Source organism: Piliocolobus tephrosceles, chromosome 3 (assembly GCF_002776525.5).
Source record: "Piliocolobus tephrosceles isolate RC106 chromosome 3, ASM277652v3, whole genome shotgun sequence".
NCBI classification, from domain to species: Eukaryota; Metazoa; Chordata; class Mammalia; order Primates; family Cercopithecidae; genus Piliocolobus; species Piliocolobus tephrosceles.
The window spans coordinates 76,839,486-76,911,574 of record NC_045436.1 but is presented as its reverse complement, the minus strand read 5'-3'; positions in this window follow the sequence as shown (position 1 = coordinate 76,911,574).

The window sequence follows — 72,089 nt, the reverse complement described above, 5'->3', positions numbered from 1 at the left end:
CCAGGGTTTTTCTCTGGTGGGTAGGTTTTTAATTGCTGATTCAATTTCAGAACTTGTTTTAACTTTTTCAGGGTTTCAGTTTCTTCCTGTTTCAATCATGGGAGCTTGTATATTTCCAGAATTGTATCTATTTTTTCTAGGTTTTCTAGTTTGTGTGTATAGAGGTGTTTTTAATAGTCTTGAGGGTATTTTTGTATTTCTGTGGCATTGATTTTCCTTTTGTCATTTCTGATTGTGTTTATTTGGATCTTCTGGGTTTTTTTTTAAATTAATCTAACTGGTGGTCTATCAGTCTTATCTATTCTTTCATAAAACAAGCCTAATTTTCTTGATCTTTTGAATGTTTTTTATGTCACAATTTCATTAAGTTTAGCTCTGTTAGTCATTTCTCTTCTCCTGCTAGCTTTGGGGTTGGTTTGCTCTTGCTTTTCTGTTAGCTTATTAATTTGAGATCTTTCTAACATTTGATGTAGACATACAGTGTTATATACTTTCCTGTAAACACTGCTTTAGCTGGGTGTCAAATATTCTGGTTTGCATCTTTGCTTCTATTAGTTTCAAAGAAATTCTTGATTTCCGCCTTAACTTCATTGCTTATTCAAAAGTAACTCAGGAGCAGATTGTGTAACTTTCATATAATTGTATAGTTTTGAGTGATCTTACAAGTCTAGATTTCCATTTTTATTCAGCTGTGGTCTAAGAGTGTGGTTGGTATCGTTTCCATTTTTTTGAATTTGCTGATAATTGTTTGATGGCCAATTTTTAGGTTGATTTTCAAGTATGTGTCATATGCAAATGAGAATAATTCATATTCTTCTGTTTTTTCATGGAGTGTTCTGTACATGTCTGTTTGGTCCATTTGCTCAAGTTTTGAGTGCATGTCTTGAATATCTCTGGTAGTTTTCAGCCTTGAAGATTTTTCTCATATTGTCAGTAAGGTGTTTGCTCTTTCATTGCTATATAGAAATAATGGAGACTGGATAATTTATAAAAAGAGGTTTAATTGGCTAAACGTTCTGAAGGCTGTACAGAAGCATGGCACTAACATGTGCTAGGCTTCTGGGGAAGCCTGAAAGAAGTTACTCATGGCAGAAGGTGAAGTGGGAGCAAGCATCTCACATTGCAGAGTGGGAACAAGGTGGAAGGAGGTGCTACACACTTTTAAATGACCAGATGTTATTGGAACTCACTCCCTGTTGCAAGGACAGCACCAAGCCATGAGGGATTCCCACCACCCCATAACCAATACAGCTCCCACCAGGCCCCACCTCCAACAATGCTATTACATCTCTACATGAGACCTAGGGGAGACATTCACACTATATCAGTCTCCTAGTGTTATTTTGTGGTTATCTAAGTCCCTTCACAGGTCTCTAGGAGTCTGTTTTATGAATCTGGTCACCCCTGTGCTGACTGCATATATATATTTAGGATAGTTAAGTCTTGTTGAATGGAATCTTTGCTATTACATAAAGTCCTTTTTCTTTTTTGATTATTGCTTATTTAAAATCTGTTTTGTCTGAAATTAGAATAGCAACTCCTGCTTTTTTCATTTTCTGTTTGCTTGGTAGATTTTTCTCCATTTCTTTACTTCGAGCCTATGCGTATCATTGCATGTAAGATGAGTCTCTTGAAGACAGCATACAATTGGTCTTGTTTCTTTATTCAACTTGCCATTCCATGCCTTTTAATTGGGTACATTTAACATGTTTACATTTAAGGCTAATATTGATATGTGTGGATTTGATCCTGTCATTATAGTGTTTGCTGGTTATTATACAAACTTGATTGTGTAATTGCTTTATGGTGTCAATGGTCTACATACTTAAGTGTGTTTTTGTGTGGCCAGTAACGGTCTTTCATTTCTCTATTGAACATTCCCTTTAGAACCAATTGTTAAGGCACATCTGTTAGTAACAAATTCCGTTTGCATTTTCTTGTCTGAAAAGGATATTATTTCCCCTTTGCTTATGAAGCTTAGTTTGGCTGGATATGAAATTATTGGTTGGAATTTGTTTTCCTTAAGAATACTGAATATAGGCCATCAATCTCTTCTGGCTTATAGTGTTTCTGCTGAAAGAAAGGTCTACTGTTAGCCTGATAAGGTTCCCTTTGTAGATCATCTGTCCCTTCTCTCTAGCTACCTTTAAGATTTTTTCTTTCATCCTGACTTTGAAGAATCTGAGGATTATGTGTTGCAGGGAAGGTTGTCTTGTACAGTGTCTCATAGGGGTTCTCTGTATTTTCTGAATTTGAATGTTGGTTTCTCCAGTGAGATTGGAAAACTTTTTGTGGATGGCATATTCAAATATATTTTACAAGTTGCTTGCTTTCTCTTCCTCTCTTTCAAGGATACCAATGAGTAGTCAATTTAGTCTCTTTACATCATCCCATATTTCTCAGAGGTTTTGTTCATTCTTTTTCTTTATTTTTGTCTGATAGGTTAATTGGTAGAACCAAGCTTCAAGCTCTGAGATTCATTCCTCAGTTTGGTCTGTTTGATTTTAATCCTTGCAATTTGTTATGAAATTCTTGTAGTGAATTTTTCAGCTCCATAAAATCAGCTTGGTGCTTCCTTAAAAATGACTATTTTGTCTTTCAGGTCCTGTATCATTTTATTGTATTCCTTAGATTCCTTGGGTTGAGTCTTGACTTTCTCCTGAATCTTAATGATCTTCATTCCTATCCACATTGTGAATTCTATGTCTATATTTTCAGTCATTTTAGCCTGGTTAAAAGCCATTGCTGGGAATCTAGTTGGTCATATGAAGGTAAGAAGACACTCTGGCTTTTTGAGTTTCCAGAGTTCTTGCAATTGTTATTTCTCATCTGTGTAGGCTGATGTTCCTTTAGTCTTTAAAGTTGCTGTCCTTTCAATGGGATGTTGCTTTTATCTTCTTTGTTGCCCTTGAGGGTTTGATTGTGGTATAAGGTGGGTTCAGTCAACTGTCTTCATTTATGGAACATTTCAGGATGCCAAGGCTCAGTTCAGCACTCCTTGGCTTCATGTTCTAACTCTTGGGGGCTGGTTCTGGGCCCCTGGCTTTTTTCTCTCACCCTTCAAGATTAGGAACCTACTGCACTGGAGAAACCAAGGTGCTCCTGGTACACTAGCTACAATAATGCAAGTGCATGCACAACAGTGCAGCATGGTGCCTACATGTCATCAGGGATGGGGCCCCAGTGGTGGAGGGACAGCAGGCTGCATGCCCATGCATGCACTATAGGAGGAGTTGGGGAAGGCAAGGTCTGCCCGTGCGCATGTGCCAACAAAGTAATGATGTGGGGCTATGTGTGTTTATGCGCTGGTAAAGCTGCCAAGGATGCTGTAAGGGGAGACTGCAAGTGTGTGGTTGTGCACTGGCATGCGCCAGCCTGCTAGAGTTCTCTGATGGTTAGGTATAGTCTGCCAGTGAAGGAGCTGTGATGTCGGCACCTGAGAATCACTCTGGTTTGGCATCCGAGGCTACAATGCAAGCAGCTGTGGCCACGCTAGGGCCCCAGGAGAGGCTGGCAGACAGAAGGACAATGCTATGTGAAAAAATACACATAGTTTTAAAAAAGACTTGAAAATTCAAACAAAACAAATGACCATTTCAATGTAATTAGTCCAAATTTTGAAGTAAATGCTTTTAAATGCATTAGAGAAAATTGTCTGATAAACAAAAGTTCCTGGATATTACAGCTAAACACTAGCTGCTGTTTTCTTGGCTCTGGCCTAATTGACCATACAGAACTGAAAATAATGAGAAGGCCCTCATTAATTATGCTTTTAAATCCCAGCTACTCAGGAGCCTGGGGCAGGAGATTCACTTGAGCCCAGGAATTTGCTACAAACATGGGCAACATAACATGACTCCTGTCTCAAAATGTTGATAATAATAATAATGTTCTGAATCTTAACCCTGTATTTATATATAATTTTCATTATTCTTCCTATACTTTTCTTTCATTAAGACAAATTCCATTTTCAGAATGTGGAAATGTATTTTAGTAGAAGAAATGAAACTAAGTTTGTAGATCTAGGCTTACATTTACAGAGCATATGAACAACTGTTTATACATTTTTATGCCAGATATAACTTTAAACTATTGTAATTTCTTGGTTGTAGACTTATAGGTGGTTATCATTTTACTTTTTTCATTTGGCTTCATATTTTATAATGAATAAAATACATAATTCTTATATAATACAGTAATTTTTTAAACCAAATGAATATAAATATATTAATGTTATATCTTCCTATGCATTTCAGGTTATATGACATATTTTAATTGTATATTAAATCCATATTTTACAAATGAAGCAAATATTAATTAAAATCTATTTTTGATATATAGTAACGTCTTTAATTCTTATTAGTATATGATGCATTTTTAATAAGTATCATTTTAAATGGACATTGACAAACAATTGTATTTAAATAAAAGTACAACTTTTACTTTTAAATATTAAGAAGGAAAATATTTTCCTGTCTTTCTGAAGGTTTCCTTTTTCATAAAAATGGTACAAATATGTGAAATAGAATCAAATTATGATTTTAATTGTGATTTGTTAAATTTGCCCACTATAGACACAGTCTTCATAATGATTACCACATACTAGTCATCTAGTCCATATAAATATAAATCCAAAATTCACTCAATGCTCATCTACATTGTGCATTACTCTACACTATTTAGGTGAACTGTTTGGAAACATTTAAATATTTGAAAAATACAGCTTACTAGGAAGGAGCTTCAAACCTTGAGAAATTGGGCATGAAAAGTAGCTCTTATATTCATTATTATTATTGCATATTGTATCTTAAATTTGGGGAGAACTTCTGTCTGACTTGTCACCTTTTAGTACTTTTGCCCTGGATCTGGAGAGTGGCAGGACCCTGGAGGAAGAAGATTTGGATACAGAGGATCCCAAGGCTTAGAGGTCTTAGAGTCTCCTAAATCACAAAGGAGTCAATTAAGTCAGTAATGATAGGACAATATCTTCTTAACAGTGTCTTTAGGGATTCACTCATCAGACTGTGGTGCAATCAGCTGCCCCAAATAAGAAAACTGTAATTTGCTGCAAACCTTTTTTGGAGAAGAACCACTATAAACTAACCTTGGTTTAGTTTCAGAATCTATATTTTGTTTCTACCTCAGTTACTACTGTAGGGGAGAAGAAATAATTTTCTCTACTCTTTATAGTTCTTAGCTGGGACAGACCCTTGTAATTAAAGACAGATTAACAAAAGAAAAACAAAAGTTTATTAGCATGCATATTTCATATATACATGGGAAATGTGCAGTGAATTCTCGAAGAGGGGCTTAGAAATATGGCTAATAGAACATCCTCAATAAGACTTGTACATTTTTAGAGAAGTGAAAACACAAAGAAAAAGGACTTTGAGTCTCTAGGGATGGCAAATTGTGATGAGGCAAATAAATGCGAGTTTGTCATGTAGGTGTCTCCAGTGCCATCTCTAGACTGACAAGAGCCTTAAGTAGTTCTCAGAGATTAACCTTTATCCTCCCCAGTAGAGAAGGGAGGACGAACACCTTTATAAATTTACATCTTTCTTTTAGGCAAATAGGGGAGGGCAAAGAGCTTTTCCTGTATCTTCTTCTTCCTAATTGCCTTTAGCTCAAAGCAATCCTTATGCCAAAGAGGTATATTTTAGGGTGGCATAGTCTATTCTCTTACTACTCTACCTTTTTCTTAATGTATCTTACCCCTAAATTCTCTCTTGATTATTTGTGTAACCATAGCTTAGCTCTTCAAGTTGGAGAATTGATTCATCCATGTGAACAATGCCCTGAGACCAGGATCTTGCCTGTTTACTTGTCTCTGAGTGTGTAACCATATCCTTTGATAAGCCTCCTCTTCCCGGTAAAGTCTAGGCATGAGACTTAAATCCCAGCTCCTAATATACCTATAATTACAACTATTTAATAAAAACAAATATGTATACCACTAATAACACGTTTTATTTGTGTGTGTGTGTATATATATATGCACACACATATTAACATATATACACACATGCATATATGCACACATATACATATATACACAACATATATACATCAACACATGTGTGTGCATGGGTGTGTGTGTATTTTTTAAGGGCTATGGTTTGAATATTGTTCCCCTCCAAACATCATGTTGAAATTTAATACCCAGTGTGAAAGTACTGAGAGACGAGACCTTTAAGAGGTGACTTTGTCAGAGGGCTCTGCTGTCTTGAATAGATGAATCCATTCATGGGTTAATGAATTAACGGGTTAAAGGAGGAATGAGTTATCATGGGAGTAAGGCTGGTGGCTATATAAGAAGAGACCTGAGCTAGACACTCAACCACCTCACTGTGTGATGCCCTGTGCTGCCTCAGGACTATGCAGAGTTTACACCAGTAAGAAGAAATGTGTCTCTGTAACGTTGGACTTCCCAGTCTCCAGGACTGTAAGAAATAAATTTCATTTATTATAAATTACTCAGTTTTGGGTATTCTGTTATAAGCAACAGAAAATGGACAAAGGCAAAAGCAAACAAAAGAAACTCTGGTTTTAATAAGTGTTTCATTAGAACAGTTGCGAGTTATTTGGTTATCCTATTCTCCTCCACTGTCGTATTAAGCTATTACATTATTTTCTCAAATGTTTGTGAACTACATTGTAAACATGGGTTTAATGAACCTTCATAAAATAAACAAAATACTTCCTTCAGGCCAGTGGTAGAACCCTGTCTAGTGTACATGCAATTAGTCATGTGTAGTGTCTGAATCCCATTACATTCTTAAAACTTTCATTTCTCCCTTCTTCTCTCTTACTTGCTCCCTCTCTCTTAAAATAACAAACAGTAGTATTCCAGGAAAGTGAAAATCTTAAAGATTCTCAACTCACTCTTAGCTATTTTTATACAAGCCAACATGTAGCTTACTTTCCAACTAAATAAAAGATAAAATGATTTCCTTTATTTCTATTCTCACATAATTTAACTTAAGTGAAAGACTTGTCTTCAGCACATCTGGTTGCAAGAGAGAACAATAAGATGTTTGTAGCAAAATAATGTTTCATAATGAAGTGATTCAGGTATGTGAAAAGCAATTCTCCAAAGAGATTAGAGCCGTAATTTGAATTTGGTTCTGAAGATGAACACCTGTAATAATAACTTTTCTCCATGGTAGCTATCTTTATAAAATTAACAGTGATTCAGATTTATATTTGAAGCTTAATCCATATTAAATTTCAGTGTTAAGGCAATTTAAAGGAAGTAAAAATACTTTCTCTAGGTCAAAAACAAGTATTGTAGGGCTTTAAGACCAACTTTATAAATGTAAAGGCAAGTGTGAGAAAACCGACTGTTTCTTTGTCTAATAAGTTTCTCTTTAAATATGCAAACAGATGTGAAGAAGTAGACAAGTGCTGAATGGTTGTCATTAACATCTTGTTGTATCTTAGTTCAATCAGATGCTTTCTTCTGAAAATGTAAAAGGATGACGTGGAAGAATACTTGTGAAATATTCTTGTAATTAAAAAAATTTATCTTGAAGTTGACAATCAATGTATAAATATACACTTATTCCCTTTTTCTATTGGAACATACTTGACCTTTGGTGACTACAGCCTTATACTATAGTTTGAAGTCAGGTAATATGCCTTCAAATTTGTGCTTTTGCTTAGTCTTGCTTTGGCTACATAGGCTCCACTTTGGTTTGACAGGAATTTTAAGATTGTTTTTTCTAGTTCTGTGAAGAATGATAATAATATTTTGATGGGAATTGCATTGAATTTGTAGATTGCCTTTGGCAGTGTGGTCATTTTCACAATATTCATTCTATCCATCCATGGGCACGGGATATGTTTCCACTTGTTTGTGTCGTCTCTGATTTTTTTGCAGTGTTTTGTAGTAGAGATATTTCATGTTCTTGGTTAGGTATATCCCTAAGTATTTTATTTTATTTTTTTGCAGCCATCATAAAAGGGGTTGAGTTTTTTTATTTGATTCTCCTTGGTTGCCATTGGTGTATAGCAGAGCTACTGATTTAGGTACACTAATTTTGTAACCTGAAACTTTGCTGAATTTATTTACCTGTTCTAGCAGCTTTTTGGAGGAGTCTTCAGGGTTTTCTACGCATATAATATCTTCAGGAAACAGTGACAGTTTGACTTCCTCTTTACTGATTTGAATACATTTTATTTCTTTCTCTTCTCTAATTGCTCTGGCTAGGACTTCCAGTACTATGTTGAGTAGAAGTGGGGAAAGTGGGCATCCTTGTCTTGGTCCAGTTCTCAGGGGGAGTGCTTTCAGTTTTTCCCCATTCAGCATTATGTTGACTGTGGGTTTGTCATAGATGGCTTTTATTACATTAAGGTATGTTCCTTTTGTGCTGATTTTGCTGAAGGCTTTAATCATAAAAGGATGCTGGGTTTTGTCAAATGCTTTTTCTGAGTCTATTGAGATGATCATGTGATTTTGTTTTTAATTATTCTTAGGTGCTGTATCACATTTATTGGCTTGTCTAGGTTAAACCAATGCTGCATCCCTGGTATGAAACCCACTTGATCATGCTAGATTATCTTTATGATACACTGTTGGATTTGGTTAGCTAGTACTCTGTTAAGGATTTTTTCATCTATGTTCATCAGGGATATTGGTTTGTAATTTTCTTTTTTGTTATGTCCTTTCCTAGTTTTGGTATTATGGTGACACTGGCTTCATAGAATGATTTAGTAAGGATTCCCTCTTTCTCTATCTTGTGGAATAGTGTCAATAGGATTGTTTTCAATTCTTTGAATGTTTGATAGAATTCAGCTCTGAATCCATCTGGTCCTGGACTTATTTTTGTGGGCAATTTTTAAAATTACTATTTCAATATTGCGGCTTGTTATTGGCTTGTTTAGAGTTTCTATTTCCTTTTGGTTAAATCTAGGAGGGTTGTATATTTCCCGGAATTTATTTATCTTTTCTAGGTTTTCGAACTTGCATGCATAAAGGTGTTCATAGTAGCCTTGAATGATTTTTTGCTTTTCTGTAGTTAGTGTTGGTTGGGATATCTCCTGTTTCATTTCTAGTTGAGCTTATTTGGATCTTCTCTTCATTTCTTGGTTAATCTCACTAATGGTCTATCAATTTTATTTATGTTTTCAATGAACCAGCTTTTTGTTTCACTTATCTTTTGTATTTTTTTCTGTTTCAATTTCATTTAGTTCTACTGTGATCTTTGTTGTTTCTTTTCTGCTGGGTTTGGGTTTAGTTTGTTCTTGTTTCTCTACTTCCTTGAGGTATGACCTCGGTTGTCTATCTGTGCATTTTCAGACTTTCTGATGTTGGCATTTAAGGCTATGAACTTTCCTCTTAGCACCACCTTTGCTGTATCCCAGCATGGTACTGGCATAACAATAGGCACATAGACCAATGGAACAGAATAGAGGACACAGAAATAAAGCCAAATACTTATGGGCAACTGATCTTCTTCAAAGCAAACAAAAACATGAAGTGTGGAAAGGGCACCCTGTTGAACAAATGATGCTGGGATAATTGGCAAGCCACATATCGAAGAATGAAACTGTATCCTCATCTCTCACCTTATACAAACATTAACTCAAGATGGATCAAGGACTTAAATATAATAACTAAAACCATAAAAATTCTAGAAGATAACATCAGAAAAACCCTTCTAGACATTGGCTTAGGCAAAGACCTCATGACCAAGAACCCCAAAGCAAATGTAACAAAAACAAAGATAAATAGATGGAACTTAATTAAACTAAAAAGCTTCTGCACAATAAAAGAAAACAATTTGCAGAGTAAACAGACAACCCACAGAGTGAAAGAAAATCTTCAGAATCTATACATCTGACAAAGGACTAATATCCATAATCTACAAGGAACTCAAACAAATCACCAAATAAAAAACAAATAATCCCATCAAAAAGCGGGCTAAGGACATGAATAGACAATTCTCAAAAAAAAAAAAAAAAAATACATATGGCCAACAAACATATGAACAAATGCTCAACATCACTAATGATCAGGGAAACATAAATCAAAACCACAATGCGATATCACCTTCTTCCTGCAATGGCCATAATCAAAAAAACAACAACAAAAAAATTGATCCTGGTGGGGATGTGGTGAAAAGGGAACACTTTTCCACTGCTGGTGAGAATGTAAACTAGTTCAACCATTCTGAAAAACATGTGGAGATTCCTTTAAGAACTAAAAATAGAACTACCATTCTATCCAGAAATTTCACTACTGGATATCTACCCAGAAGAAAAGAAGTCATTATGCAAAAAAGATACTTGCACACATATATTTGTAGCAGCAAAATTAGACAATTGCAAAAATATGGAATCAGCTCAAATGCCCCTCAATCAATGAGTGGATAAAGAAATAGTGGTATATCTATACCATGGAGTACTACTCAGTCATGAAAAGGAACAAAATAATATCATTTGCAGCAACCTGGATGGAATTAGAAACCATTATTCTGAGTGAAGTAACTCAGGAATGAAAACCCAAACATTGTATGATCACTCCTAAGTGGGAACTAAGATATGAGGATGCAAAGGCATGAGAATGATATCATGAAGTTTGGGGACTCGGGGGGGGGAAAGGGTGGGAAGGGGGTGAGGAATAAAAGACTACAAATCGGGCACCGTGTACACTGCTTGGGTGATGGGTGCACAAAAATCTCAGAAATCACCACTAAAGAACTTACTCATGTAACCAAAACCACCTGTTCCCTAAAACCTATGGAAATAAAAAGTAAAAATAAAAACAAGGAAAAGAAACATATTTGATCTTTGATTACTGTAAGAGATAAATATTTAGACTATTCCTAAATAATTATTAGGTAAATAAAAATCAGTGTGGTACCTGTTGGATTTGATAAACTAAATAATTTGAAAATCCCAAATCATTATGGAACCTACATTTGCCTGTACAACCTTGTATGTTACCACTACCAAGCAATATAGTGCAAATGTTGGAAGCACTAAGGCTGTGGCCTTTCTGGCTGTATTTAAATCTAGCATCTTCTCATTACTAGCTCTATGACTCAATGCACTAGCTCATCAGCATCACTGAATCTTAGTTTCTCCATTTCTAAAAGAGGTGTAATGATAGTTTCCAGTTAGTAGGGCTGCAGTTTGAAATTTGCATCTATGCAGGATATCCCTTAATGCAACCAGGTCTTCCCTTTCTAGGCTTTTCCTGGATCTAGGAGAGATTAAATGACAGCCTGAGATTCTGACACCTTTAAGGTCTGAAAAGAGATATTACCATCTATTCACTCTGAAGGCTTCATCTACATAACAAGAACCTTGGCCTCTACAACTCCCCTTATCTTAACTCAAGCATTTATTGCTACTGTTTAAGTCTTTACACAGGCTTAGCTCTTTCAACCAATTGCCAATTAGAAAATCTTTGAATCTACCTAAAACCTGTAAGCCCCACTGTCACCAGTTCAAGATATCCTGCCTCATTAGACTGAACCAATGTACACCTTCCATGTGTTGATTTATGATTTACCTACAATTTTTGTCTCCCAAAAATGTATAAAGCCAAACGGTAACCTGACTGTCTTAGGCACACTTTCTTAAGAACTCTTGAGACTGTTTCTCAGTCCATCATCACTAATTTTGACTCAGAAAAAGCCTCTTCAAATATTTTATAAAGTTTGTTTTTCCTGTTAAGAGTACACACACAGAAAGTCTTCAGAAAAATGTCCAGACATGACAGCAATTGCTTTGTAGAGCATATTGTACATTCCTCATCCAAACTGCTGGGGTCCAAAATTCTTTCAGATTTTGATTTTTGTAAGATTTTGGAATATTTGCATTGTACTAACAGGTTGAGCATCCCTAATGCAAAAATTTGAAATCTGAAATGTTCCATTTAGCATTTCCTTTGAGTGTCATTTTGGCACTCAAAAAGGTTTGTATTTTGGAGCATTTTAGATTTCGGATTTTCAGATTAAGGAGACTCTGCCCATAGTCATCATGATTATTGTCAGTGTTCAAGAACACAATCCCTCCAAGTATGGCACCTTGGCCTACTGAGCATTTTATACTGAAAGACATTGAGAAAAACTGCAGAAGCAGGAGTGATGTTCACCTGCTGCCTTCTCCCTGAAGAAGGCCATAAAATCTAGGAAGGCCATTTGCTGAACTTTCTCCTTTCTGCCCAGAAGACCCTCATGTCAGGTGTCCTGTGCTATACCCAAAAGGAAGAAATGTCACACAAGAACACAAAAAAGAATCTAAACAAACAGGCCTCAGTAAGTTTCCTCAGTTTATTACCAATAGATCCTCTCTTTTGTCTCTTAATTATACTTCTGCATGTCTGTTTGTAAAAGCAAACAGCTTTCTCTAGATCTTTTCATCTTTATTTCTGAAGGCTTATTTTACATACATTTGAATGTTTTTCTATTGTTAATCTTCTTTTGATATAAGGCTGTCTGCATGAACCTTGTAGTGGGTGAGGAAAAAATTTCAGTTACTTCAATAACAGAGTATAGGAAAACTATAGTGATAAGTCATATTTTTATTATAACTAAATTACTTGTAAGGATAAATAGGATTTAACCTTTAAGTTGTCACAAAATATTTGTTTCCTGTATAAACTATGACCTAAAATTAAACAGAAATATCTGCTTTGCAGTTTATAAAACATTTCTATAAACATTATCTCTTAGTTTTGTGTTTCACTGAAGTATTTTTATAGTGATCAATCTTTTACAAAAGGGAATAGGCTTATAAACAAGTAATTGAACAATAATGAATAAAGTAACTATAATACTAGGTAAGTAAATAAAGTGATCATATCATCTTGGAATTTATAATATCCATACAAATAAATTTATACTCAGATATATAATTTTGATGTTAAGATAACTGATCACAAAAACTTCAAGAGAGTATAGACATGGTCACAAAGCTGAATACTCTCAAAAGACATGGTCTAGGAAGAATGTGAGGTGATATAAAAGCAAGTTCTTACAACACAATTTTAAAATAATTGCAAAGCAAAAGAAATAGGGCAATATTTCTCAAATTATGATCCACGTAATTGATGCATCAAAATCACATGTAATATTTCAAAAAATGTGGATTCTTGAGCCACACTCAAGTCTTCCTGAGACAAGAGAGCTTACTAGGTGATGTTTATGCATGCTAAACTTCGAACTAGGGAAAATATGCAGTACTCTGACTAAGAGATATAGTGGGAACTAGTGAGAGGCAAAGAGAATCACTTAATTTCTAATATTTTAAACAAATAATCTTCAAGGTAGAAGGATAAACAAAATCTAATTTTAAAAAAATCCTGAACTTCATAAGTGAGCTATTAGATATCAACCGATAATTATAATTATTATATTTTATACTAGTCATTATAGTTATTATAATATTCTATAATTACACAAGTTCACATTTCTTGCCCAGATAAGTTACATTCAATGCACAAGAAATAAGTTGAAGCATTTATTACAGAACCATTATTGGAGATAACTGAAGACTTACAGATAATTTGAAGGACTAGGAGAAAGTTGTCTGTACTTCTTTTTTTCTTTCTTATAAAAGTTTGCTCTCTACAAACTTATACAATTGAGCTCAGCAACAATCTCAATGAAATTAAACAAAATTATGTTAGGACTTAAGAAAGTATGGATAAAGCCTGACTGTTTATTGAGAATAAAAATAATGTTTATTTCTCTTGACTTTTGTCCTGTTTTGACAGAATTATTTAACTTGGATAGTGAGGGCCACAGACATCTGGATTTCAACAAAGCTGCTGAAAATATTCCTCATTACATTTTTCAGAGAACTGACTTAACTGAATTTCAGATAACAATAACCTAGTGATTTTAATCTAAGTTCATACTAAGACAGCAGTAAGCTATGGTACAAAGACAGAGAAAGCATTTTAGGCTACATCAGTAGAAGTGCAACATCTCAAGTAAGGGAGATGAAAATTCTCTGTGTAAGGAAATTGGGACAAATATTGATTCTTATGTTTGTTACAGGGCACACTTTAATAAGACACTGAAAAAATTGTCTTCGGTTCTGAGATTTGCACAAAACTAGATGATGATATGTTGAAAGTGACACAGAGGTAACTTCTTCATTGGGCAGTAAATTGGGCTAAATGACCTCTTTCATGTTCTAAGTTTCCATGATGCTATGTCTTTTTTATCTCAAAGATAGGTAAGACTTAAATCCCAAGTGATATTATCCTAGTCTGTTAATACTATGACTCTGAAACTCATAATTTCAGGCACCATGATAAAATAGCAAAATGACAATGCAGTAAATCTTAGAATGAATGTTAGTGTGTAAAGCTGACTTTCCTTCTTGATATTAAGGTTATAAAATACTGGGAAGGAAATAAATGTCTCCCATTAGTACTAGATGAAAATATATTTTTCTCTCATGGGATTAGTAAAGGTTGGAAATGTTTTGTGTTTTGTTTGCTCTTTCTTCTAAATTTAAAAGTCTAATCTGTTTTATTAAATGAGTGAGCCTATGGTTTTGGTATTGCATGTAATTTTTAGGTGTGTTGTGGAAATTGTACCAAGATGAAAATATTTAAAATTTGTTTTAGGATATACCAGCTGTTTTAGGTATAAAATTCTTTGGAAGCATGATCAGTGTCAAAATGATAATGAATTATAAATTAAGAAAACAATTTTTAAAGCTGATAACAATGCAATCAACTGAGTAATTTTTTAATGACTTTGGATTTCACTAGAGAAGTTACTACTTCAAGATTTTCATTTATGAAGTCAACGTTTATACTATATCTGTTCTATGTATTGAATTGAAGTACAGTCAAATATAAAGTCACTTTTCTTTATTTAATGAGGAATCATATGAGGATAAAATACCTTAACAGATCGTATAAGGATAAAATACCTTAAAATACCTTAACAATTTACTCATCACTGAGAAAAGAAACCTAATTATTTTTTTCTTGATTCTTCTTATTTTCAGATATTTAACATTATGCTATCAATCTCTTTAGAATCTGAATCACTATTATTTCCTCAAAAAGGCTTTAGCTTTGTGCTTATATCACTTGGCAAAAAGGAGTCTTCAGATATTATGGCATTCCTTTTTAAATTATTTTTATGTAATTTTTAGTAAATTAACAAAGTTGCCTCAGTTTTTTTAAATACACATTCAGTAATACTTTTCCACTCATCATTGGTCCTATTTGACATTTTATGAACTGTACTACCCATGAGAATGCATAATTTGAAAGCAATATAATTCAAGGATGCATATAATCAAAACATGAAGCCATTAAAAATAATTAAATAAAATACCTGGTAAATTTTGGGTCACTGTGCCAAAAAGTGCTAGTTACTACTTAATATCCTTTCTCTCCTTTCTTAGGAAGAAATCTAGTCCCATGATACAGCTAAAATACTACATGTACATCCCTTCTTTACTAGTTGTGACCCTGTGAGCCAGTTCTAGCTGATGAGATATAGACGCATGGAGTTGATGAGACTCCTGAAATGGCTTCAAATGGAGCTAAGCTGGCTGGGAGGAGCCTTTTTGCCCATTGCCCTTTCATTCTCCATGCCCTTCTTTGTGCTGCAATACACAAATGGTATTTGGAGTTCTAATGTCATCTTCTCTCTTTGAATAGATGTAGAAGGATGTGGAACAGAAAAATGGAAGGAGCCAGAGTGCTTGATGACATTATGAAGTCACCTTGCCAACTCTGTAATGCCTACTGCTGGACTTGTTCTTTTGTGTGATGATGAACACTAATTTATTTCAGCTGCTAGAGTCTGATATGCGTTATGAATAACAAAACACAACTCCTAACTGATACTGGCACTCAGTAAGATAACACGTGGTAAGATACAACTTTCATGTCTGAAGCAGTGGTGAAATGGTTTATATTGCACATGATACCATAATGCAGAAAATCTTTGGCAGAGGAGTAAGTGTACATATAGTCATTGTTATTGTTGTGTGGTACAATAGGTCACTCATCATATACCTGTGAGATATATATATATATAAAATATATGTCAGGGATAGGTTTCTGGAGTACTCATCCATGAACAGGTTCTTAAATATTTCTGCCAAGAAAAATATGGCAAGGAGGCACTACCTACATAGCAGAGATGATCGTGGATTACTACATAGAAACATACACTTAACTCCGAAAAAACACACATTATGCTTCTCAAGACAGGGTCCCACAGACACTACTGTCCCTAATTTTTTCTCTGTTTTTTTGGCATGAGAATGGATTAGAGTTGGATAGTAATAAAAAACTCTAACAAAAAATGACGTCATTGGAGAGCAACTGTGTCTAATCCAATTCAATATTTGGCCAGCAAAATACCTTATGAATGGTCAATTAAAGATAAAATGTTAATTATTCAGCAATTTTCACTACTGTATTCAGTGTCCCATACCCCCACTTTTCCTCCAGACAAGAGAAATAAAACTTATCATAAATAAGACCTACTTTTAAAAACACACCAACTTGTGTTTGCCCCCAAAAGTGGTAATTCTCAAACTTGTAATTTGGATGCTTTCATATACATTTGGAATTTTTCTGTTTATTCTTTCTCCAGGCTCCAGGTGTTTTCCTCATAAAAGAAAGAAAGCTGGGAAAGGTTGTATCTGATGCCAGTTTCATTTGATGACAGAGAGACCAGAAGACTGCCAGTGGTAATCCACCAGGTTCTTCTGATCTGGACGTTTCATCTTCACTGGGGGCCACACTAGGCCTCAGTGTGTTGCCTGCAAAGGCTCTATGGCTCTATGGACAGGCTTACTGTCCAGTGTGGGCCACAGGACTCTGCAGAAGCTGGAGAATGAAAAGGTAAAAGAGGCAGGACATTCTAACTCCTCAGAGAGTATCGGGTGGATCATGAGGTCAGGAGATCAAGACAACCTGGCTAACACGGTGAAATCCCGTCTGTACTGAAAATACAAAAATGTTAGCCGGGCACGATGGTGGGCACCTGTAGTCCCAGCTACTCGGAAGGTTGAGGCAGGAGAATGGCATGCGCCCAGGAGGTGGAGCTTGCAGTGAGCTGAGATCGCACCCCTGCACTCCAGCCTGGGTGACAGAGTGAAACTCCATCTCGTAAAAAAAAAAAATCATTGAGTTCTATAGTTCTATAGTTAAGAAAAACTGGCAGCAAAACTTTTCAAAGAAAAGCATATCACAGAATTCCAATGTCTGAAACTGACAACAGCCAATATAAACAGAGGCCCTTTGTTGAAGTTTGAAGGGAGTAACAAAGCTTCACCTTACTGAATTTCCCCACTTGGCCACTTCTCCCTAAGCAACTAATTAAGTTCTCTCAGAAAGGTCCAAGTACCACAGGCACCTCAGAATGGACTGAACACAGTTTGGAAGCTTCTTGTCTATTTTGCCTTCTTCTATATTCTTCTACCATTTTATAATCTGGGCACTTCATGAAGAAATTGAAACCAGAGCGTTTCAGTAATTTCCCCATGGTTACATTATTAGAGAAAGAAGTGAAATTAGACTATGGGACTCTAGTATATTTTTCCATTATACAATACTCTCTGGATACAAAGGGAATGACTCTTGACATCATTGGAAACTAAGTTTCAAATCCTTTCCCATCTGAGTACCTTAAGTAGAGGAAAGAGTGGAATGTGTCACATACTTCTGAATCATGTCCGAAACTGAAGGCAATCATGGCTAATCATTGAGGCAGTAATTCAGGGAAACTGTCTTAGACTACATCAAAATTCATGGCAAGCATGGACAGTTCAATCAATTAGTATACTATTTATTTTTTATCAACTGTGTGTTCAGTGTTCTGGAGGATATAAAAGAAGCATAAAACATGGCACCTGACCTTAAGGAATTCACTATTTTGTTAGGCCAACAATGTATGTTTCTCTCTCTCTCTCTCTCCGTGTGTGTGTGTGTGTTTAGAAGATAGATATCAGTTGAATTGTATAGAATTTCAAAAAAGTTTATTGTAATTAATGAAAAGAAGACAATCAGATTATCTTACTTATCAATTAAAAATGGGAGAGAGAGAAGAGGAGGATAAAAAGAAAGAGGAAGAGGAAGAGGTTCTTCAGGAATTTGGTTTTAGTCTTTGGAGGTATCAGTGGATTGATGGGTCTGTGACTACTCAAAGTCTCTTGTCTGGTCAAATTTCTAGAAAGATGAGGCTAAGAACTTCTGGAGAGAGAGATAGCATGTGGTAAAACAGTTTTAACATAAAAGAAAACAGAAACGAAGAATGGAGAAATGGAACAAGGAGCTTAGAATTTTCTAACTACTAAATTTTCTGAAATTAGTCTCTGTAACTTTAGACTCATGAGTCATTTTCTAAGCTTGTGTAAAATGTTTAAATTGTTTTCAATCAAACTTAACTCAAATAAGTTAGAATAAATGAATCCAAATTGCCTGGTAAAGTATATATATAGAAAGCAAAACATGATATATATCATTATTATGTTGAAATATTATGTTCTGGTACTCAGGATTCACATAGTTAAAGTTACAAAAAGGGAATGCAAAAGTGTTGGACTTTTTAGTATGTTTTGTAAAAGAAAAAGCACTGAGTGAAAAATGGGAGCCAAGAGCTTTGGTCCTATTTCTACTACCAAGTGTCCAGTTTCCCTTGGATAAGAGCAAGGTAAGGAAGCCTCGATTTTCTTCTCTGATGACTAGGGAGAAGATGGGTGATTTTAAAGAAATTTTCTGTTTTTCAATTTATGTAAATCTGAGATTGACTCAAAGTCCTGGTGTAATCTGCAAGTATCTTTAAGATTTGTTCTGTGAAATCCACCATGCATAAACTTATATGACTTTGAAATCTAAAAAAAAAAATTTTTTTTGTGTATGTGAACTTTTTTATATCAGCTTTCCAGCCTTGTACTGTCTACATAAACTCATTTCCGAGACTTCTAAATAATTGTCACTGATTAGGATACAAGGAAAATTTGGTTTCTAAATCATAACATGTGGGAAGTGTGTGCTTGTTTTCTCTGACATTAACAGGATCTTAATTCCTTCTGAGAAGTTGAGTTAACACAGGTTTAATCTTGTATACGTGTTATTATTGATAATGAATCAGATTTTCCATTTGATAGAAAATATGATTGTGTTCTGATGAGAGTGACATTTAAAATTGGTTTCCTAGACCCTGGCATGCCCAGAGAAACCTCACAGATGGAAGACGAGAAAAATGTCAGAGAAGCTGGTACACTTCGATTTGTTTCTGCTGCTTGTATTTTTCTCCTGATACCTGCTTCTTGGAATTGCCTGTAGTGCACCTCAAAAGAAAAATATGTTGCAAAATGCTCTATTAAAGCAGTGCACAATATTTTAATACATTTTAAAAAGGAAACAACTTTCTCTGCTCTCCTATGGCTGACCTCTCTACCCCACATGCATCGTCTTCCCTTCCCTTGATTCCTCGGGACACTGTAGTGTTTTTCTGAAGGACAGAAACAAAAGGAAACTTGGTGCTTTTAATACAGATTAGATACTGCAAGAAATTCCCATTTCTCACCATGGCCCTTTCAACAGCAGTTCAAGAAGTCACTGTTGCAAAGACGGATATATGTATTTTGAGAAAAAACAAACCAAAAATAAACCAAAACAAAAAAAGAACAAGGAAAAACAAAGAGCTGAAGTCTCTTCTATATGTCACAGTGTTTTAAAAACTGTCCATCATGGTAACCATGTCTTCCTCTCGAAGGCAAAGCTTTAGAGGTTCATCTAAAAACCTATGACAAGTGACCTCTGGTTTTAGTGGTTGGAATTTTTACAATCTGTAAGTCACATGTCACATAACATATGAAAAAACATCTGATCTAGAAATAAAAGGTTATTCTATTTATTTAAAAACTTCTGGAAGAAATAAATTCAAAATGAAACAAATTGATTAAATCTGACAAAATTATGGTTCATTGCAAATTCATGCACTGCTCAGTAATGACTTTATGCTTCCTATCTTATTCCCCATTATTCTCCTCTTTTTAAGGTCTTGGATACAAAATTCATACATATTTTTCCATTCTCAATGACATTGTCCTAAAAATCTTTTATGTTAGATTGCTTTTGGATATTAATCTCATCAAAACTTCATCAAAATGCAACAGTCAACATTAAAATTCCTATCTTTCTCTACAATAGAAAAAACATTATTAATGTTCTAAGTTTAGTTTACTAAAAATGCAAATGTACTCTTCCCAGTCAGAACTGCCCAGCATCCTTACAATTGTGACTTAGTCAGGCAGGTGGAAATGATGTTAGTTTTATTAGCAGCTTCTGGGCTAAATGCCTTAGGTAACACAAATCAGAGGAATGATATTGCAGTGACATTGTCCTTTAACAAAGGAGTGATACTTAACATGAGAAATCTGCAGTCTGGTCACTGAAAACTAAGGAAAATAACCACTGTTCATTATTGTGAAACAGGAGAAAACAAGGCATCATCAGTTAAACATGGTTTTTCCTTCCAGAACTGAAAAGCACGTTAATCCAAATGACAAATTGGATGGAGTTTCTTACAAAATTGTGGGCTTTTCATTTCTGGATGTGCTCAGACAACAGATGGACACTAATCTATGGGAATCCTGCAATAGGTGGAAGTTGTACCAGGTGAGCTCTAAGCTTTGTTTAATACAGAGATTTTGTGCTCTAAGAACCATATGGTGAGGGCATTAAAAACAAGACTGAGAGAAAAGAGACACTGTTAATCTCAGTTTTCTTACAATTTCTTCTTGCCGGCTCTTTGAAAAGCTGACCTTTTTTACTCCACACTTTTCTGGCATTTTTAACTTTATCTATACTCTGCTAGCCTACTCCCTAAGTTTGTTTCTATGCTCATAAACACCATTTAGAAACCATTAACAATTGTATTTATTAAATACATTATCAAGTGTTCTGAGGCATAGTCTCAAAGATGCCTTTGAGATGGATACATCTTAAGATGAAGATTATGAATGGCACTGTGTTTGTGGCAGAAGGGAAGAGCATAGGAGATTATTCCCCAGCTCTCTTGATTTTTACCTGATGATTTACAAGGTATGTAAATTAGGAGACAACCACAGAAGGTACATTTAATGACATCTTAATGCATCATGGAATTTACGACAAGGCATGAATAGCTTGTGCACTCAACCATTGGTAGCAGATGCTGCAATAATTCTACTTAATACTTAGAAGCAAAGTAAAGCATATTGTTTTTTGTAAAAATGTTTACAAAACATTAATAAGAATAATACACATCATTCAATGCTGAACATATAATCTGAAATCCTATTTTATAAATATTTATAAAGGAGACATTTTTGTTCTCAACACACATTGATTTCAAGCCCGGATTCTAGGATGCTGCATGGTTTTCTTTCTCTTTGTATATATTTAACTAGAGTAAGACTAACTGACTCATAGGGCCAGCATCACTTTGTACTGTACCTACTTAGTGAGAGCCTAAAGGAGTTGCTTTGAATCAATTCATAAAGTATCCTCTCCACTACATGAGCTCAGTTAGAGGCTTGGAAATGGAACTTTTACTATTGTGTTGGACAGTAACTATTGTGTTTGGAAGAATTAAAGAGCTTCGTTAATTTTCAGAAAGTACCCAGTTTCTAAACTACGTGGTGTTACTTGATGTTTATAGAATAAGAAACCATAAAAATGAATGCCATCAATTTTCCATCAATGCCTCAAATGTTGGCTTGATTATTTATAATGATCAGTTATAGGCAGGATTAGTTACGCATATGAAAGGAGGCAGAATATTTTTGAGAAAATAACTCTACATTCCAATATTGCAGTAAATGTGATTTACTGTTCAAAGTGCTATAGTTCTTCACTGCTAACTACAGTTGCAGGCATCTTAGTCACACCATTTTCTTTCTGGCAGCAGTACGTTTTTCTATTTGCAGTTGTATTATGTTTCTTTTAATGACTTTTACCAGCCAATGTCAGGATTTTTTCTCCTCCTTTTAATGGGGAAATCGTTTTAAAGAAATAGGATACTGTGTGATTTTCTTTCAGTTAAAATATTCCTAATTGCTAATTGCTCTTCAACACTGTAATACTGTCTATCCTTAGCTTCCTGTGTTTGGTCAAAAATGTCAAGATCGTGAAATAAATCATTTTTATAACTTTATTTGTGTAAGTATTTAAATGTGGATTAAGTTTAACATGGCAAATTTAGCCTTCTTAAGCAATGTAGTGAAAAGCAGCAGATGAAATGTGAACCTTGGGAAAGTGAAAAGAGCTTTATGGTCTAAAGTATATGCTATAGCAGCTAAGTAAGAATGGATAGATTTAAAGTGGTTAGGTGCTATGCGTAGGAGTGATTTTAAAAGTACTGCTGAATTTGTTTCATTAATACCATTTAAACCTGTCTAACCCATTTGAACACAATGTAATTGGTTATTTAAATCAACCTCGAGACATTTGACTTTAGCATCATCATGTCTAAACTCTTTACATCATCAGCTCATGTCTTACCATTTAAAGATGCTGAGATTTGTAACATCTCTAAACTTGGTGTTTGTTTTAGATGTCTGAATATTGCAACATAAATGACATATCCACACCTATCCACAGAGATCTCTGTCAGGAATTAGAAAACTATGCCATGTGTTTTTTGTAGTATTATTATTATTTTTTACAGAGTCTCACTCTGTCACCCAGGCTGGAGTGCAGTAGCACTGTCTCAGCTCACTACAGCCTTCACCTGGATTCAAGCGATTCTCCTACCTCAGCTTCCTGAGCAGCTGGGATTACAGGCGTGTGCCATCACACTCAGCTAATTTATATCTTAAGTATTTAAAAAGCTATTTTGACCCACTCTTGTCCTAACTGCCAGAAATTGAAATATTGTAAGAAAGAACTGGTAAAATAAATACTTCTTCTTTTCTATTCCTGTATATTACTGTATATTATAGATTTGTTCAACATATTGAAATATTTTAACAAAATTTTATCTCAATTGTGTCTAGGATACCCTGTGAAATAAATTCTAGCACCAACATAAATATTTATAAGAATATAGTACTAAAAATAATCTAGTCATTGGCACTTAGGAAGATTTATCTAATTGAAATAAATTAGGATAAATTAAATTTCTATTTAAAATACCAATGTTTATTTTTAAGTACTAATTGTTATTGTAAAATAAAAGGCTTCATAAATGTTTAGAGTTTTCTTGGTATCACAAACTTTGTTTTGCAGTGGGAAGAAAAAGAATGGCAAATAATGAATGTGTTCCATAGCCTGTTTGCCCAATTAAAGTAGATAGAGTCAGAGACTATGGTTTAAATAGGTTTAGAGTAAATCTAATATAACAATATTCCAGAGTCCAATTGCGGTCTAGGTATACCTAAGTGTCTTTCTTTTAAGGCCATACTCTTAATTCCCTCATTGGACTCCACATTCATGACCTTTCCAGGAGGCTGGCTCATTGCCTAAGCTCGAACTCCATGCCAGCCACTGCTATTCACGTGTGCTGGATCATGTGCCTCCAACAGCCACTAAATTGCTATCTTCTTCTTTACTATTTTTGCCATGACTTGCAGTTTGAGGTGAGAGAGCCTCCTGTTTGTCCTCCAGCTCTTTTCCCTAGTCTTTTCTGAGAATGTCCTCTGTTCTCTGCTGCTTTCACCTAGAGTATGACAGAGACCAGGGTAGCAACAGTAGCACAAAGAAAATGAAATTTTATACATTCGATTGTACTTAATATTCAGCACAACCCCATTTGGAGAGATGAGAGGAAAGGCTTAGGGAACTTCAGTACTTTGCTCAAAGTCACACAAGTATGATGAGACCAGTTTCTGATTCCTAATCTGTCTTTCCATACTGAATCATAGTGGTGGCAGCATGAATGCCCAGTAAATATATACTTCTACATATGAGCCCAAGACTGTGTTATTAAGCCAGTGCCATATCTACTATTATTTCTGGTTCTATCTAATATGGCATAAATATTATTAAGGCATTACACCATTTAGTTTGCAAATAGATTACAAACTAAGTCTGACATCTTCAATTACTTTGAAAAATGAACTATTTAATGAAAAATGTAAGTTTTGTTCAAAAATAATTTTGACTGGATGTTTTGAAATATTAAACTTAGCAATAAGGGTTGTGTGGGCAAAAGTTTTTAATCAACTCCTTCTCTAAGAGTTCAGTTTTTCAAAAAACATATCCTTATTCTTAACACTTGGCATGTGAATAGGAGTCTGAAAAAAATAATGAGCTATGGGTAATAAGTAAGTGATTCTAGGAAAATGCTTGAGGAAATGTCAAACTAAGATTATAGATTGTTGAGACTGCTATTCTTGTAACTTATTTTCCTGGATACACTCTTGGACATATTTTCATCAGTATTTTATTTGTTGTTGGTAACAGGCCCCCAAACCTGGCCATAAATTGGCCCCAAAACTGGCCATAAACAAAATCTCTGAAGCACTATGACATGTTTCTGATGGTCTTGACGCCCATGCTGGAAGGTTGTTGGTTTACTGGAATGAGGGCAAGGAACACCTGGCCCACTCAGGACAGAAAACCACTTAAGGCATTCTTAAACTACCAACAATAGCATGAGCAATCTGTGCCTTAAGGACGTGTTCATGCTGCAGATAACTAGCCAGAGACCATCTCTTTATTTTGGCCCATCCCTTTATTTCCCATAAGGAATACTTTTAGTAAATCTTATGACTGACTTGCTATCAATAAATATGTGGGTAAATCTCTGTTCAAGGCTCTCAGTTCTGAATGTTGTGAGACCCCTGATTTCCCACTCCACACTCTATATTTCTGTTTGTGTGTCTTTAATTCCTTTAGTGCTGCTGGGTTAGGATCTCCCCGACCAAGCTGGTCTTGGCAAGCAGCGCCCATATGTGGGGCTGAAATCCAGGTTGAAGGGTCGCCAGAGCAATGGTTGGAGAATGTGGAACTAAGCTGGAAGACACCCTAGTACTCTTAAAGCAATCCCCATGGTGAGTAAGAAGGGGAGCTCAGAAGCATCAGGGTAACAATGGGACAAGTGTGGGCTCTGGTTCATTCCACTTTGGAACCTCTTATCACTAATAATAAGGGGGAAGGAGAGTATAACAAAGTAACAGAAGAAGTAAAAGAGCAGGTTTGCTTGCCAGCTAAAGCTAAAGCAGCAAACGAGGAAGAGGTTCATCCCTACCCTTCTGCATTCCCTCATTATTTTGAAGAAAAAGAGTGGTATGACCCTCTAGATCTTTCTTTTCCAGAGGACATTGGGCAAAAAGTAGTTGCCCTAGTGACTGTTCGAGCAGCGCCTCGAGTGTCTGCTCTCAGTTCTATTCAGGCAGGAATTCAGTAAGCTAGATGAAAGGGTGATTTAGAAGCTTGGCAGTTCTCTGTCAGAATAAAACCCCTAGATCAACAGGGAAATATTATAACTATATTTGAGCCTTTTCCTTTTAAATTCAGGAAACACCATGAGGGGCCCATTCTGGGCCCCATTCCAAACTGTAGCATTTCTGGCTCAGGCCATTCCCTCACCCCTGTAGAATGTCTGTCCCCCTTCACAGCTGGTAGTGCTGCAGTAGATATATGCTGCACAAAAGCGGTGAAACTTCTGCCTGGGTAACCCCTGCAAAAGGTCCCAACAGGGGTCTGTGGACCCTTGCCAGCGGGGACGATAGGATTACTTCTAGGAAGGTCTAGTTTAAATTTAAAAGGGATATAAGTACAAACAGGAGTCATTGATTCAGATTGCAATGGGGAAATTCAAATTGTTATATCTACTTCTCCTTCCTGGAAACCAGAGCCAGGAGAGTATATAGCACAGCTCCTGATTGTGCTGTATGTGGAAATGGGGAAAAGTGAAATTAAATGAACAGGAGGATTTGGAAGCACAAATAAACAAGGCAAAGCAACTTATTGGGTAATCAAATTACTGATAAATCACTGATAAATCAAATTACTGATATTGACAAAATACTGATAAATTTATCTTTTCCTATTCAGGGAAAGAAATTTAAAGGTTTGGTAGATACAGGAGTGGACATTTCAATCATTTCTATACAGCGCTAGCCATCCACGTGGTGAATTCAACCCACTAATTTAACATAGTTAGAGTTGGTAAAGCCCCTGAAGTATATAAAAGTAGTTATATTTTGCATTGTGAAGGGCCCGTTGGCCAACCTGGGACTATTCAACCAGTTATAACTTCTGTACCTATAAATTTTAAGAGATTTATTACAACAATGGGGAGCACAAGTTCTAATTCCAGAACAATTATATAGCCCTCAAGTCAACATACGATGCATGAAATGGGTATGTCCTTGGTATGAGACTAGGAAAACATTTGCAAGGTTTGAAGGAACTGCTTCAAGTGGAAAGACACAGTTCCCACCATCATTTTTGATGGCAGCCATTGTTAAGCCTCCAGAACCTATACCTTTAAAATGGTTAACAGATAAACCAATTTGGATAGAACAATGGCCGCTAAGTAAAGAGAAACTGGAGGTTTTAGAGGACATCATTAATGAACAATTAGAAAACGGACACATAGCTCCAACATTTTCCCCTTGGAATTCTCCAGTTTTAGTAATTAAGAAAAAATCAGGTAAATGGAGAATGTTAACTGATTTAAGAGCTATTAATTCAGTTATGTAACCTATAGGGACATTAGTAAATGACATTACCATTGTGCCACAGAAAGTAACCATACATAGGGATCAATTGAAAACATTAAGTGACTTTCAAAAATTAAGAGGGGACATTAATTGGATATGACCTACCCTAGACATTCCTACCTATGCCATGAGTAATCTATTTTCTATCCTAAGAGGAGATCCTAGTCTCACTAGCCCTCAGCAATTCACAAAAGAAGCTGAGGCAGAGCTGCAGCTAATGGAAAAACAAGTCCATAAAGCTCAAATAAATAGAATAGATCCAGAGAAAACTCAAGATCTGCTAATTTTTCCAACTCAGCATTCACCTACTGGTGTTATTGTCCAAGGGCAGGACTTAGTAGAATGGCTTTTTCTTCCACATACTAATTCACGGACTCTAACACCTTATTTGGATCAAATCACTACTATGATAGGAAATGGGAGAACTCAGATTGTTAAATTACATGGATATGATCCTGGAAAAGTTATTGTTCTCTCACGAAGGCACAAATACAGCAAGCTTTTATAAATAGTCTTACTTGCCAAACCCATTTAGCTGACTTTGTGGGTATTGTAGATAATCATTTTCCTAAAATGAAACTGTTTCAATTTTTGAAATTAACTAATTGGATTCTCCCTAAAATAACTAAATTTAAACCATTTGAAGGTGCTGAAAATGTTTTTACAGGTGGGTCTAGTAATAGCAAAGCTTCTTACTCTGGATCAAAAGGTAACATTTTTCAGACACCCTATACTTCAGCTCAAAAAACGGAGCTTGTAATGTAATTGAGGTATTGACTGCTTTTGATATGCCTATTAATGTGATTTCTGATTCTTCATACATCATTCATTCCACACAATTAATTGAAAATGCTCAGTTACGATTTCATACAGATGAACAACTGATGACTTTATTTACCCAATTGCAAACAGCAGTCAGGAGTAGAATGCACCCTTTTTACATCACTCACAGTAGGGCTCATACACCTCTTCCAGGACCTTTGACTGAAGGGAATCCAATGGCTGATCGCCTAGTTGCTACTGCAATATCTAATGCTAGACACTTTCACAATTTAACCCATGTTAATGCCTCTGGTCTCAAACTCAGATACAGCATTACCTGGAAAGAAGCTAAAGCTATTATCCAGCGATGCCCAACTTGCCAAATGGTGCATTCCTCATCTTTTACAAGAGGAGTTAATCCTCAAGGATTGGAACCTAATTCTCTTTGGCAAATGGATGTCACACACGTTCCCTCATTTGGGAGACTAGCTTACGTATATGTATGTGTGGACACCTTTTCTCACTTTGTCTGGGATACATGCCAACCAGGAGAGTCTTTTGCCTGTGGTAAACGTCACCTTTTGCAGTGTTTTGCAGTGATGGCATTCCAGCTTCTATTAAAACAGATAGTGCCCCAGGCTGGACTAGCCAAGCTCTCGCTACATTTTTCTCTATATGGAATATTAAACACATTACTGGTGTCCCATATAATTATCAAGGACAAGTCATAGTGGAAAGAATGACTCTCTCCCTGGAACAGCAGTTGCAAAAGCAGAGTGGGGAAAACAGGGACTGTGGAACACTGCAGATGCAACTGAATCTAGCATTATTAACCTAAAATTTTTTGAGTCTGCCTAAAGGCCAGATACTAACAGAAGCTGAACAGCATCTACAAAGACTAGCTGCAAAGACAGAAGCAGAACAACTGGTTTGGTGGAGAGATCTGATAACAAAAAGTTGGGAAACAGGTAAAATAATAACTGAGGGTAGAGATTATGCTTGTGTTTCTCCAGGACCGAATCAACAAAAAATTTGGATACTGTCAAGACACCTGAAACCTTATCATGAGCCAGATGCTGAGGAAGAGATTCCAGGAGAATCCTGAGGACACCTCAGTTGCAGCCATGTCGAGACTGACACTGAGGAGGACCCCAACTGTCACGAGCAACACCCGTTGAACACAGCCACCTACTTGGGGACAGATTAAGAAGCTGTCACAGATGGCAGAAGAAAACCTGAGGAAAGCGGGACAACCAGTCACAATGAGTAATTTAATGACAGTATGACAGTGGTGATCACCATTGCCATGAGTATTCCTTCAACAAGGACTGACGCAGAGAACAGTTATACTTATTGGGAATATTTATCAATCTTGGCTGGCAGTAATGCCTGGATGTAATCACTCTATGAAACAGTTACACATGCTTTCTGATCTCAGTATTTACCATAATGAAAATGTTCCTATAATTAAGGCATATTATGCTCAAAATCCTATTTGTAAACAAAATTGAACCTGGCCAGAAAAAATGAATGTACTTGTTTGGGAAGATTGCACTGCAGAGCAGGAACAGGTGCTGTTCAACGATTCCTATGGAATCATTATTGATTGGTCCCCTAAGGGGATGTTTAGCTTAAATTGCACCTCTCAGTCTGTGTGCCACAGCCACACTATGTTCAGCTGCTCTGAACAAAATGGTCAAACAGTAGAAATGGTAAGAAATACGGCAAGCGTTCCTATTATCTGGAAACGTGATGGTATAATGGCACCTCAACCTCAAATGATATGGCCCACTGAAGGAGCTAAATATAAGGATTTGTGGAAACTATTAATAGCTCTTAATAAGATCAAAATTTCGGAAAAAAATAAAAAAGCATCTAGAAGAACATTCTACAAATTTGTCTTTGGATATCGAAAAATTAAAAGGACAAATATTTAAAACATCCCAGGCACACCTGACCTTAATGCCAAGAACTGGAGTGCTTGAAGGAGCTGCAGACAGATTAGCAGCTATTAACCCATTAATATGGATAAAAACACTTGGAAGCTCTGTGATTTCAATGATGATTGTGCTTTTAATCTGTGTTGTTTGCCTTTGTGTAGTCTGCAGATGCGTTTCCTGACTTCTGCAAGAAGTAACTCACTGTGACGAAGCTGCCTTTGCTTTTATCACTTTGCAAAACAGAGAAGGGTGACATGTTGGGATCAGGCCCCCAAATCTGGCCATAAACTGGCCCCAAAACTGGCCATAAACAAAATCTCTGCAGCACTGTGACCTGCTCCTGATGGTCTTGACGCCCATGCTGGAAGGTTGTTGGTTTACTGGAATGAGGGCAAGGAACACCTGGCCCACTCAGGGCAGAAAACCGCTTAAGGCATTCTTAAACTACCAACAATAGCATGAGCAATCTGTGCCTTAAGGACGTGTTCATGCTGCAGATAACTAGCCAGAGTGCATCCCTTTGTTTTGGCCCATCCCTTTATTTCCCATAAGGAATACTTTTAGTAAATCTTATGACTGACTTGCTATCAATAAATATGTGGGTAAATCTCTGTTCAAGGCTCTCAGTTCTGAATGTTGTGAGACCCCTGATTTCCCACTCCACACTCTATATATCTGTGTGTGTGTCTTTAATTCCTCTAGTGCTGCTGGGTTAGGGTCTCCCTAGTCAAACTGGTCTTGGCACTTTGTCTCTTCAAATGAAGTTCAAGCTCCTAAAGTTAGGAGGGCAGATAAAGTCTTGTACTAACATTATAGCTCCAGTGTCTCACATATACAGTCATGAACCACATAATAACTTTCTGGTCAATGACAGACCACATATACAACATACACTGTATAATCATATAAGATTATAATACCATATTTTTATTTTAACTTTTCTATGTTTAGATATACTTAGATGCATGAATGCTTCTCAATGTGTTATAATTGCCTATGGCATTCAAAGGAGTAACATCCATACAGCATGATGCTGTACAGATTTGTATCCTGAGGGCAATAGACTGTAACATATAGCTTAAGTGTATAGCAGGTTGAAACATCTAGATCTGTAGAAGTATACAGTATTCACACAACAATAAAATCACCTAACAATGCATTTCTCACAACATATTCTCATCATTAAGCAACACATGACTGTAGTAACTGCATATTTATTGAATAAATGGATGTGACAGAGAAAACTTTAATGTCTGTATATTTTATGTTATAACATATTTTCTTGACTAAGAACTGCTCATTGCCTTTGAATCATGAAAATATAAGGAACAATAAGATCCATGGAGCAAAGATACATTAATCAAAACAAAATGCTTGAAAGCTATGATTGCAAGTTTGTGTGTATGCATGTAAGGAAATGGGCATTACAAGTATTAATGTATGTTTAATGTTTATAGGCATATCTCCTACACAGCGAGTTTTCATAATATACATTTTTAAATAAATCATTTGACTGAACAACACTCACATTATGCTTTCGCTCTTAGTTATAAGGTACAGGCAATATAGAAATAGTTCTTCACCACAGGGACTTGAGATGAGAAAAAAGGCTCTTGGATTCTATTTCATTATACCAATGGCTGATAATAGTGATAAAGATGAGATAAAAGTGTTAGAAGCCCTGGGTTTTGATATTGCTGATGGTGATAGGACAAATAAAGTAATTATTCTTGAGCAGGAGCTAGAATGTTTAAATGCTAAATTTGCCCATGGATGCCTACATTTCATTCTTTATTAGTATCATGATTAAACAACTTTTATTATTGAAATTCTAACCACTAATTACTGTTTTTTGTTAAAGCAACATTCTAAAAATTTTTTGGTACAAACTGTTTATTATAGATTCATGTAAAAAATCTGCACACATAACCCCCATATATAAAATTTTTAAAAAGACGAACCATTTGGCCATATTTTTTAAAAAACAATATTTATTAGAAATGCATGGTTCTTGAAAAATCAATCAGGCTAGACTTGTGATTCCAGACAAAGATGGAATACACTTCTTCTTATTGTTCTTGATAAGTACAGCTGAAGTCTCTGGAGGTTATATATAAAACAAACGTAAGGAAATTCTGAAAGATAGAAAAGACGGCAGATGAATTGTGGACCTTAGGGCCCAAGAAATAACACAGTAAAAGTGTGTATGTTTTTCTTTTTGCCTCATATACCCAGGACTGGGAACTAAGGAAGTCAGCAACGTGGAAACACAAAAAGGAACTGATATGGTTTGGGTTTCCATCCAAATCTCATTTTGAATTGTAATTCCCAATGTTGAAGGAAAGACCTAGTGAGAGGTGATTAGATCATGGGGACAGATATCCCCCTTGCTGTTCTTGTGATAGTGAGTGGATTCTCATGAGCTCTGATGATTTAAAAGCGTGTAGAACTTCCCTCCATTTTTTTTTCTCTCTCCTGCTGCCATGTGAAGATGTTTTTGCTTCCACTTTGTCCTTCTGCCATGATTGTAAGTTTCCTGAGGCCTCCCCAGCCATGTCCTGTGCAGTCTGTACAAGTGTGAATCAAACCTCTTTTCTTTATAATTTACCCAGTCTTGGGTAGTTATTTATAGCAGTGTGAGAACAGACTAATACAGTAACATACCAAAATGCAAACCAATGAAAGACACCCCCACATACACACACACACACACACACACAAACACACACATGTCTGTTCAATTAAGCCAAACGACAGGAAAATGATCAAACTGCGAGTAAGAAAACTTGAATAACTCTCCTCTCTGAGCCAAACACTGCGGAAAAAGACCATATTCCAACCCACTCCTGACAGAAAAAGCTGAATGGGGAGTCTAAACTTGCACCACTCCAGTCTGTCATGAGCAATGCCTTCCACCCTGCCTCCAGCCAGAATAGTATCAGAGAAGACTGAGTGGAAAGTTGGAACTTCCTTCCTTGACTGGTGGTGAAGAGCCTGTGGTACTCATGGTGTGAGCATAGGCCACACAGAAATCTTAGACTATCATGCTCCTAATAAGTGGTAGCCCCCTTTTTCTGCTAGTATAATGTTAGAGGAGACTTACCAAAACAGAAGATTTAAATAAAATCCAGAGTCTAATAATGTAATACCCAAAATGTCCAGGATACAATCAAGACTCACTTGTCATATCAAAAGTCAAGAAAATATCAACTTGAATGAGAAAATATGCCAGCAGTAAGATGACATAGACGCTTGGATTATCTAACAAAGATTCTAAAGCAGCCATCATAAAGGTTTCAAAGAGCAATTATGAACTTGATTTAAACACATTGAAGAACAGCAAATCTCAGCAAATAAATAAATAATATAAAGAATAAATGAATGAAAATGTAGATAAAATTTAAAATAATGAAAAAAACCCTTAATGAGCCATCTAAAAACACAATGTAAAAGATAAATGAAGGAATCAGTAGAATCCGTCAACACGAAGACGTAACAATAGAAATTACCCCATATGAACAAAAAAATAATAGATAGAAAAACAGAACGAAAAGAACCTCAGGAATCTGTAGAACTGTAAGAAAATATCTGACATTTGTACCATTGGATTTCCAGAAGGAAAGTATAAAAAGAGTGTGACTGAAAAGTTATTCAAAGAAATAATGATTGGAAGTTCCCCAAATTCGGCAAAAGACATACACCTACAGATTCAATAAGAACTCCAAATAGCATAAAACAAAGAAAGTCAAGTCAAAATAAATCATAATTAAATTTCTGAAAAATAAAGGCAACAGGCTGGGTGTGGTGGCTCACACATATAATCCTAGCACTGTGGGAGGCCGAGGCAGGTGGATCACTAGAGGTCAGGAGTTTGAGACCAGCCTGGAGTTCGAGACCAACCTGGGCAACATGGTGAAACCTTGTCTATACTAAAAACACAAAAAAGTAGCCAGGCGTGGTTGCAGGTGCCTGTAATCCTTCTACTTGGGAGGCTGAAGCATTACAATCACCTGAACCCAGGAGACGAAGTTGCGGTGAGCTGAGATCATGCCACTGCACTCCAGCCTAGGCGATACAGCAAGACTCAGTTCCCAAAAAATAAAAAAATAAAAAAAATAAAACTTGAAGTAAGCCAAAGACAAATAACACCTTATATATAGGAGTAAAACAATTTGAATAACCCAGATTTCTATATCCAGCAAAATATCCTTTAAGAATGAAAGGGAAAGTAAGATATTCTCAAGTGAAAGGAAATTATGATAATTTCTCACCAGTATATTTCCTCTTAAACATGGCTATATTAGATAGAAGGAATGAGATATAGCATTTGATAGCATAACAGGATAACTACAGTCAACAATAATTTATCGTACATTTAAAAATAACTAGAAGAGTATAATGGAAATGTTTTTTACGCAAAGAAATTATAAATGCTTGAGGTGATATATACTTCATTTATCCTGTTGTGATTATTACTCATTGTATGCCTGTATCAGAATATCTCATGTGTATCACAAATACATATAGCTGTGATGTACTCATAATTTTTGTTAATGTCATGGCTAAAAAAGTTTTTGAGACAAAATGAACATGATAAAAAGAATATTGGAAGATGAAAAATAAAAGATGCCTGAAAAATATAGACAAATACTATCAACTTTCCTTCTCATGAATTTCTAGATTGCATTTGAGGATGGAAGCAAAATTATAAAATTTGATGTCATTCTCAATATATGTAGAGGAAAAATTTATGACAATTCTATCATAAACTGCAAAGGACAAAGGGACTCAAAGGAAGGTAAGGTGTTTCATAGTAAGGAAACAGATAATATTGTAATTAAACAAACAGTTAAAATGTGATAAAATGGATGAAGCTATGCATATAGGTTATACCAATGTTAATTTCCTCAGTTTAAAAAATCGGTACAGAACAGACGTATCCATATTTTGAACACATATGATAATATAATAGATTTATTAATTTGTTAAGATCAAGTCAGTGTAATCAGGACATCCATCACCTTAAACATTTGTGTTTATGTCAGAAATTTTAGAATTATTTCTTGTAGCTATTTTGAAATATAGAATAGATTTTTGTAAACTATAATCATCCTATTGATCTATCAAACACGAGGTCTAATTTCCACAATCAAACTGTATATGTGTATGTATTAATCAACATCTTGGTATTACGTCATAATTATGTAAAATGTAACCATTGGGGGAATTGGTGAAAGTACGCTAGATCTCTTTGTACTATTTTTGCAACTTTCTATAAGTCTTCAGTTAATGCCAAAAAAGTATTAAAAAGACAAATGTGTTACATAAACTTGCTATATAGTTTTTTCCTTGAAAAGTAAATATATCTGGTATGCTATACACAAAGACCTGTTCAGGCGTACACAATGCAATTCACATGCAGATTTCATGCTGATCCATCCCATCAGATAGATCTTTGGAGACCTGTTACAGGATATTTTTAGCTTCTATTCAACATGATCTTTATAAATATAAGATGTCAGCATGAAATGCAGTCATCAAGTAAATTTTTAAAATGAGGGTGATAATTTCCAAACCAGTATTTAATCAATTGAGTTACTGCTTTGTTGCTTCACACAAAGTAACACACAACATACTCAGTTAACTTTACTGTTTTATATACAATATCAACTTACTAGATATTTTTAAATGGGGTGAAAATACATATTATAAGGATTATTCCTAATAACTTTTGAATGCTTATTATGAACTTTGTGCATTAGTATATGCATAGTAATATACTATCTTATCATATTTTTTCTGTCTTATTATCAGAGACAAATATAAAGCCCCAAATATTTAAATAATAAACTCAGGATTATCCATTTAGTTAGTGGCCAAAGGTAATATTTAAACCTAAGTTTCTATCAGGAAGCTTATAATCAGGAAAAAAAAAAAAAAACTCACAAGTATTTCAATATTCGACACAAGGAAATATTCGACACAAGGAATTGTTGTGTTGCATGAATTTTTGAAAATGGAGAAAGCAAAAGTCGTGTGTTAACTCAGGAATTAGAAACTCTCGGAAGCAGTTCCTACCTGAAGGGCTGGGAGAACACAAGAGAAGAAGTGTTAAGGGGAAGAATCTCAGAGCACAGACAAAGACCTAACGTTTAGTAACCAGTGCTCTAGAATCAATGTCAGAATAAGGAGAACTAGAGTGAGAATCAGAATGAGAGTAAGAGAGAGAAAGATGAATATATCTGTTCCTCTCCTGATTTTTCTCTCATCTCCCATTAGTGCCTCTTATTGATCGCACTCAGAGTTGGCCATCTAAAAAATACTCTGGGAAACCGAGTTCACAGATTAACCCTCACTACCACTGAGTGCAGACAGGGGTGGTTAAGATGCCACAAATGAAAAACTGGGATACGCAGAGTTTTTTAAAGCCCTAATACTTATACTGTAACATGCCACCTTCGTACTGCCTTCAAAGTAGGCACTGTGCACTAATACTCAAAACCTTAAAACCTGAAAAGCAAAATTTTATTTTTTGTAATTCTGAGAGTTTTAAAACAATGTAATATATGCTTTTCTTTGTTCGTTCTTTCCCACTAGCCTTCCAGAAATGTAGGAATATGCAAGTTTAGTTTATTTTTCAGTAGTTATATAAAAATCTTTAAAATTAAGAAATAATTCTGGCTGGGCATGGTGGCTTACGCCTGTAATCCCAGCACTTTGGGAGGCCGAAGATGGCAGATCATTTGAGGTCAGGAGTTCAAGACCAGCCTGGCCCACATGGTGAAACCCCATCTCTACTAAAAATACAGAAATTAGCTGGGTGGTAGTGGCACAAGCCTGTAATTCCAGCTATTTGGGAAGCTGAGGCTGGAGAATCACTTGCGCCTAGGAGGTGGAGGTTGTGGTAAGCCAAGATCGTGCCACTGCATTACAGTCTGGGCAACGGGGTGAGACGCTGTCTCAAAAGAATAATAATTCTAACCTTTGACATCATCCAAAGACAAAATTACTGAACTGCTTCACTTTGTCTCTGTAGATCTCTAGTTAGCATTCAAGGTGCTAATGAGGCCAAGGTCTCAGGTATATATCCTTAGTGGGTCAGTTAGCATCACTAACCTCCAAGTACACAGATGATTTTTCTAAACTTAAACATATTAACAGATGCTGCTGTTCACCTGAAATACTCAGTGATTGATGGTCAACAATGCTAAACTCACTAGTAGCTTAGTTTATTTTTTAAAATGTGACCCAGAGATATCAATGAATTTGACCCAATGGACTTTTATCCCTTCTTTATCTATGTATTATGTTATCTTTTGCATTGATCAAACAAAAGTATACTTTTTTCTTATTTGTTAGACTTCTTGTTTAAAAAGTCAATGCTGTCAGGATATAGTTTGGATTCTGCAGGAAATTCTACAGGAAAATGAATAAGGTATTATTAAAAAGACCTGTTCAATTTTGTACCTGGTGTACTTATTATTTATACAGATCATAAAGAGGCAGAAGTTAAATGAACTAAAGCACAGTTGCATCTTCAGTGGCCAAAAGAAGAAAGAAAAGAATGAGAAATCCATGCTGACATCATATACTGGGAAGTTAGTCATTAATATTGTTACATGCATGATATGTAACAAATGAAGATAGAGTAAAAGAAAAAGCTTTTCTCTGGCTTATGCTTTTAAAATTTCTTGCTTAGATGGCCATAGTGGGAACATATAATGGGACAATTCTTTCCATGTGTCTCTCTAGATTCCAATTCAGTCTTGTGGATTTAGTTATTTGTGAGAACTTGAGCAGCATCTGACTGTCATCTTGGAGTAGGTGAGTAGTGTCTAAACAGTCAGTATAAATTAGTGGGACATGAAATCAATTTAATAATTTAGTAAATCTTGACCATACTTTTAAAAATGAAACAGAATATAATAAGATAATATAGAAGAATAGACTAGAATATGATAGAAGCAGAGTAGTTCAGCAGGTGAGTAACGTTTTGTAAAATGTTTAGTTCTCTGTGTGTGTGTGTGGCGGGGGGAGGTGTGGAAGGTATATGCATGTTCTGGGTTATGATATAAAATGTGTTATAAGTTGTAGTGAAAAGAAAAGTTTGAATTTGACAAATGTAGCAAAAGAGAGCATACCAAAACAATTGTGTATTTCTGTGCTATCTAGGTCAAACTACTCTGACCAATGTTCTTCCGGCAACTGAAGGGAAAAGGGGAGTGGAGCTTGATGCTTTAGAATACTAATTATTTGTAAAACATCTATTTTGGCTTAGCTAAATTCTTCTATCCTCATTTTACTATAGATGAAACTAAGATATGAGCCTGTTTAAACACCAGTATTTTTCACCACTCTGTAGAATTACCTCCTTTCCCGATCACATAGCTGTGTCTTGTAGATTTGAGACTTCTTTTACTTAGTGATTAGTTCTTCATACTGTCTTTATATTATAATTGCACAGTGCATACAAAACTGGCTATTCAGCAGGGGGTGGGTATGGGGGGCGGTTGTGGTTGTCCCAAAAAGTAGAAGACTGCGTAATGCTGACATAGTTTGTGAGTTGTCAGGTGTTGTCAATTTGATTGAGTTAGGCAGACTCTAAGATGGCCCCAAATATTTTCCACTTCCTAGTATTCAGGGCTTTATGTAAGACCCTCCCCTTGAGTAACTTCATTCTTACCAATCGAATATAAAAACAATGAAGCACTGCCACTTCTATGATTAAATTACAAAAGATTGTCACTTCTATCTTGCTAGTAGATTCTCGATATTGCCTTGTTAGTTTGTACAATTTGGTGAATAAAGCTTTCACGTGGGAGAGGTCCACATGGAAAGGAATTAGGGGTGCCTCCAGCCAAAAGCCAACAGGGAACTCAGGCCATCAGTCTCTCCAGGTACAGCTCTATGGAAACTGAAATCTTCCAATAGTGAGATGAGCTCAGAAGTGGATCCTTCTCCAATTGAATCTTAAGAGGAGACTCGAGCCCTGGCAGACAATTTGACTTCAGTCTTTTGAGATATTCAAAACAGAGGATGTACCTATGCCATACCCAAATCCCTGATCCACAGAAATTATGAGGTAATGTTTCTTGTTTTAAATAGATAATTTTGGAGGTATCTGTTACATAGCTATTGATTACAAATGCAATGGTGCTAGTTCTCAAAGAAGGGACATTTGGCAATATAAAAATATTAGAATTTTCTTTGATTTTCACAAAGGTAGAGGCCGGAGATGCTGCTAACCATTTTACAATGCACAGGCAGACTCAGACAGCAAATTATTTTTTGTCTCAAAATGTTAGTAATGCCAAAGTTAAGAAACCATGGTCTATACACTTAAGCAGATTTCAGTACCTTTAGACAAGAGATCTTAACTCTCATATGCTGCACACTATTCCTAACGTCTACTAATAAAAAGAAATTATTTGTAAATACATTTCTTGGAAGCTGATTGTAGAATCAGTGGCATTTCATTCATTTTCAAAGGGTCACAATGCTTTTTTCCTTAGAAATATCCCAGGAAGAAAAGTATGAAATGTATCTCCACTAAAATACTTTGTTTATTAATTTTGGAGATAGGTCCATTCTGAAATGTATGGGTAAGCTGGAAGCTGATAATAAAACATCTCAATGAGCAAGATAAATTTTACATATTAATCTCTCTGTGGTAATACTGGAGTAGCCAAATTTATCTTTCTCTATATTTGGCAAGTTACACTCCCCCTCAGGCTAAGACTCATTATGCCAAGTTATATCTTACACTGAAATGGCTGACATAAAACAAAAGGACCTCCTAAAATCCTGGTGGGTGTGTCTGTAACTTTTTACATTCAAACTATAGTGCTTCATGAATGAATCAGTGGGGTTGTCACAGAGAGAAGGCATACACTTTTTTTTTCACAAGTGGAACTGTAAGCAACCAGTGCCCATTGTGAACAGCCACTGTATTTCATTTATGACCTGTCCTGTCAGAAAAACAGAACAATTTTATTGCACACAAATTGATTTATTTTTGGTACATTAAAACAACCTGAATGATAAGCAAATATATACTGATACGTTTGTGCTTTTTGTCTTAGAGCAATAATATAATTACCAATTATGTTTTTTTTTTTTTTTTTAAGAAAACAAGAGTAGTAGCAGATATTCCATGGAAGAAACAGTTTCTCATGCTAATGGCAAGAGTTTTCATCCTTGTAGTTATCACAAACACACACAGTCTCAGCATAGCCATGCTCTAGTCACCTTCGTCAATAAGCTAGATGGCACCTTAGTCTTGACTCAACATTTAGCACTTCACTTTTGCCTGCATAGACTGGGGAAGACTGGTTAAGGATATAGTTGCCAAGGTCTGTTACCCTTCAAGCACATTTCTGTCTTAAGTTTGTTATCTAGACCAGTTTATATGTCTTTCCTTCAATAACACCTTCTTAAATCCACAGTGGGAATGTAGTTTTCTCCCTTTTTAAAAATTATAAAATACTGTTTATTGTTATGCATTTTATATATATTGCATGTCTAAGTTGTTTTTGCTTCCATTTCTGCAGTGAACAATGTCCGTTAGAACCTAAAAATCGCAAAGCACTTAACTATTATAAATGTGGGTGGTTGTTGTCTGATCATCAGATCTATATTCTTGCTTGACTGGTTTGACTTGACTATTCCTGAGTGTGTCATTCACCCTATAGAAAAATCATACCAAGTGGACAGATAGCAGCACTTACATGATAATTAATTAAATAATAGTGGCCTATAGAAGCACTTTAATACCTTATGTTGACCATTTCCCTGGCACGGTCAGAATAACACAATAATCTTCCTCATTTCTTTCCTTGGTAATAAGAGATAATCTAATTCTTCTCAAAGATACATCTGACTTTGAAAGTGTAAATTGTTGGCTTTCCTGGAATAATATTCTCTTTTCTAGGATAAGAAAGACAATGTGGTTAGTGTGCAATTGCTATAATGCCAGAGAAAACACAATTAAATTTAATTAAGCAGATTTAATGACCAAAATGTTAATACAGTTTCTAGTTTATAATATCCAGCCTTAATGTGTGTTTGTCTGATGAATACATAGTGCCTCTCAACATTCATTTGCTTGACTCTGCTGCCTGTCACAGAAGGAAGCTGAATGGTTCAGAGAGAAGAATAAACAATTCTTCTTGTGTAACCTGCTTATTTATGGCATATTTGGTTTATAATAAAATAGAAGAGTTAAGCAGAATAGCATCCATCTTAAAAAATAAGACACGAAGGAGCTAAAAATAAGAATAAGAGGAAGAGAATATAAACATGCATCAGATAATTATGCTTCCTCATTAACTCTCATTGCAATCTTATAAATGGAACTAAATAACCTGGCATGTTTAGAACACCAAATGTATTCCATTAGTAAGATTTACTTGCTAATAAAATAAAAAATATTTGGCTTTATAGGTAGATATTTGGGTTAATTCCTATTGTCTTACCATCATACCCAAATGACACTAGGCAATTAATGCTTACTGATGGCGACAAAGTTATCTTCTGATAATAAGTACAAAATCATAAAATCTTTATAAATTGTAGTGCCAAGTGTTTAGTGTGTATTCATTTTATGAATTTGCCTCTTACAATGAGGAGTTTAAATATGTGACTCTCTACAGGTAATTCAACAGTAACTTTCCTTTTGGTGTCAGGAGAACTATCTAAAGAGGGTGACAAAAAATAAAATTTATTTTATTGTTTCTTCTTGGAGGACAAAAGTTACTGAAATACACAAACCTTCACTTAAATGAGTAGCTCCAATTTAAATAAAATCTATTTTAATATGACTTCCTTTTTTGGAAATCTAGACACGTGGCTGATAGATGACAAGCTACAGGAGAATCAGAGATAATTTTGTACTTGCATCACATAATATTATATGAGCAAATGTATATAATGCTTACAGGGGAGATTTGTATTTTCATAAGAGTTAGACGATGATGTGTTGGGAAAGAAGCCTGGAGGAAAGGGGTTCAGAGGAAGCACTAAAGAGGGAACATGACACAGTCAATGCAGTACTTTACAACCTGTGGTTCTCATACTACCTGCACTACACTTAACTGAAATGCTTAATAAATATGCAAATTTCTGGGACCACTCAAAACACACTGGATGAAAATCTTTTAGGGTTGAACAGAGCATCTGAATTTTTAACAAACATATTTGGCAATTCTGAGGTACATTAAGGATTGAGACCAACTGATAATGAAGAATACATTTTTGATTTTTTATAAGTATAAGGGAAACTGTTTGAAGAATAATCAGGGAACTCATCTTTAGCACTTTCTTTATCTCTTCACTTTTTTATTTCAGCACATCTGCTTCATGATTTTCTGCAGCCTAGCTTTGTTTGCTATATAGTCCACCAGGAGGAAGACAGTCTAATCACAACAGACGTTATTTTTACATCCCTGTTAAAGAAACCAGCAAAGTCTGAGACTACATTTACTTGGCTTCATTTTATTCCTAGGGAAGGGAGTCTCATTAGCTCAGTTTGAACTAAGTGCCCTCCCCTGGTCCAAGTCATGGGCAGAAGACAGGGTCGTGAAATAAGACATATTTACATTGTCCCACCACAACTTCCTATGAATTTATTCAAAATATATGAGCATATACAATTTGACAGATAGAACACTACATTAGACATAAAACAGTAAACAATCAGGAGTGAAGGAGGAATGTTCTCAGACATGAGCAAATCATTGTAGGCTGGGCAAGTAACTTAAGATATGTCAGTTAAAATTAGCAAAATAGTGTTAATAATCCAAACGTTCAACAGTAAGGTTGAAATGATGAGATACATCTATGAAATAGAAGAGTGAAAAAAGCTGTCCTCAAAGAATATATAGAATGAAGAAAACTACTTAAAATATATTTTTATGCTAAGCACACACACATTGTAAAATGTCTGTACTATAACCCTATTTAAAAATAAATACAAAAACTGGAAAACACTGGGAAACATAAAAATGTGGCATGGTGCATGCCATTGGATTTCAGGTGTTTTTTTTTTTTTTCTTCTTCAAAAATTTCTAATGTTTGCAAATTTATATGATAAATATATATTACTTTTATAATTGGCAGAAAATAAAAGAGAAAGGAATAACATTTACTGTGCAGCTTGCTGCTTGTCACGCGGTTTGAATGTTAGCTGAGCCACTACTTCTAAGACTGACCAACAACCAAAGACCTTGTACCTTCTTTCAGTGTTTGCGGAACCATAGATAATTGGCTAATGGAATCCTTCTTTTCCTGAAGCTAACTGCGGGTAGAAAACGTAACTTGCGTTTTCTGCAGGGCATAGGCTAACCAATGAGGCTGTCATAGAAAAAACAATCCTCAGAATTCTGTCCTCAGGATGTTGTGATCTTACACGTGTCTTCTTAAATTCACATAGTATATGGGTTGACAACAACATGAAAAGTACCATTACTAAACTGATCATACACAAAAAATATCAGCTAGAATATAGCAGTCATTTGTATTTTTTGGCCAAAAAGTAATTCTTTCTATTTGGAGAAAATTCCAAGATAGGTCAAAGGTATTATTCCGCCTCTCACTCCAAAAGTATACTATAGAATAAATATGTTCTCTTCCACCCCACAGACAGCTATAATGTGGACCTGTGGCCTCAGTGTAGACAATTGGATGGTTCTATTTAGGATGTGACTTCTGAGATAACTGTAGAAAGGTGCAAGGACAATCAGGAATTTCTAGTTGCTAAATGGCTATTTCTAGATATGAGTGGCATTTGGAGAGTATCTGATGGTGAATGCATAAGCTGTGCCACCCACACTGTTACTGTGGTCAGGCCTGGGCTTTGCCTCCCTTCTCTTGATCTGTTCAGTTAGCTAGTCATTCTGTGGATACCATAGGGCAGCCATCTTTCTGCTAAGCATTATTGATAACCAAGGACATTTCATATTGTATTAAATATTACATTAAATTCAGTGATGGCCAGATTTTATTTCTACATTTATATAGCTAACTTTCACTAAAGTCTTGTTAACAATTTTCCTACTGATTTTGAGGTCTTAATAAGCAAAACAGGAGGAATGTTAAAGATGGCCAAGTAGACACAGTCAGGAAGAGCTTCTCTCATTGAAAGAGACCAAAATATCTAGTAGACCAGCATACTCCAAACAGATCTTCTAAGAGAATGCACTGAGAGGGATTGGGGAGATGACACAGACACTGTTGCCAGCACTGCATTGGGTTGCCAGTACTGAAACTAATAAGAACAGGAATAGAACATACAAGAATATTTGGGCCATATCTAAAACAGTGCTAAGAAAGTTTATATCACTAAATTCCCACATCAAGAAATTAGAAAGACTTCAAATTAGCAACCTAATATCACACCTGTAGAAACCATAAAACAGGAGCATTCCAACCTTTGTCAAAGCTAGCAGAAGACAATAAATAACTAAATTAGAAAAAAAGTGAACAACATTGAAATGTGAAAATCCATACCAAAGATTAAATGAAACCAAGAATTGGTTTATTAAAAGAATAAACAGGATTTCTAGACCACTAGCTAGGTTAATAAAGAGAAAAAGAAGATGCAAATAAGCACAACCAGAAAGGACATGGGTGACATTGCAACAAACCCTAAAGAAACAGAAAAAATCCTTGAAGACTATTACAAACCCCTCTATGCACACAAACTAAAAAAAACAACAGAAAATGGATAAGCTTCTGGAAAAACACCATCCCAATATTGTGGGAAGAAATTAAAGGAAGAAATTAAAACCCTGAACAGATCAATGAGTTCCATAATTGAATCAAAAATAAAAAGTCTGTCAACCCAAAAAAAGTCCAAAACCAGGTGAATCTACAGTCAAATTATACCAGACCTACAAAGGGCTACAACTAATCCTACTGAAATTATTCTGAAAAATTGAGATGGAGGGATAACTCCCTAACTCGTTTTATGATGCCAATGTCATTCTGATACCAAAATCTGGCAGAAACACACAGACAAGAAAAATTTCAGGCCAGTACACCTGATGAATGTACATGCAAAAATCCTCAACAAAATACTAGTAAACCAAATTCAGCAGCACCTTGAAAAGTTAATTCACCGCTATCAAGTAGGCTTTATTCCAGGGATGCAAGTTTGGTGCAACAAACACAAATCAATCAATGTGATTCACCGCATAAAAACAAAAACCATATGATCATCTCAATGGAGAAATGTTTTTGATAGAATTTATCATCTATTTTTAAAACCCTCAAAAAACTAGGCATTAAAGGAACATGTATCAAAATAATAAAAGCCATTTTATGACAAATCCACAGTCAACATCATGCTGAATGACCAAAAGCTGAAAGCATTTTCCTTGAGAACTGGAAGAAAATGAGGATGCTCACTCTCATCATTCCTATTCAACAGAGTACTGGAAGTCCTAGCCGGAGCAATCAGGCAAGATAAAGAACTGAAAGTCATCCAAATAGGAACAGTGAAGTCAAATTATCTCTCATCACTTATGAGATGAGTCTATACTAGAAAACAGCAGAGCCTCTGCCAAAAGGCTTCTAGAGCTCGTAAATGACTTCAGTAAAGTTTCAAGATACAAAATAAATGTACAAAAATCAGTAGAATTTCTATACACCAAAGAATAGAGCCAAATCAAGAATGCAGTCACACTTATAATAGCTACAAAAATGAGTAAAATACTTAGGAATCGCTAACCAAGGAGGTAAAAGATCTCCATAAGAATTAGAAAACACTGTTGAAAGAAAGCTAGGTTGACATAAAAAAGTTGGAAAGCATTCCATGTTTCTAGATAGGAAGAATCAATATTGTTAAAATGGCCATGTTACCCAAAGCAATTTGCAGATTCAATGCTATTCTTATCAAACTACCAAGGCCATTTTTCTTAGAATGAGGAAAATGTATTCTAAAATTCATGTGGAATCAAAAAAGAGCCTCAATAATCAAAGCAAATCCTAACCAAAAAGGATAAATCTGGAGGCATCAAACTACCTGGCTTCAAACTATACTAGTAGGCTACAGTAACAAAAACAGTATTGTATTGGTATAAAAACAAATACGTAGAACAATGCAAAGGGAAAAGGACTCCCTATTCAACAGATGGTGCTAGGGTAGCGGGCAAGCTAGCCATATGCAGAAGATTGAAACTGAATCACTACCATTCACCGTGGTACACAAAAATTTACTCGGGATAGATTAAAAACATAAATGTAAGATCTAACATTATAAAAATATTAAAAGAAAACTTAGGAAATGCTTTTCTGGACATTGGCCTCAGCAAATAATTTGTGAGTAAGTCACCAAAAGTAATCACAACAAAAAGAAAAAATGAAAACTGGAACCTAATTAAACTAACAAGCTTCTGCACAAGAACAACAACAACAAAAACTGTCAATAGAGTAAAGAGACAAACTGCCAATGGACTAAACAGACAACTTGTGGACAAAATATTCACAAACTATGCATCCAACAAAGGTCTAATATACAGAATCCATAAGGATCTTAATTCAACAAGAAAAAACCAAATAACCCCATTAAAAATGGGCAAAGAATATGAACAGAAACTTCTCAAAAGTAGATACACAAGCAGCCAATAAATGCATTAAAAAAGATCAACATCCCTAATTATTAAAGAAATGCAAATCAAAACCACAAAACACAATGACTCAAATATGGGAACAATAGGCGGACACTGGAGACTGCTAGGGGAGAAGGGAGTGAAGGAGAGGGAGGGGTGAAAAGTTAACTAGTTGGAATTATGCTCACTACCTGGGTGGTGAAATTATTTATGCACCAAACCTCAGTGACATGCAGATTACCCGTGTAACAAATCTGCATGTATACCCCCTGAACCTAAAACAAGAGTCAGAAAAAAAAAAAAAATTCAAGACAGTGTGATTTTTAATTATCTTATTGAAAATAATATTTGTAATAAAACAGAAATTTTAATAGTCACAAGATAATACTTTACTTAGAAATAAATAGACTAGAAGATGCATGATATTTATGGAGAAAAATAGGAGTTTAAAAAGAACATAAAAGAAAATCCAGACCAGATGCAGTGACTCATACCTATAATTCCAGCACTTTAGGAGGCTGAGGCAGGAGGTTTGCTTGAGCCCAGGAGTTCAAAACCAGCCTGGGCAGCATAGTGAGATTTTTGTATCTACAAAAAATAAAATAAAATAAATAGACAGGCATGATGATGCACACCTGTAGTCCCAGCTACTCAGGAAACTGAGGTGGAAGCATTGCTTGAGCCTCAGGAGACTCTGTATGTTAAAAAAAAAAAAAAGTGCCAACGAATATAAGAGAAGGTTTTTGAACTTAGGAAAATGCATGATATGTCTTTCCATCATAACAATAGAAATAAATGAAAATGGCAAGTGTTGATGATGTGGGGAAACGGGAGTTCTCATACACTTATCAAGGGTACTGATTAGTACAACTAAATTGGAGATCAATTTGTCAATATCTAGTGAAGGTGAAGATGTGTGTAACCTACATCCTAGCAAATACATCTCTAGAGCAGCGTTTCCTGAAAGTTTATGGGCCCAGGCTATAGTAAAAAAAACTTGTTTTATATTGGCATTTAGAATAACTGTATGTACATGCATATCTGTATATATACATACAGTTTCCTAAGACAATAGGTACCTTTATTCTGTGCAATGTACTTTGATACTATTTATGCATTTAATATCTTTTAGAAAATATGCTGTTATTACCTGTTGGATTAGTTTCATGATGCATAATTTGAAAAACACAAAAATGTGGCCATAAATATACATGTGTGTTAGGCAGAAAAATATCCCCCTAAAGATGTCTGCATTCTAATCCTGTGATGATGTTACCTTACATGGTAAAAGGAAGTTGTAGTTGTGATTAAGGTTAAGGACTCTGAGGTGAAGAGTGTTTCCTAGATTATCCAGGTGTGCCCAGTATAATCTCATGAATCCTTAAATGTGGAAACATTTCCCGAGCTGCAGATAACTGGTAAATGGCAGCTTGAGAAGGTCCCATTGCTGGCTTTGAAAATGGGGGAAGGAGGGCATGAGCCCAGGAATCTGAGAGGCTCCTAGAGGCTGGAAGGACAAGGGAACTGTTTCTCTCCTAGAGCCTCCCAGAAGTAACCAGCCTGTGGACCCCTTGACTTTAGTGCCGTGAAATCCATTTTGGAACCCCAACCTCCAGACATAGAAGACATCAATACATGTTGTTTTAAGCCACTAAATTCTGGTGATTTGTTACAGCATGTAATAGAAACTAGTACAATCTGTATAATGAGATGACTGTAGTTAGACTAAGATAGATAGATACATAGATAGATAGAATGCTGCAATTATGAAACCTCTGTGATAATTATAGCATTATAGATAGAATACTGCAACCATCAAACATATCTGTGATAATTATAGCTTATTTTAACAGCTATCTAAATGCCCATCATTAGGGAATGGATAACAAACAATAGTATATTTATACTTGATATACTATCTAGCAGTTAAAACAGAATAAGCCAAATATTCATATATCAATGTATTTAAAGTCTCAAATCACAGGATAACAAGATAATACTTTACTTAGAAATACATAGACTAAAAGATGCATGATATGTATGGAGAAAAATAGGACTTTAAAAAGAACATAAAAGAAGCTTCAAAACACCAAAACAACTTACAGAATGGCAATTAATTCTTATACCATTCGTAAAATTTGTTTATTAAACCTGGAAACACCATACATTATATATGGATAGTTACATTTAGTAAAATTCATTGGAAGATTATCCAACAAATTCACTATAGTAGTTGCTACTATAACTGGAAATGAGACTGAGAAGGATTCCAAAGATAATTTCAAATATATCTGAAATGTTTTAGGTTTTTGTCTTTTAAATCCCAAAAGCAAAATATATGAAAATATATGTGTGTGTGTGTATATATATATGGAAGGGAGGAAGCAAGAAAGAAGGGATGGAAATAGTATTTTGAGGCTGAATGCGCTGCTGGAACATTGGTGTTTGCTGTGTAAATTTAGGCAAATTACTTGAGTTCTCTAAACCTGAGCTTTTGCCACCTGGAAAAAAAATAGATGTGTTTTTTTTTTTTTTCATGCTATTGGAAGAATTAGAAGAGATAATTTATGTAAAGTGGATAATGTAAATAAAAGCGTTGCATATGATAAGGACTTAATAGATATTATTTATTTCTTATTTCTCCAACATTATACACAAGTAGGTTCGGTCTCTGTAGGTGTGTATCTCTGTCAGATGAAGAGGGAAAATCAACTCTAAAATCACTTTAAGAACTTGTTAACATGACTCACAGAGACATCTGAGTAACAACTTTATTTCAACCCTGTAACAGTAAATTCAGGGTGGGCCTCTCCCAAGTTGTGTAAGTTTAGGGAGACTGAGAGTGAAAGATGAGAAGTTTGTTTAGCTCTGTCTACTCTGTGCACTATCCCTTAACAATCCTCTCATGTAATGCATTATGCACATTATACATGAGATGCACTTGGGTCAGATTTTGGGCTCTCCCCGATGGATTTAGGCAAGATTGCATCCTGAACCCTTTTAGCTATTTTGGGCCTGAAGAACAGTTTAGCTTCCAAGTTCTGATCTTTATTCTTTCAGCCTTATTATCCAAAAATTGGTCTACTCCTCAGCCTCTTTTCAGTAGTCTAAAATGCTTACACATGCATATGTAAAGGTAGAATTTTGATGAATTTCACTGTGTAGCCTATCTTGTGTTGGAGGAAAAATTGTTTTCATTATTGCTTTGTCTCTCTCTTGCCTTCTTAGTGATGCTCAAAGATGTAGGAGAGCTGTAATGGTCAGAAAACGAGACCAGTATCTCTAGTCTTTTGTCTACCAAATGTCCCAGCACCTCTAAACTCACCATTTTCTCTGAGCTACACTGATTAATTCAGAGATGGGGATATAAATTATTATTTTATTTTATTTTTAAATTTTCTTTTGAGATGGAGTCTTGCTGTGTTGCCCAGTCTGGAGTGCAGTGGCATGATCTTGGCTCACTGAAACCTCCACCTCCTGAGTTCAAGCTATTCTCCTGCCCCAGCCTCCTGAGTAGCTGGGATTACAAGCATGCACCACCATGTCCAGCTAATTTTTGCATTTTTAGTAAAGGTGGGGTTTCACCATGTTGGGTAGGCTAGTCTCGAACTCCTGATCCACTCGCCCCAGCCTCCCAAAGTGCTGGGATTACAGGCATGAGCCACCGTGCCCAGCCGGGAATATAACTTTTAGAAATGCTGAGATGTTACTTGGAGTTTGGGGATGGAAGACTCTTTTATACTCTACTTGATCATGGAAGAATAACCATGACATTTATGGTAGCCATCTGAATACTAAGAATAGTTTGTGGTTAAATCTAAATAGAAGAAAGAAGTGCCAATAAGTGACGATAGACCTGGTCTCAATACCCATTAACCCTCTCAGTCTACAGTTAACTAGATCTTTTTCAGAACTTTTTTTCTTTAGACAATTTAGTAGAGTTCACTGTAACTTTGAAATGAAAATGAGGTTTAGTTCCTTTCTTATAATATATGGTAACCAAAGGAGTCAGCCTGGTAGCTGCAGTTCAGAATGTCTTATGGGGCTTATTAATTCTTATTAGTAGTATTGAATGATGTCTGATAGATACTCAAACTCTCATTTAGTATTTAAATATGAGTCCTAACTTAACTAATTCCATCCCTTATTCCTTTTTCTGGGGCTGAATTATACTTTCTGCAATCCCCAATTCCTGGAGAGCTGGAGTGGAGGTTTGTTAAATATAGACAGATGAATTGTGTTTTCTAATCAACAGTCTAAGTAGAATTTCTTAGTAATATTCTGTGCTTGACATATTAAATGTTTTGGTACCCCTGACTGCCTGTAGCTTTCCTGAACTTTCATGATGCTGAGGCTATTGTTCCTTGGACCATTTGCTTATGATTCTCCAAGTAATAGGCTGGAAGGCAGATCTCTCTGGGCTTGGCTAGTTTGCAAGACCAAAGGGTATGAATGTAGAAACAAGCAGATGCTCAATTGGAAAAGGTAGGAACTGAGAACAAGCTATAGCAGAGGGAAAAACCAATACTCTGAAACTTGACCAAAGAGAAACCATGGAATAAATAATTATAGAAACAGTTGAATCCATAAGAAAGAGCCAGAAAACAAAAACTGCTCAAAGCCGATGAAACACTTGTAAGATTAAAAGGACCCAAGCAAACTGAGACAAGAGTATCAATTATAAAATAACAAGCAAATGCACATGTTGTTACCTCTGATGCTTTTTTTTTTTTTTTTTGAGACAGAGTCTCACTCTGTTGCCCAGGCTGGAGTGCAGTGGCACAATCCCAGCTCACTGCAGCAGCACAATCTCGGCTCACTGCAGCTCACAGCCACCTCTCAGGTTCAAGTGATTCTCCTGCCTCAGCCTCCTGAGTAGCTGGGACTATAGGCACTTGCCACCACACCCAGCTAATTTTTGTATTTTTAGTAGAGATGGGGTTTCACAATGTTGGCCAGGCTGGCGTTGAACTTCTAACCTCAAGTGATTTGCCTGCTTCGGCCTCCTAAAGTGCTGGGATTATAGGCATGAGCCACTGTGCCTGGCCTGCTTCTGATACTTCTTTTCTAGCTTCTTTCGTGTGTGGAAATTTGATCTGTTTCACACAAACTGTTGAGCCTCTGAAGATGACTGCTTTTCTATATTCCAATCAGCATATGATTTTTATGTCCTTCCCACCAAACACAGTTGCGTTTCCTGACCATTGTTTTGCCCCCAGTTGGATTTTTCTCTGGAGACTTCCTAAAGTACTTTGTTTCATAGAAGACAGACTACATTTTCTTTTGCCATTTTCTGGATCTGAAGCTATACTTTTATCCAACAATTTTCTGACAGCTACTGGGGTGTCCAATAATTCAGTTCAGTTCTGACACTACCTGGAGTTAGTGCAGATCTCCACAGGTTAAGGGGCTCAGTTCCACAAGATTGCCCCACTTCAGATGCCAGCCTGTAATGAGGCTGTCAGGCTACCAGCACTTCTTTGCAGCTGGCTAACAATTTGAGGAGGGTTCCCCCAGTCTTTTCTTCAGATTCAATAGTTTGCTAGAAGGACACATAGAACTCAGGAAAGGGGTGTACTTACTATTACAGTTTTAAAAGGATACAATTCAAGAAAGGCCAAGTGGAAGTAGTTTACAGGACACAGTACAAGGAGAATAGTGGCATTCCACGGCTTCTCCAGGTATACCACCCTCTCAGGACCTCAGTGTTTTCACCAACCCAGAACCAACTCCCTGCCATTGCAATCTCATCATTCAGTTTCTAATTCAGAGGTTTCATTACAGAAGCATATAAGTCATTGACCATGGCTGATTAAATTCAATCTCCAGTGCCTTTCTTTAGAGGTTAGCAAGGGGCAAGGTGTGGGGGAAGGTGGAGGTGAAAGTTTCAACCCTCTGATCGTGTGGCCTGTTCCTCTGATTATCACACCCTATCCTGAAGCTATTTAGGGGCCTGCTATGAGTCAGCATTGGCATAAATTCAGGCATGCTTTAAAGGAGTTACTTAGAAATAACAAAATACATTATGATTAGTTAGGAAATTCCAAGGGTTTTAGGAGTTCTGTGCCAGGAACTTGAAACAAAGACCAAATATATTTGTATCATACCATAGGATTTTTCCTGAATATCCAAAAGTGATATATAGACAAGCCAGAACCTTCATGTCCCTCATGAACTCTTATTCTTTTTGCTGAGGCCTGTATTATTTTTTTGAACCGATTAAAACAGAGTCTCTGAAAATTATTTAATATTGCATGGACTGATTAGTAGCTTTAAATAAAAAAAAATGTACATTTTATAAAATTGAAATGCAGAATTCTTCATGATCTTTATAATAATTCTCTTTTGTTCTAACTCTTATACTCTACAAGACTGTAATAAAGGCTGAAGGATTACATCAGTCACTTCATCTTGGCTGCAGTTGTTCATACCTCTCCTACTTGTATATTATTTTCCTGTTAATGGTTTCATTTGTTCAGTTTGTATTTTCATAGGTATTGCTATATTGAACAACATTTTCAATTCCAAAAGTTGATTACAGACTTGTATTATTCTAGATGTTAGGTAATAATATATAACCATAAAACTCAGTAGCTTAATATAACTAAATGTTGTCTTGGCTTTCTGCTTCCTGTCTAAAAGACAAGCAGGGAGCTCTCCTCACTACAGTCACTGGGAACATCGGCCTTCGGTGGCTTCATCTTGACACCTGTTTCTCAGATGGCCATGGCAGAGGGAAGAGAACCTGGCAACTCATGGGCTGGCTCCAAGAGTTTCTGCCCAGAACTAATGGGTCTCATCTGCTCACATTTTATTGAGTAAAGCCTCATGAATCTCTCTCTTGACTTAATTGCAGGTATAGTGATCTTGTCAGGTTTTGGTAGGAAATCCAAACATTTAATCTATTTTCCTGGAGAGATTTTGATGAACCGAAAAGATTTTTTCCATGTGCAGCCACGGATCATTCAGAGGTTTTAATAATGAGTTCAATGGCCATTCCCTTGATTTGATGCTTGTCAAGAGTCTGAATTTTAATTTGTTTCTTTAATGCAAAGCATTTCTTCATTTTGTATTTTACTGTTTGGAGTTGAGAAGCAGTTCTGCTTGCAACTCAACAAGTCCCTGAATTTGTAAACTCTCCTTATTTTCTTTAAAAATCTGTTTTTCTGATTTTTTTGTCCTCTGATACTTGCCAAATATAATCAATAACAATTGCCATGTACCATTCATATTCTTTTCTTCTGCTAGAACTATATGAGTTGCCTTCTAAGAAAAGGTGAGAATATTACCAAAAGTTTGAAACTGCATGATGTGGATTATCCTTTCAGGCTCTTCTATCAGTTATCTTCCTGCTTGTCACCTACCCTTTGAATCAATTTCATATATTTTAGCTCTGTTACCACAGCAATATCTAGTATCAATTTCTGTATCAATCAAAAAAGGAAAGTGTAAGCTCACACACAAATAAATAACTGAAAGACGAATTGTGTTCAGGCCAGTTTATGTTCCTGATCGGCTTAGCTCCATCTAAACCCTGGGTCAGGGAGTCAGCCATTTGCCTTACTTCTCAGAGCAGCCACAGTGATGGTTTCCCTGTTGCCACAGGCTTAACTATGCACTCCCATCACCACTGCATTTCCTTCCTCTTCTAAGATTTAAAATTTTCTTACCATCCCAAGAGTGAGAGAAGGGCTTCAGCATGAATTCTATTGCACTCTTGTGGTGTGAGGTGAAGCAGGTCTTGCTTTTCAATGTTACCCATCGTAACCCAACTGGACTTGTGAAAGTGCTAGGTTCCCCTACCTAAAGAGGCCAATTAAAATGCAGCAGAGTAGGAAACACCACATGTAATGATCTTTGATCAAAGAAAGGCAAGAGACCAGAAAGGGCACACTCATAAATTACTTTTCCTTTCTTTCTTGACAACTTTGAGATGCAGTATCATATAGCCTCCCTGAAGATATTCTATAAGACTAGGCAGTCAACTTTATTTCCTATGAACCAGAGCAGATTAGTAACATCCCACTTTATACACACTTTCCCTGTTTCACTGTCTCACTTCATGTTACCCTCACTTTTGATTCCCTGCTATTGCACTGCCTCTCTCAATACAGTCTGCCAGATAGCTTTGCTTTGGGAATTTTTATTTTTTTTAATTTTTTTTTATTTTAAGAACTCAGGCTCAGAAAGCTAGTATTAGGTGGTGGGCATAGAGAAAAGACCTTCAGGAAAAAATCTGGAGTTGGATTTCTCACTAAAAAAGAAATTTAGAGTGAGATTTCTCACTCTAAAAGAAATAAATACTCAACTGTTTTGGGTGATAAATAGGGTGATAAAAATTCCTGCAATGTAATAGTAACACCATTATTACAATTTTAGAAGTAATTAATAGGATTTAGGCATATTTGACTATTTTGTTCATCATTCCAATTTTAGTTTCTTTTTGACCTATATTACACTTTTGCCCAATTATTTTCTTATTTCTCTGTCACTTATATTTTCATGTCTGTTTATGAAAGTTGTTGCTCACTTTTTTATGACAGAAGTACATTCTTTTTAAATGCCACAAGCAACGTTGAAATATTAGAATATCTACAGGTAAGATCTTATTTAATCATATTCTTAGAAAGAATGTTAGTTGTTAACAGACCCACTACAAAAAAAAATCTACTGAATTTTGTTTTAAATTAATCATTATCGTTAGGTTGCTTTTCCAGCTGCCAATGGAATTTTTTTTTTTTTTTTTTTAACCCAAAGCTGGCTGATTTACCTCATACAGACAGGCAGGTAGCATATTGATCTAGAATTTGCTGATACTTAGTTCTCGTGCCTATGTTCTTAATTTGCTTATTTATTTTTGTAGAGGTGGAGTCTCGCTATGTTGTTCAGGCTGATCCTGAGCTCTGGATCTCGTGCAATCCTCCCACCTTGGCTTCTCAAATTGCTGGGATTACAGGTGGGAGCCACTATGCCTGGCCCACATGCCCATGTTTTGAATCAGGTCAAATTCACTTAGGAATCAAAAAAAAAGTAGGAATGTTTTAGGAAGCAGCAGAAATTAACACTCTGATTTTAAATGGCTTAAGCAAGTAGGAGTTATTTATCTCACATGTTAAGTCTGAAGATAAGCATTTAATGTTGTTGGTTTGCCTTTCCAGGTTCATCACAGTTCTCTGTTGTGTCATTCTTAGCATCTTGACTTGGATTCACGTGTTTATTAGTTTGCTATAACTGCTATAACCACGTATCAGAGACTGAGTGACTTAAACAACTGAAATGTATTTCTTCACAGTTCTGGAGGCCAGAAGTCAATATAAAGGTGCTGGCACGGTTGATTTTACTTCTGAGGCCTCTCTATTTGGCTTGTAGATGACCATCTTCTCCCTATATCTTCATATGATCTTGCCTCTCCACATCTGTGTGTGTGTCTAAATCTCCTCTTCTTATAAGAGCACCTGTCATATTGGATTAGGGCTCATAATGTCATTTTAACTTAATTGCCTGTCAAAAAAATTCTGCCTTCAAATACAGTCACATTTCTAGGGTTTAGCACTTTAACATATGAATGCAGGGGGGCATTTCAGTCCATAATACTGTGGTAATCACTTTTTGATCTTAAGATGATTGCTGCAGCTCTACAATCCACATCTATTACTAAAACAAAAAGAAGAGAGAAAGAAATTAAGACAGGAGAGTTCCCTGATCACTTCGCAGGACGTGCGACAGGGACGTTGTTCATCTGTTTGGCCACCATGCATGCTCAGGCCCCTTACAGGAGGAGGAGCATGCTGACAGGCAGGTGCAACAACACAGGTGAGTGCCTTGGGGGCTCCAGCACCAAGGTAGAATCTAAGGGTGGGTGCTTGTGACTCCCCAAGCCCAAGTGGGTGTGTGTTACAGTGTGCTCTTTTGGCTTTGCCATCCGAATACAACTTAAGAGTGTAACCAGCTCAGTGCCCTCTTGGGACCCAGGTACTTGTCTGGCATCCAGGAAGAGTCAAGTTGCACACAGACTTGAAGGATGAATGTGGGGGTTTTATTGAGCGATGGAAGTGGCTCTCAGCAGGATGGATGGGGAGCTGGAAGGGGGCTGGAGTGAGAAGATGATTTTTCTCCTGGAATTTGGCCATCCAGCAGCCAATCTTCTCTTGGACCGTCCCCAGCCCAATTCCTCTCAACTTTCAGATGCTCCTTCTCTTCTCCTCTTCTCTGCCTTGCCATTCTGGATTCTTCTGCTCTTCTGTTCATCTCCTTTTGGAGCTGGGGGTTTGCGGTTTATATGGGTACAGGATGGGAGGGCATGGGAGGCCAAAAGGCAACTTTTGGTTGCAAAAACAGGAATGCCTTTTCTCATTTAAGGTTGTGGGTTTCCAGGCTTGAGGGTGGAGGCTTTGCCAGGAAACCACACTCTTCTACCCAGTATTTCCATTTCCTGTTCATATCAAAATGAAACTTGTAATTTTTATTCCGTATTAAAAATAAAACAAAAACTTTCAATACCATCATCCCTCTTTCATGTAGCTGATCAATGTATCTTTGATTAGAACTATGTCACATTGTCATTTCTGACTGTAAGAGAGGCTGGGCACGTGATAAGATTTTTTAGTATCTATAATAAAGAGGACATGACAAAGGATGATTAAAAACGGATTTCAGGCCACTTGATTTACAGAACCTGTTCCAGAGAATTTCATAGAATGTTTAACAAGTGTTAATTTATTGATCTACTAAAAACAAAAGTCACTATGCCAAACACTCAAGACATGAGTAAACTGAAGATATGTGATCGGTACAAACAAAAGACACTAAGCCAAGCACTCAAGATATGTGAGACCCTGCCTTTACAGAATTTACAGTAGTTTGTGGAAGACAGACAATTAAATAGGCAATTACACTACTGCATGACAATTGAAAAGATGGGGGCAGCAGTGTGTACTAGAGAAACTCACAGAAGAGGCAGCAAACCTAGTCCTAGAAAACCATTAAAGGCTCCACAAAGAAAGTGACATCCATGTTTTTTCCATCTTTACTATGCATGCAATTTAATACGTACTTCACAGAGGCATTTTAGGCAGTAAGTAAACTGATATGCCAGAAATCAACAAGCACAGTACGTGGCACAAAATTATTAAAAAGTATGTGTCCACTATCCATAATTGTTTTTGTTTATTCACTATGTCATAATAGTAAACCCTTTCGTACTTCTTAAAATACATTAGACATTATTTGAAAGGTTTCATTTTATTCGTTTATTCCTCACAATAATTAAAGGAAGTAGATATTATTATTGTTCTCATTCTGCAGAGGAAGAAATGCAGACATTGAAAAATTGAGTGATTTGTTCAAGGTAATGTAGCTATTAAAAGGCAAAGCCGAGATTTGAATTCTGCCAGACCAGCTCTCAAGTTCATCCTCTTAACTACCTGCTATCAGGCCTCTCCTCATTAAATTTGGCCTCCAATATTTATTTCAAGTGGTGTTAAGAATGTATTCAGTCTAAAACGATCATTTTTCCTAATGCCTGAGTTTCTATCTGTGGCAATGACCTGCTACTGTGCTGCTTAAAAAAAAAAAAAAAATGTAAATACTTCCCAGGAAGAACATGGAATAACCATTTTATACTGAAAATGGAGGAAGTTCTATAAATTCTATCAGTACATGAAATGCCTCAGTTTTTCAATGGCTGTTCATTTTCTCTACTTATCTTTTCTCTTCCTCTGAGATATATCACAAACTGAATATTGTTAATTTGGCTCTCAGACAACTAAGATAACAGATTTTAGAAAGTTTTTTTTTTTTTTTCTGGGCAATAAAATATGAAGATTTGTTTTTATGTAGCAACTACTTTCTTATCTTGTCTTTTTGTTTATATTTATTGTTTTGTTTTCATGTTTTCATTAGAAAACATGCTAAGCTTAGCTCAATAAAAAGAAACTGTTTTCTACTTAGTGCTTTGTTATAAAATATAATTGAAAAATATATTCATTAACTGTAATATGGCTTTTACTTTAATTTTTCAATGACATACATTTCAGAGTTATGAAACCCTCAATTTTACTTCACTTTATTTTGGTTGAAAGAAGAGTCTGCCAAGGTATCATATGCAAAAATCAGATTTGAAGAATACATTGGAGAATTAGAGAAAAAAAAAGAGAATTTGTCCTTGGTTTTCATGTCTAGTGTCACCTACTAAATGTCTATGTACCATTGCCAATTATTCAAAATCAAATTCTGTGCTTTGCAAAGTCAGCAAGTCCACAGACCTGAAAGTGCTGGTTATTTTTATGCAGATACATATCAAGTATTAAAAATTGTGTTTCAAATAACTGTGGATTTTTCTTTGTGGGCAAAGATAGCGTTAGCAAGTTTTTAACCCTACGTTTTAAAACTTGTTCTCATTTAATACTATTATTTTAACAGTTCTCTCATGTAGATATTTTGTAAAGCTATATTTTATGTTTTATTTCTGGTTGGCTTACGAGGTTTTCTTGGCTCCCTCATCATGTATACTAATTGGAGTTTTGTAGAAGGAATGAAATACAAAAAAATTATGTCAAGAATTGTCAAGGTTCTTGATAATTTCCAAGGATGTGCCCCTTTATTTTATTTGTTATGATGTTATGATGCTATTATTTCCATTTTACCTTGACACAGCAGCAGGTGATTCTTATGTTGTCTGTGATAACATATGATTTCTATTAAAATTGCAATCGATTCTGAATAATAACTACATTTTGATATAGGCCTTCTCAGCTTTCTCTTGGCAATGCCTATTTATATTTTAGACTCTATATAGACTTAGCATTTGGAGCCAATTGAGTTTTGTTAAATTTCAATTTTCCCAATATGGTGATGACGTAAATTAACTAATCTTGATATGTTCCAGCTTTGTCATTAAGGCCCGACAATCAAAACCTTTATTGTGTTTATAACGGTTGCAAAATTCTAGTTCTATAAAAGTCTAGTGATGCAACTTTGAGGTCTCATGGTTACTCTAAGCCTTAGCTTTCCCATTTCTAAAACGATAATGGCTGTCCTCAGTGTGGTTGTTGCTGGATGACTGTGAGGGTCAAATGAAATTAGGTAAGACTTGTCTTCTTAAAATGCAGAACAAGGAGTCTCAGGAAGAAAAGGTGGTAACATGGAGATGCAGAGTTCTTAGGAAAATATGGTGCATCTTCCAACAGCAATAATTTTACCAAAAGATTTTGGGGAGGACAATAAAATAATTTTATATTAAAATCAAGTATATCATTTTATGCCATTTTCATAATTGTAAATGTGTTATGGCTTAGAATCCAAGATTTAAGATAAAATACTCAAAAGCAATAGTGAGAAAGGGTCTCTTCTAGGACTGAAACTCCCTTTGTCCTTCTCTTTCTCTCAACCCCCTACCCTCCCATTAAGCTTGTATGTTTATTTTTCTCTACTGCTAAGGTGACTTGACTGGAGAAATAAGCATACAAATGTGCTAAAATATGCATAAAGTGGCATTTAAATATGGCATATTAATATCACCTTTGGTCTTTTAGAAATTGTGTGCAATATCTTGAAAATTCCTTCATCTAATTCAAGTTGCCATCTTCTCTTTTGTGGATCACTGCAACTGCCTTGCAACTGACCTACTGTGTCCATTCTGGTCTCTTTCAATCCTCAACTGAAATAATGTTTTTGAAATTTTAATACAACTGTGGCACCTTACGCCACTTAAAACCTAGCTGTGACTTCCTTTTTTTTTTTTTTTTTTTGAGTAAGAACAAAAGTTTCAACATATTTTCTTAAGCCCTACACAGCCGATTCCCCACTGCTTTCCAAACTCTCCCTCTTCTGATTGCTCTCATTTTCTTCTGGCTCCGAATAATGTTCCAGCTCCATCACGTGGCTTTTGCACATACTGTCCTCTCACTGCAATGGTCTTCCCTCCTCTTTTCATATAGTGGCCTCTTCTTTTGCTTGAGATCTTTCATTAAAAAGCAAACTTCTTAGATTAATCTTTCCCTGCCCATTCAGGTCAGTTGAAACCCCATTATTAGCCCCCTAAACTTCCTAATCTTTCCCTGCCCTCTCAGGTTAGATAAAACCCCATTATATGAGCCCATAACACCTCATACTGTCTCTTTACAGCACTTACTACAATTGTAACCAAACACTATTTGTGCAACTGTTTAATTAGGTTGTTTCTTTATTACATCCCTATTTATTCTCCATCACTCTATCTGGTTTTATAGTAGCACACAATAAATCCTTCATATATATTTGATTAATGAAGGTGAGAGAATGCAACTGAACTTTGTATAACATTTTTCATCACTGTCATTTTTCTAAACATTTTTTTAATGAGGACCTGGAAAGTAGAGTTGCAACATTCTTTCCTGCTAATAATGTTACTGGAAAAGAGTTAACTACAAAAATGAATACCTCTTTAATTCAGGCTGCTTTATAGAAAACTACGGTCCTTAATTGCCATCATGCCCCTAACAAAGATTATGACAAGTAGGACTCAAATTCTATTGCACTGTCTATATTGCCTAAACTTTGATTTGTTTTGTTTTGATTGGTTCAGTTTGAGAGGGCTTTTGTTAAGGAGTACAGTTCAGTTTTGGATATCATTCTCTTGACAGTCGTCTTAATAGATCCCCTGGTTCTCTCAAGTCTTAAATGTTGGTATGCAGTCATCCATTGAGTGTTGAATGATCTCACTTCAACTAGACCAGCGAGCACATAAATTCGATTAACATGAGAACTTGACATGAATTCCATACTGAGACCAAATAAGTCAATTCACAATGGTGATCGAAACTGGTGCTTATGCCTAGGTTTCAGATGATCTCCAAATTGAGAGGTTGACCAAAAGGAACGAATTGTTAAACTAAACTAAATTTGCCCTGAGGAAGCCTCTGTACTCAAGTCCTTATGTAACAAACTTCATCCTAACTTAGCACATGAACTAACTGAAAGCTGAATTTAGGATTATACTCTTGTAACAAATTGACTGAGGCTCAGTCAATTGCAACAGTTGAACTTCAGTCAATCACAGGTGGCCGACTGATTTAAATATGGCAAAACATAGAGCTATAACTAATTACTGTCTCTTTGCCTCACGTCCATTTTTTGTCCATGAATGCTGTCTGACCACCCTGCAGGCCAGAGTTCTTAGAATCGGTTCTGGTTCTGAGTGTTGCCTGATTCTCGAATCTTTCTTTGTTCAACTAAATTCCAATAAATTTAACTCATGTAAGGTTATCCCTTTTAACAGCATTTAATACCAGGTGAGTAATTACCTATTTTAGTTAAGTTAGATGGAGATATTTGAGAAGCCTTGTTGTCAAAGTGATAATTTAATTATGTAGCTATTAAACATCTATAATAGATGTTTAATCTATTATAGATTAATTACAGGCAAGAAAAAGTGATAGGCAAGAAAAAGTGATAGGCATTGTGAGGAAAACGAAATCAATAAGCAAGCATCTCTTTCCTTAGGAAAGTTAGGATTCTGTTAGGATCCAGTATTATGAGCTGAATTGCATCTCCTCTCCTCCCTCAAATCTTTATGTCGAATTTCTAACCCCTGGTATCTGAGAATATGACTATATTTGGAGATAGGGCCTTTACAGTGGTAAATAAGATAAAATGAGGTCATATGGGTGTGCCTTAATCCAGTATGACTGGTAACCTTAGAAGAAAAGATTAGGATACAGAAGAACCTTAGAAGAAAAGAAAAGGGAAGATCATGTAAAGACACAAGAAGAAAATTGTCATCTACAAGCCCAGGAGAGAGGCCTGGAATAGATAGAGGCCTGGAACAGATATATCCTCATAACCCTCAGAGGAAACTGACCCTGCTGACACCCGATCATGTACTTCCCAGCCTCCAGAACTATGAGGAAATACATTTCTGTTACTTAAGCCACCTAATCTGTGGTATTTTGTTATGGCAGCCCTCAAAAACTAATGCACATATCATGTTTAGGACTATACTCAGATCTGTATGATTCAAAGCTTTTACTAAATGATACGTTCTGTTGGCTTCTTTGCAAATTTATCACACTAACTGCAAGGCTACTTATTCTGCAGACTAAATACCCTATAATAGAGGATAAGCAATTCTGTGGAAAAATTTGAGCAATACTGATGTCAACTATTTTTGTTTTGCCTTTTTTACTCTTGCCTGATAGTCAAAATAGTGCCTTACTAGGAAGTAGTATAGGAAAAGCAGTTGCGATTACTTAACGTGTATTAGAGGTGCTATTACTTAAGGTAATTAGAGGTGCTTAAAACTCACAAAAGAGTATGTAATCTCCAATCTCACTTATATTTTTCAAATTTTTGGTGAATAGACAAATGCTTTCATAAATGTTTATAATATCACATATTCTTATTTGTGTACATTATAAAAATTTAGCTAGAAATAGCTAAGATTAAAAATACTTGGATGGCTTCATTCTGATAAAAGTAATCAGTACTCAAAGAAAATTTATAGTACTCAAAGAGAAAACTATATTACTCAAATTTAGGATCATTTTTTCTTTTTTCTTTTAAACTCATTAAACACCTTCCATGTAATACACAATGCACAGTTACATTTCAGGAGACTTTCTTTTAATAGAAAATATTACTAATCAGTGCACCTAATATCAGAGTAAAGATGCTAAATCCTCAGTCTGTGATATCTTAGTGTGACTGATGCTAATCCTGCAGACTGCATTACCTCACTCCTATATTAAAAAAAACTCATCACCTTGCAAATCATTTTTTAAATTTACAACACATACAGGGGGCATCAGGAGATGGACTGCCACCTTTCACAGGCTCCACAGAGGATATTGGCTACCAATTACATTCTAGCCCACAGCACTGTGGACAGCAGACAATAGGATGCAAAGTAGTTCATCTCTGCCAGCAGACACCACCACTCAGCAAATCCTGGTGAAGTTGCCATTTTATGGATAATGTTTCCCAAAATAGCTGCAGCTTAACATTTTCTGAAGCCAAGCCCACTGTGTATCTATTTCAATATATGACATTCTCAACTGAGGATCTAACCAATAAAACCTAAACCAACTGGCATTATATTAGGAGCCATATATCAGAAGCATAACTAACTGCTCTTCTCATTCTGAAAATGAACAAATGAAAATACATGACTACAGGGTTGGCTAGCTAAGTAAATTCTATGGATTTTTGAAACTATTACTGTCTTATTCATTCCTGTAATTACATTTTCAGAGTTTATGTACCAGAAACCTTGAAAAGCCTCTTAATGACTAACCCCTGTTAACTAGGTCTTTTGAACTGAATGTACCGTTGTACCATGGCTGGCCCCAAATAAGACCCAAGGTCTTCATGGTTTACTTGGAGGGTGAAACTGATAAATCACTTGTCCTGATTCCTCAAAGATCCTCCTTTCACGTTCTGCAGTGAATGTAATATGGTACATTTTCATTAGGGGAAAGCACAGAGCTCCAGGCAGCATACTCTACTGAGATGCTGTAAAAAAATCAGGTAGCATACATATTAGAGCATATATTAAGAGAACACAGCTAGAATAAGTATCTTTTCCTATAAATCAAAAGATTGGAAACTACAAAAGCTACCTTAATTTTTTACCTTTAGAAAATGCAAACTATATGTGTAACCAAAGGGGATGTAAAGGTAACCAGCCAAAACAATGTAACAGTTACTTCTTTTACAAATTTAGACACATTTTTGAATTAATCCCCAACAGCATTGTATTTACTTTAAAAGTATTTCCCTTGTTAGACCTTCCTCCCCGCGCTTTGTATAATATGAATGCACAGGTGTTTCCAACCATACAGTTTACCCTTTTGACAGCTGCTCAAACTGTTCTGAGGACTTTATAAGAACGTTTAGAAAGGCATGAAAAATCCTGATCACTAAGCATAAAAAAGAAAGTATGCATAATATGGGAAAAGGTTATGAATTTTTATTACCCACTTATCTGAGCTCCACTTTTTAAACGTATGTAATGAGTCAGCATGGCTTTGTAGAAGGAGCACAAGACCAGGAGGCATTAGGGTTACATATTTCTCTGCCAGCTCTTACACAAGCCAGCTTTGTGTTCTTACACCAGCACACAGCACCTCAGAATTGGCATTAATGATCTTTCATATTCTGTCTAGATATAACACTTTATGGTTTTGTTTTGCAGGTTTTTCCCACAGCATATTTTCTGTCTATCTTGTATCCCACTTTTTAGGAAATGCTTATCAGGTAGAACAAACTTTATTTTATTTTTACTTAGCGGTGCCAATTTTCAAAATCTACTGATGTGTTGGGGAATTTGGAAATGTGTGATTAAAAAAAGAGACTTGACTGCTGACAAAAATATTTCCAAAATTGTATTATGTTGTGTGATTTAAAAAGTGCCAAATTGAGACAGTTGTTTAAACATAACAAGTTGATACTTACTGGGTAGAACAACTGTTTATAAATTTAATGAGCTTATCATGGAGCAAAGAGGAAGGATTTACACAGTATATACAGAGAGGTCAGAGACTGAACAGATTAATTTAAGGAATGATGACACATTAAGAGAAAATTATTTTTTAGAGCTTATTGGTTTATCCGCTTAAAAAAGTAAATCTCTTACTATCTTTTCTCTTGCTGTTTTCTAAAGATATTGTACTGTGACTTGTATACATTGATAGGATAGAAGGAGTAGAATATTTTATGTTTTATCTATAGTACTTACTACATTAAACATTCTAATTCTCATATCTCTACCTACTAAATTCTTCTCTTACAGAAAAGAGACAAACAACAGTAAAAAATTATTTGAATAACTAAAGAAACAGGATGCACATGCACTAGAATTTAGGGGGTTCTTTTTATTTTCATTTCATTTATTATTTTTCTCTTTAGTTTCCCTGCTTAATTATATTTTTTGAGATATGAATTCAAATAATTATCTTCTTTTTTTTTTTTTTTTTTTTTTGAGAGGGAGTCTCGCTCTGCTGCCCAGGCTAGAGTGCAGTGGCCGGATCTCAGCTCACTGCAAGCTCCGCCTCCTGGGTTTACACCATTCTCCTGCCTCAGCCTCCCAAGTAGCTGGGACTACAGGCGCCCGCCACCTCGCCCGGCTAGTTTTTTGTATTTTTTAGTAGAGACGGGGTTTCACCGTGTTAGCCAGGATGGTCTCGATCTCCTGACCTCGTGATCCGCCCGTCTCGGCCTCCCAAAGTGCTGGGATTACAGTCTTGAGCCACCGCACCTGGCCCAGATTTTTATATAATTTGTTGGTATGTTAGAAAAGTAAAGTAAAAGTGATGAGGTAGCCAGTATAGAAAAATGCTGGGTCTCTGAATATGAGCAGAAAGGGAAATGCTCATAGCACTACCAATTGTTTGCACTCTGCAGTGGGAGAATGTCGAAACAGCCAGTTTATGAGCCCCAAGCTGAAGTGGCTGCTGTTCTTGTGCACAGAACATTCTCTGTGCTCTTTTCCCTATGAAAACACTTCCTATGTAGTCTTTTGTGAGTCTTTGCTTTTATTTTTACTGGATGCATCCATACCGTTCACCTAAAAATTGAAATTATTCTTCAATAAAACATGGCTAAGGGAGGTCATCCTTTCATCTGTCTTTGTACATCCTAAAATAAAGGCATTGTTAAAGAAATAAAAGAAAGAGACATTTATTGAAATTACTACTAATTCACTAAACATTTGCTGAATGACTAACATAAGGTAGACTCTATGGTAGGCTTTGGCGATACGTCACATTCAATAAAATTGTGCACATAAATTTTGGACGTCGAGCCACAGAATTGGAAGATACTTTGAAGATATGCTATTAAAGCCCCATGAGTGAATCTTATTTCTTTTTCTTTTTTGTGTTCTTCTTAGTTAATTGTGTTTATAAAATAGTTACTCTATGCCAAGATCTTTACCTATGTTACCTATTTAAGGCATGTATTATTAGCTCAATTTTTAGATAAGGAAGTTAAGAATCCATAACACTAAACTATTTTCCAAAAATCACACTGTGGCTGACAGATCCTAGCGTGGCTTCCCATGATTACTCTCTCTGAATATTTAACTAACACACATAGCATTTTAGATGGAGGCTGAATTCAAATTCAGAGGCAGTGATCAGAGGCAAGTATCCAAGCTCTTACTCAATCCCTTTACATTGAAGTGATCAGAACCTGTGTCATCTTCCTAACTAATAGAATATGGCAAATGTGGTAAAATATAAGACATATGCTTATATTACATTATATAAAACTTTGTCTTGCTGGTGGATTTCTTCTACAGACTCAACTTTCTGGCTTGCTAAAATAAGCAGCCATGTTGGAGAAGCCCATGAGACAAAGAACTGTGTGAAGAATCTAGGAGTGGCATCTGCCTAAGAGACATCAAAACACAAAACAAAACAAAACAAAAAACAAAGATCTTAGTCCTGAAAGGAAATTCTTTTCTTTTGAAATGAACCTTCCCACAGTTTAATTCCTGTCAATAAACTGAAGGATCTTGGAAGTAGACCCTTCCTCAGCTGAGTCTTCAAATGAGAACTCAGTGCCGGTTAACACCTTGATTTTACAACATCTTGTGAAAACATAAGGAGAGGACCTAGCTAAGCTGTGCCTCAGCTCTTGACCCACATATTCTGTGAAATAATAGACATGTATTTTTTAATGTTGGTAAATTGTAGTTATTTATTGTATAGTAATGTATAACGAACACACATAGTAGTTTAGATAGAGGCTGAATTCAAACCAAAATTTGTCTGGCACTTAAACTTATTCTCTTTCTGTAATACCAATTCATAAACTTAAGTCCCAGGATCCTTTCCATAATAATCATCTAGAGGTCTTATGCAAATATTGGTTTTGGGCTTTCACAGCTGTCCTATAAAAACAGAATCTCTAGGATAAAGGCTGAGGATATACATTTTTCATGAGCTTCTATAGTGATTATTATATATATAGATTAAAGTTGAGAACATTTCAGTATACCTTATGAAGCTGGAGTTGTTTATTTCAATTACTTAGAATGGGTATAGGTCGGAACATCCTTTTATCCTTTAAGAAAAGTTTTTTTTTTTGGAAGGCTGACAATTTTTGTTTTTTACTACAACAAAAGAACCAACCAATAGTAAAGAGAGAATCATGTCCTTTCAATTTAATTTTTATATTTTCAGTTGCATTATTCTGAAGAGGTAAATACAATATATTCTTATTTTAGGTCTCCAAATAAAATAGATATAAACAAAATGAGACATCTGAGACAAATGAGACATTGAGACTTTAATGATTAAGAATTTGTGAACAAACAATGACAGCTTAAGAAATATTTTTGTTTTAAACTTTAGTAATTCTCTATTTTGAAAAGTCTCAAAATACCTATTTTAAGTCACATTACACCTATCAGGAGACAATAATAATAATTAAGAATAATGGGCATTATATAAAAAAAAAAAGTCCAAATGTTTGCCAACCCAAAATATCCCAGACCTGCATTGAAAATTGATGATTACCAGGTAACTGAGTAAGTTACTTTACTTTTTAGAGGTGGCTACATAAATTCCAAGTATAGATTTAGAGTTGCAATGTCACCTTTTCCTAAAACTCAATTTAATGTGTCTGACAGACAAAAACTACATGGACAGTGTTGATCTCCACTGTATGTACCTACTGGCTAGCACAGTGATTGATGCACAGAGGGCAGTCAATACATATTTTCCAATGGCTGACTAAGTATAAAGCAGGCAAATCTATCAGTCTTTATCTTTTTTCAAGACTTGATAATTCAGGACAGAACTTCTTAACCTGATTTATAGATATATCAATACATAGATCCCTTCAATGCTGCCTTAGAGGGCCTAGGATGGATACAGCACCCAACCTGGTTACTTTGAGACACAAGTAGCATTATTCATTTACCTCATTATGCCTGTTACTACTTACTATGTGCATTGTGACTTTAAAGAGTCAGAGAGTTCTACATCAGTGCGTGTATGGCATAAAGGAAGCAAAACCCAGCAAACATTTACCGAACCCGTACTACAATTTATGACAGAGACAGAGTCTTGCTGTTTTAATTTTGCTTGTTCATTTGACTCCTGAATGTGGAAGACAAGTTTCCCAAAAACATCACTAGAAATGTCTTTGCAAAAACCAAAGTAGGTTAAAAAAACCCTACATCTTGTGATTTGCAAGTGTTAGTTTAACTTTTAAAGACTTCAGATATTAAGATAATAATATAACATGGAAGTCTAAAAAAAAAAAATCGTGTTTTCCCTTTTTTCAAAAGTCTAAACTTAGCCTAGGAGAGTGAAGAGTGTTATCTATTCAGATGGAGAACCTGTTATTTGAATCATTCTCTGATACTCATTCTTTAATATATATTTCAAATTTTAAGCAATACAAATCTCAACGACTGTTGGAAATTAAGGAGCAATCTGACAGGACTGTTTTAGTACTTAGAAAACAAAGAAAAACATGTTCTTCACTACTAGAAAATTCACAAGACAGAAAAAGAGAAATACAAATAGACAACTATAAGTGAAAAGGACTTTGGAACTCCCATAGCTCCTCTGTGAAATCTCTTGGGTGAATGTCAAGTGTACCTCCTATGTTTATTATGTGTATCATGTAAGTGTTGGGTCTCTCTCTTTCTCTCAGCACACACACACACACACACACACACACACCCCACATACATTCCCAGCTCTCCTGTGGTGGGGACAATTACTATCTATTTATGTGTTGACAGGAATAAAAAGAAATATTATACTTCCTGGTTTTTCTTGAAATTAGACCTAACCAAGTGTCTTGCTTGAGTAATAGCAAATATAATGCGTAATTTTCCTCTGTGGAAAGGTTTAATTGCCAGGGCTCAGGTCTCCAGAAATTTCTTTTCTAGCATCAATAATAATAGCACAAATTAATGAGAAGACACTCTTAGATCAAAGCAGCCTGGAATGCTGAGCCACCTCATGGAGAAAAGTTGAGACTAAGTGTACTGAACATTCAAAGAGCGATAAATATGATAAACAAGACATTTTTTGTGTCTTTGTCACATAAGTGCTCATTTTTTGTTACTGCAACACAATCTGGTCCATTCTAACTAAAATATCTTTTAAGGATAGATAGTAATCCTTAAGATAATTGAATTTTAACTTAGAACTATGTAGCAAAACTGTCTCATAATTTTCAATGTTAATTTCATCTCCAAATGAAAAAATATATAATTTTATTTAGAAAAGTTCAGTTATTTTTTATTTCATTGTTAATATCACCTCCTGGCTCCACCTCCTTGCATTTTCAATTTATTTCTTCTTAGGTATATGTAGAATAAGATAATTGAACATTTTAATTTTGTATTTTGTCTCAGCTATAAAGCCCATTACTTCACCCCTAACAAGAGAATGCTATGATCCTAAATTTATATTTAATGGTAATATAGGCAGAAATAATTATTCATTTGTTTAAATTGCATGTATAAATTTGACAGAATCAGATAAATTCTGTAAACTAATTTCCCCCACCTCAGTAGGGAGGCCATCATTTAAATTCAAATTCAGGAAATGCAGAGTTCCTATGAGATACTACACAAGACAATCATTCCTAAAATACATAGGCATCAGATTCTCCAATGGCAAGATGAAAGAAAGTATATTAAAGGCAGCTAGAGAGAAGGGGCAGGTCACTTAAAAAGGGAACCCCATCAGGTTAACAATGGACCTTTCAGCAGAAAACCTACAAGCCAGAAGATATTGGGGGCCTATGTTCAGCATTCTTAAAAAAAAAGAAATAAAGAAAAAAAAAATTCCAAAAGAATTTTATATCCAGTTAAACTAAGCTTCATAAGCAAAGGGGAAATAAAATCTTTTTAACACAGGCAAATGCTAAGAGAATTTGTTACCAGACCTACCTTACAAGAGGTCCTGAAAGGAGTGCTAAATATGGAAAGTAAAAGACCCTTACTGACCACCACAAAAACACACTTAAGTATAAAGAGCGTTAACACTATAGAGAAACCACACAAACAAGTCTACCTAATGAACAGCTAACAATATGATGACAGGATCAAACCCACACATATCAATATTAACCTTGAATTTAAATGGATTGCATGCCTCAATTAAAAGACACAGAATGGCAAGTTGCATAAAGAAGCAAGATCTAACTGTATGTTGCCTTCAAGAGATCTATCTCACATGTGATTACATCCATGAGCTCAAAGTAAAGGGATGAAGAAAAATTTACTAAGCAAATGGAAAACAGGAAAAAGCAGGGATTGCTATTCTAAATTCAGAAAAAAAAAAGCAAACTTTAAATGAACAATGATCAAAAAAGAAAAAGAAGGGCATTACATAATGGTAAAGATCTAACTATACTAAATATATATGCACCAACACATGAGTACCCAGATTCATAAAGCAAGTTCTTAAAGACCTGCAAAGAGACTTTGATAACTATAGCAGGAGACTGCAGCACCTCACTGAGAGTATTAGACAGATCATTGAGGCAAAGTTATTTGGAACTTAACTCAATGCTTGACCAAACGAGCCTAATAGACATCTATAGAACACTCCACCCATAAACAGGGGAATATATTCTACTCTTCTGCACAATGCACATACTCTGAAATCAACCACACAATCATTCATAAAACAATACTCATCAAATTTAAAAAAACTGAAATAGTACCAACCACATCTTGGACCACACTGCAGTAAAAACAGAAATTAATATGAAGACAATCACTCAAAACCACACAATTACACAGAAGTTAAAAAAAATCTGGTCTTGAGTGACTTTTGGGTAAACAATGAAATTAAGGCAGATACCAAGAAATTATTTGAAACAGAGGAAAACAAAGCTGCAACATACCAGAATCTCTGGGACACAGCTGAAGCAATGTTAAGAGGGAAATTTACAGTGCCAAATGCCCACATCAAAAACTTAGTAAGATTTAAAATTAACAATCCAACATCACACCTAGGGGGACTACACAAATAAGAACAAACCATCCCCAAAACAAGCAGAAGGCAAGAAATAACAAAAATGAGAGCTGAACTGAAGAAAATTGAGATGTGAAAGCCATACAAAAGATCAACAAGTCTAGGCTTTGATTTTTTAAAGTAATAAATGAGATAGATCACTAGCTAGATTAATAAAGATAAAAAGAGAGAAGATCCAAATCAGATAAACACAATCAGAAATGACAAAGGAGACATTACCAATGACAAATAGAAATACAAAAAACCATCAGAGACCACAGAGAACACCTCTATCCACACAAACTAGAAAACTGAGACAAAAATAAATAAAATTCTGGAAACATACAATCCTCTAAGATAGAAATAGAAAGATATTGAATCCATGAACAGATCAATAATCAGTTCTGAAATTGAGTCAGTAATGAAAATTCTATCAACCAGACAAAGCCCAGGACCAGATAGATTCACAGCTGAATCCTACCAGATGTATAAAGAAGAACTGGCATGATTCTTACTGAAACTATGCAAAAGATTTAGGTGAAGGACTCCTTCCTAACTCCTTCTATGAGACCAAATCCCCCAATACCAAAACCTGATGGAGACTCAACAAGAAAAGAAAAGTTTTCCTTGATGAACACAGATGCAAAAATCCTCAACAAAATACTAGCAACCCAAATGTTGCAGTACAACAAAAAGCAAATCCACCACAATCTAGTAGGCTTTGTCTATGGGATGCAAGTTTGATTCATCCTACAGAAATCAATAAATGTCATTAATCTCATAAATAGAGCTAAAAGAAGAAAAACCTATGAGATCATCTCAATAGATGTAGAAAAGGCTTTTGATGAAATTCAACAGTCCCTTCATGTTAAAAAACCTCAACTAACTAGGCATTGAAGAAACATACTTCAAACTAATAATAGCCATCTATGACAAATCCATAGCCAACATCATACTGAATGGGCAAAAGCTGTAAGCATTCCCCTTTACAACTGGAACAAGACAAGGATGCCCACTCTCACCAGTCCTATTCAACATAGTACTGGAAACCCTACCCAGAGCAATCAGACAAGAGAAAGAAATGAAAGTTATTCAAATAGGAAGAGATGAAGTCAAACTATCTTCCTTTTCACGTCATATAATTCGATACC